Genomic DNA, 57,516 nt, shown 5'->3' with positions numbered 1-57,516 from the left:
ATACCACTGTGTCTCTCATTTATTTGTCTGACAAATAAATTATTATTTTAATTTCTCTATTGCTGTGTTGAATATTTCATTCCAGCTAAGCATTAACCACAAGCAGGGTGCTACATTTGAAGATAAAGAAGATTGGCAAAATAAACTGAACTACGCAGGACAAATCAGTTAGCTTGAAACCCTAGAAAGAAAAGAAGACTTTGAATTAAAAGTGGGGTGTGTGTCAAATGTTTAATGCATATTTTTTAAGCTTGGTGTATAGATTTTTGGAGGGACGCGGGTGGCGCTGTGGGTTAAACTATAGAGCCTAGGACCTGCTGATCAGAAGGTCAGCGGTTTGAATCCCTGCGACAGAGTGAGCTCCCATTGCTCGGTCCCTGCTCCTGCCAACCTAGCAGTTCGAAAGCATGTCAAAGTGCAAGTAGATAAATAGGTACCGCTCTGGCGGGAAGGTAAGCGGCATTTCCGTGCGCTGCTCTGGTTCGCCAAAAGCGGCTTAGTGATGCTGTACACCAGCTCCCTTGGTCAATAAAGCGAGATGAGTGCCGCAACCCCAGAGTCGGCCACGACTGGACCTAATGGTCAGGGGTCCCTTTACCTTTACCTATAGATTTTTATGTTAGCATAACTTCTAAAAGTTCTAAACTTCTAAAAGCCACTTGTAACAAGATGAAGAAGGTTTAAAATTGGATTATTAAGAATATAAGGTTTTTAAGGACATGCATGAATGAGTACTAAACAATGGAAGCGAGAGGGGGAGTAAAGGGAAGTCAGGCAAAATTATGGTTTAAAAATCTGTTTATTGTTATTTTTATTTGTGCTGTTATTTTTGGGAAATTAATAAAATGTTACCCCCACCAAAAAAACTTTCCTATACTGGGCTGCCTTCAGATGTCTTCTAAAGGTTGTCAGTTACAGTGGTACCTTGGTTTTTGAGTGTTTCGGAAGCAGAACGTTTCGGTTTTCGAACGCCGAAAACTCAGAAGTAAATGCTTCCGTTTTCGAACGCGCCTCGGAAATTAAACGGCTTCCATTGTGTTTTTTAAATTTTCTCCATTGACTTTGCAGACTGCAAAGTCTGCAACCTTTGCGCCTCAGTTGTCAAATGTTTCGGAAGTTGAACGGTTTTCAGAAATGGATTGCGTTCAACAACTGAACTACCACTGTACTTATCTCCTTGGCTCAAGGGTCGCATAACTCCATACCCTCCAACATTTCTCTGATGAAAATAGGGATGTCTTAAGGAAAAGCGGGACATTCGAAGATCAAATCAGATGGCTTCTGTAAATCTGGGACTGTGCCTGGAAAATATAGACTTGGCTGAGGGTCTGCATAATGCTGTATCCCAAAGCAATCATAATATGAAATATACATTCCAAACATGTTGTGCTTGAAAAGACCAGGATAGGTAACAGAACTGGAGGTGCCCATTACACAGCAGCAAAACAAATATGACGTTATCCAAGCAATGAAAATTTCCCATGAAAATCAAGGGGCTTTTCTGCCTGAAGCAAAGAGCAAGAAGATGCCATCTTCCACTTCATGTATAAAAGCTCAGCAAACCACTGAATCTGATTTACACATCCTCCATTGCACCTTGAGGTCAGTGGCCTAGTTTAGTGGGTGCAGGACAGGCTGCCCAGCGTAGAAACACAGAGAACTTTCTCCACTGACAGACCCTTCATATTTCCCGCCTGAGGCAGCTGCCTCACTTTTTCGTCATGGCAGGGCCGGCCTTGATTACTCTTGAGTCAGATGTGCAAAATACAACAAAGGGATAAATAAGCCCACCCATTTATTCCCTCCCCCCAGTAGATTTTATTAAAGCTTAAACGAACATATACAAATGTTAATATCAACTACAAAATCACTTTTTACAATGCAAAAAAGCATGAAAAACCCTAATCTAAACAAAAACAAAAATAAAGAAAGAAGAAAGAAAGAAAGAAAAAAGAGAGAGTGTGTGAAGGGGAGGGATTCTGATTCTTCATCTGTCAGGTATATATATATATATATATATATATATATATATATATATATATATATATGCAGGTTTTGGTATCTTCGGGTGTCTTCCCGTGTAAGAGTAGGGGTGTAGGGCCCAGACACCCCTACTCTTACACGGGAAGACACCCGAAGATACCAAAACCTGCATTCCTGTACCCGTGAAAATCTACGAAAGCATATATATATATATATATATATATATATATATATATGCAGGTTTTGGTGTCTTCGGGTGTCTTCCCGAAGACACCAAAACCTGCATTCCTGTACCCGTGAAAATCTACGAAAGCATATATATATTTTCATATATATTTTCGTAGATTTTCACGGGTACAGGAATGCAGGTTTTGGTGTCTTCGGGTGTCTTCCCGTGTAAGAGTCGGGGTGTCTGTGCGACGTTTCGACGAGGTCTCACTCGTCATCTTCAGGCTGGTGCTTTCGGCTTCTTGTTACTGGAACAGAGCAGAATCTGGTGTTTGAGTTCCTATAAATACTGTAGAGGGGTGTGGTGTATAGCCTCCAACGTTCTGGGCAGAGAGGAAGTTCCTAGATTAGTGTGCCTTTTCTTCTTTTGTTCCTTAATTACTTGAGGGATATCTTGAGTGATTTCATGAGTGATATTCTGAATACCACTGGGTGGGTCATTAATGTGTCAAATGTGTTAATCGCCAATGGATACCAGAAAAACAGGGTTACGAAGCTAATCCAAAAAGAAACACCCCCCAAAAACCAAGACACAGAAGAAAACAATGGCATGGCCCTCCTTCCTTATATCAAGGGCACTACAGACAAAATCAGCAAAATCCTCCATAAACACAATATCAAAACAGCCTTCTGCACCAACCAAAAAATAGCCAATATCCTCAGAAACCCAAAAGACAAAATCCAGCTGGAAAACCAAGGGGTCTATGAAATACCCTGCAAAGTCTGCCCAGCCACGTACATTGGACAAACAAACAGACGAATAAATGCACGTATCGCAGAACACAAGAATGCCGTCAAAAAAGAAGAAAAAACTTCCTCTCTTTTCCAACACATGAAAGAACCAGGACACGAAATTAATTTTGCAGATTCCAAATTGCTCTTTAACATGGAACATCACCACAAGAGAATAATCATGGAAGCCATCGAGATAGAGAAACACCCTCACAACATGAACAAGCGTGACGACACGTCCCGCCTGCCAGACATCTGGAAATTAGCCCTCCCCACAAAAACCGACACCAGAACCAGAGGCACACAGAACGCCGTCACCAATCAACCACACCAGACCCAAATCCAGACCCTCTCCTCAGACATATTACAGACTCCATCCAGTAGCCAAACTATAGTGGCACCTCCGGATGCTGCACCCCCCTGCAATCCCTACACAGATCTAGCTGGCACAAGGCACAAAACCACAGCTCGCCCCTATACACGAAGCCAAGCCAGAGCACAACTAAATGCAGCACAGCCATCTTCTCAGAAAAACTCTTCACAAGCTCAAGAGGTCAAGACACAAAAGCTTTAGCAACTAATCTACACTTAATGACCCACCCAGTGGTATTCAGAATATCACTCATGAAATCACTCAAGATATCCCTCAAGTAATTAAGGAACAAAAGAAGAAAAGGCACACTAATCTAGGAACTTCCTCTCTGCCCAGAACGTTGGAGGCTATACACCACACCCCTCTACAGTATTTATAGGAACTCAAACACCAGATTCTGCTCTGTTCCAGTAACAAGAAGCCGAAAGCACCAGCCTGAAGATGACGAGTGAGACCTCGTCGAAACGTCGCACAGACACCCCGACTCTTACACGGGAAGACACCCGAAGACACCAAAACCTGCATATATATATATATATATATATATATATATATATATATATATATATATATATAATATTCAAAACATGCGCTCCAAGGTAACCCCCAACTATTCCACTTATAAAACAATATTTTATTTCGTCCACAAACCCAGATATCACAAATTCAAGCCCACCAGCTTCCAGCTAGAATAATGTGGAACTTTACTTCATAAGCTATCCATTCTTAAGGAAATCAGCCCTGAGTGCTCACTGGAAGGACAGATCCTGAAGCTGAGGCTCCAATACTTTGGCCACCTCAGGGGAAGAGAAGACTCCCTGGAAAAGACCCTGATGTTGGGAAAGATGGAGGGCACAAAGAGAAGGGGACGACAGAGGACGAGATGGTTGGACAGTGTTCTCGAAGCTACCAGCATGAGTTTGACCAAACTGTGGGAGGCAGTGGAAGACAGGGGTGCCTGGCGTGCTCTGGCCCATGGGGTCACGAAGAGTCGGACACGACTAAACAACAAATTACTTCATAAGAAGTTTGTTGTGAACCAAATCCCTCCCCCCTCATTTAGGGCTTATTCTGGCTTGAAATGCATTGGGGCTCATCCATCACACACCCCAAGCCTATTCTGCATGCCTTTCTCAATTATTTTTTGAATCCGTACTTGTTTGCAAAACACTGCAGCATTCTTAGAGTCCTTTGGAGGGTATTCCTCTAAGTGCTCTGGCACTTCAGAGGTCACTTGGTAAAAATGGGTTGGATGAGGATTCAGCTGGAACCAATCCTACCTTGAAGCACACTAAAAATCAATTAACCACCACTTTCTGGAACAAAGAGCTGCCCAGCTTTTAAATATTGAGGATGAGAGTCTGTATCAAGTGGAGAAACTGGAGCATCACCTGAGTTTCTCAATCTCTCCAAGTAGCTCTATGTTCCAGGGACATCCCTGATTTAGAGAAGCCATACTGGTTTCTGATTTCATCCCAGAATGTCCTGCTTTTCCTTAGGATCTCCCTATTTTCATTGTAGAAATGTTGAAGGGGATGGAGTTATCTGACCACAGAGCCACCTGAAGGCATTTCTGTATAGGGAAGCTTTTTTGTGGGGTATGAATAGTAAAATAATCATTATGGAATGGGACATCCCTATTTTCATCAGAGAAATGTTGGAGGGTATGGTTTCTGCCAGTTTTCAACCTCTAGTCACCCCCACAAGTGTTAGGGTACACTTTCTCTGTGGCTTGGCTGAAAGAATAAAGAGACTAATGTGAGATGAAGTAAGATGTGATTCATTTAAACATATACCGTATTTTCCGCTCTATAAGACGCACCACACCACAAGACACACCTAGTTTTTGGAGGAGGAAAACAAGGAAAAAAATATTCCGAATCTCAGAAGCCAGAACAGCAAGAGGGATCGCTGCACAGTGAAAGCAGCAATCCCTCTTGCTGTTCTGGCTTCTGGGATAGCTGCGCAGCCTGCATTCACTCCATAAGACGCATACACATTTCCCCTTACTTTTTAGGAGGGGAAAAGTGAGTTTTATAGAGCAAAAAATACAGTAATTCTCCTGGACCTGAACACATTCGTTTACCAATGTGAGGTTTATTATGCAGACACCACATTCAAAGCAATAAAAATATAATAAAACAATTGTTGCTTCCTGTACTTGCCCTAATTGGCAGGCTATATTTGTCCACAGAATACCTTTAATGCAAAAGGAAGCAATTACAAGTCCTGCCTCATGATGGGGTGAGAGTTCCATAGTTTGAAGTGAAGAAGTACTTTCTTTTATCTGTCCTAAATCTTCCAACATTCAGCTTCACTGAACGTCCACAAGTTCAAGTGAGGGAGGGAGAGAGGAAGAAAAGGCTTTGTCAATCTGCTTTCTCTATGCTATGCATAATTTTTATAAACTGCTGGAAGGAGCAGGTCTACAGCTTGAGGGTTCTTCTGAATTGGACCCTGTCACTCAGGAGCAATTACAATTGGTAAAACTTGGAATAAAAAGGAAGAAACCTTGCAAGAATTGACATCTTCACTGTGGTGATGCATCCAAGGCATGAGAGATTTAGATTCCCCCTAGTTTAGTAGTGGACATGTGAAAAGATGAAAAAAAAATGGGATATGATTTATAACGAATTGAAAAAAATTATTTAAATATACCTTCCCCAAAAAACGAGAAGCTTTTCTGCTGGGGATGACAGGTGATGAATTAAGAAAGGCAGATCATAGACTACTTATGTACGCTACGACTGCTGCCAGAATCTTAGTAGCCCAAAAATGGAAATACCAACACTAATGGAGTGGCACACAAAAATGGTTGAATATGTAGAATTAGCAAAACTGACCCACAGGATCCGTAACCAGAGGAAACAAAGTTCAAAAAGGAATGGAGTAAATCTGTTGAATATATAGGTAATAACTGTAGAAGTTTAAAGACTGTAGCAGGATTAAAATAAGTCTTGTAGAATGTAATTAAAAATCTGTGAAAGAGAAAATTAAATACGAAAGCCGGATGAAGGGAGGGAGGGAAGTCCGCGTGGGATAGAGCGTGTAGTAAATAAGTAGAAATATGATTGTTTGAACTTTAGAGTATTTATTTTGTTTGTATATGTTATAGAAAATTCAATAAAAATGGGTTTTTTAAAAAAAACATTCCCCCTAGTTTTCATTTTCTGTTTGCTCTGCCAGAGCAAGAGAGCAAAATTTATTTCCTTTACAGATACATGATACTTCAGTTATCAAAGGGAAGCCAAAGTTGAAGCCAGCTAAGTTGCAAATCAGATTTTGCTTCATTAGTCTAATTCTCCCCAAACTTCAGGCATCATTTCCTCTGGGTTAGACAAGAAAAGCACAATTTCATGTGGGAACAAAGTGATTGTGTGGACTTTAACCTTGTATATCAACACTCCCAAACTTTATGTTGTGTTTTATTGATGCTGTTTAGGGTTCGATGGGAAGAGCAAATAATAGTGGATAAACAATAAAACAGTAGCCAGGCGATGTTCCTCCGGCCTCATGAAGGCAGCCTTGTTTAGGGAAGTTTTTCTTGCCTGTTGTTTTAATATATTTTTAACCTTCTGTTGGAAGCTGCTCAGAGTGACTTGGGCAACCCAGCCAGATGGGCGGGGTAGAAATAATAAATTATTATTATTATTATTATTATTATTATTATTATTATTATTATTATTAGCCTCTTCAATAGGGCTGGTGAGTGTGGGCCCTGCCCCAAGGCCAGGTGGAGAGGACCTTGCAGGGAGCGGCCTTCACACACACAGCCGGGCGATGTTCCTCTGGCCTCATGAGAAATAAATTATTATTATTATTATTATTATTATTATTATTATTATTATTAGCCTCTTCAATAGGGCTGGTGAGTTTGGGCCTCGCCCCCTAGGCCAAGTGGAAAGGGCCTTGCAGGGAGCGGCCTTCATGTCTCACAGCCAGGCGATAGTTAAACGTTCGGAAAAAGTCAGAAGCCCAAGACAGTATAAGTTTCTTAACAACGTTCATTCAACATGGTCAGTGACAATGGCTCACTCATAGGAAAACAAAACCCAAACGCACAGGACTACACAATAAAAGCCCCCACATGAACTGACCGTTGACAGTTGAAAGTGCATGCGCTTACTTGCCATTAGAACGTTCGTCGACCAACGCTTATACGATTGGTTAGAATGCGCCTTGTAACATCAAAAGTGTTAAACCCAATACATAACACTCCTCCCCCCCAACTTCCTAACAAAAGGAACAAAGATAGTCATCAAGGTGTGCCGGCCTTTTCCGCTCCCGCTGGGACCGTCGCGGTTCCTGTGCCTGAGTGGTGACCCGGGAGGTTCCTCCGGTACCCGTGGTCTGAGTGGGGCGGTCAGCTCCGAAGGGGTCACTGCCAATGGAAGGGGTCACTGCCAATGGAGCCACTGAGGATTCCGGCCAGAAGTCACCCTGCTGGGGTAACTCAGTCACCGGCAACCCATCTGGTTCCCACCCTGGCTTGGGCACAGAATCTCCTGAAGTACATATTTCTCTGATCTCTGGTTCTGCTTGAAGTTCCGTGTTCGGAGATGCCCTGGCTCTGATCTGGTCGAGGTGTCTCTTCCAAACCAGTCCCCCCTCCAAACCTACCTCGTAGAAAACCAGACCTGTACAGCGGGCAATGATACCTGGGACCCAACCCTGTCCGGGCCCATAGTTTCAGACGTAGTGTCCCTCAGGGAGAACCCTCTTGGAGCCCCCCACACCACAGTGGATGGCCGTTGCTCAAGAGCCCGGTCGAGGTGCATACGATCACATGGGGTAGTGAGCCTCCTCCCCATAAGTAACTCCGCCAGGCTCCCGCCGGTCACTGTGCTTGGGGTGATGTGTTGAGCCAATAAGAACTCTGCTAGCAGGAGAGTCCAATCTCCATGCACTATGCGCCTAAGCGCATCTTTGGTAGTACGGACCATGCGTTCAGCTTGGCCGTTAGTGGCCGGATGAAAAGGAGCGGAACGAATGTGGAGGATTCCATTCTTGGTTACAAATTCTTTGAATTCCACCGAAGTAAAAGCGGTCCCATTATCACTCACCAGTGTGTCTGGCAAGCCATGTGTCGCAAATAGCTTCCTGAGTGCGTTTATAGTCGCTCTAGTGGACACGGTTGAGGTCGGCACCACCTCGAGCCACTTGGACTGAGAGTCGACCACTATTAGGAAGTGTTGTCCCTGAAAAGGCCCTGCAAAATCCACGTGCACCTGGGACCATGGGGACTGTGTGGACTCCCAGGACTGTACTGGTGCCTTGGGTGAATCCAGCCAGGAGACCTGGCAGGGCTCACAATATTTCACCCAGCCCTCTATCTCTGCATCTATGCCCAGCCACCACACATAGCTAGGGGCCAATGCCTTCATCCGGATGATCTCCGGGTGAAACACGTGCAGCCCTTCTAAGACTTTTTTTCTTAATGGGGGGGGGACGACGACTATAACACAGCTACCCCATAACACACATCGTGGGTGAGTAGACAGCTCGTCCTTGCAGGCTGTGTAGCATGAAAATTCTGGACCCGGCTTCCTGGGCCACCCCCTCCCCACCCAGTCCGAGATGCAGGGCAACAGCCTATCCTTCACAGTTGCAGCAGCAATGTCCTTCACATGCAAGGGCTGGTCTGGTAAGTCTTTCATACACAGGATCTGGTGGGCAGGAGCAGGGTCAGGGCCGCTCTCCTACAGTGGCAAGCGGCTGAGTGCATCTGCGTGACCCATGGCTTTTCCGGGTCGGTACTGTAGTGAGTATTGGTAACCAGCCAGGAAAATGGACCAGCGCAATACTCGTGGTGAAAGCATCTGGGTGTCTGGCAGTCGGGCGCAAAGAGTCCCAGGAGTGGCTTGTGGTCGGTAACAATAGTGAAAGACCGACCATAAAGGAAGTCCTGAAACTTTTTGACTCCCTTAACTATTGCCAGACCCTCCTTGTCAATCTGGGAGTAGTTGTGCTCTGCTGACATGAGAGTTTGGGAGAAGTAAGCCACTGGAACTTCCCTCCTGTCCAGAAGCTGGTGGCCCAGTACTGCGTCCACTCCATAAAGGGAAGCGTCGTAAGCCAGCACCACCGGGAGCTTTTCATCAAAGTGTGCCAACACTGAGTTGGACACAAGCAAGTCTTTGACCCCTCGGAACGCCTTGGCCTGTCGAGGACCCCAGACCCACGGCGCTTTTTTGCCCAGGAGCCTGTGCAAAGGCTCAGCTATGGCTGCCTTGTGTGGCAGGAACATGTGGTAAAAATTAAGAAGTCCCAAGAAGGCTTGCAACCCTGCCTTGCTCTTTGGGTCTGGGACGTCGCAAATGGTGTGCACTTTGTCCTCTGCTGGATGGAGGCCATCCACGTCAACCCCAGGAAATCCACACTGCTCACTCCCAACAGGCACTTTTTCTGTTTTAACTTAAGTCCTGCTGCCTGGAAGCGTTGGAGTACTATCCTTAATCTGGCGGCAAAGTCCTCTCTCAACGATGTGGTGATCAGCACATCATTGAAAAACGGTGTGACTCCGGGGATGCCTTTAAGGAGACGGTCCATTAGACTCTGAAATAACCCTGGGGCCACACTAACTGTAGGTGTTTGACCCTGAAAGCACCCCTATGAGTCACGATTGTTTGGACATCTGCGGTGACCTCTTCAATGGTTAGCTGCTGATAAGCTTGCGCTAAATTCAGCTTCCTGAAGATCTTGGCTCCAGCCAGGGTTGCTAACACGTGGCTCACCACCGGAACTGGGTACACATGGTCCTGTAAGGCCCGGTTCAGGGTGCTTTTGTATTCGCCACAGATACAGACTGAGCCGTCCGGCTTAACCGGTGTGACAATTGGGGTTTCCCAGGTCCCCAAAACTACCGGCTCTAAGACTCCTTGGGAGACTAAGCGATCAAGCTCCTCATCAATCCTGGGTTTAAGCGCAAATGGGACTCTATGGGCTTTAACCCGAATGGGTTGCACTGTGGGTAAATCGGGGGTCCGTTGTACAGGCCCAGGGTTTCAATGAAGACTGATGGAAATTCCTGGCAGATCGATTCGAAATCTACCCCTGGGGAAATCTGATTAAGCCCTGAAACACCTAAGCCTAACAGCCTGAACCATGCTAGGCCTAGAAGGCTAGTGAATGGGCCTTCAGTTATGACGAGGTTCAAATTCTTGGTGTACTTCTTAAACTAGACCTTGAAGGTCCCCATCCCCTTTAGCTGGATTCTTTTTCTCTGGAAGTCCCGTAGCACTACGGGAGCCAGGCAGAGAGGAGGACCGCCGTTAGGGCAAAGCTCTTTCAGAATCTTAGCAGATATTATGGAGTAGGATGAGCCGGTATCCAACTCCATAGTGCACGACGTTCCCTTTATCTTGAGTTGTACCCTAAGTTATTGCACCCCGGAGACGGAAGTTGAAGTACCCTGGCTGGAGAGGTGGACTGTAACTCCTGCTCTATGTAGGCCTCGTGGACACGTTGCTGGGGTTCTGCTCCGGAGGTCTTGGAGCGGCAGACTCGACCAATGTGCCCAGTCTTCCCACAGCAGCGACATGTGGCGTCCCGAAACCTGCATGTCCGACGCTCATGGTTTTCTCTGCAGCTGGCACAGGTCCCTCAAGGTGCGTCAGATGGTCACTGGTTCGACGATGCGCTCGTAGCTTGGGAACGGTGGTGTCAGTCGGATCGGTCCAAAGCTCGGTGGACATCCTCATTGTGGGAATCTATGGAAGACGACCGGTCTCGCTGGGTGTGGTAAGTTCTCCTTTTGGTACGTGGGCTGTGGCCCACCTCATGAGCATTATCCTTCTCAAAGGCCGCGGCCATATTCATTGCTTCCATCATCGTGATGTCATTTTTTGCCTGCAGCTTGCGGCGGAGACGGCTGTCTCGCATGCCACTGATGAACCTTTCAAGAAGTCCTTCCTTGATGTCAGCGAATTGGCAATACATCGCAATCGCCCAGAGTGCTGTGATGTATTCACTCGCTGACTCTTGCACATGTTGTTCTCTGTGCAAAAGTCGTAGCAGTGGTGGTTCTTAGTTGGCTGAGGCATGAGGTGTCTTGTCATAGCCTGTGTCAGCTCATCAAAGGTGCATGCCTCTATGTCCCTGGGTGCCATCAGACCTTCTGGTAGAGTGAAAGCGGAACTTCCCAGCACTGTCAGTAGCACATCCACCTTGTCTGCCTCCCTAGTGAAGCCTTGTAGTCGGACGTAGCTCCTTATTCGTCGGAGCCACTGCGGCCATTCTGCAGGATGGCTCATATTGAAGTCTGGTGCTGGCCGAATATGTCTGATGGCCATCCTCGGACTTGGAGCAGTTGCTTGTGCGATTGTGGGTGGTTGCAAAGACGCGGCAGGAGCAGTCTCATTTCTGGGACTATTTGCTGAGTCCAGCGTGGCGGTGAGGTCACGCTTACTGCGAGGCGGCAGGGGGCGGTGCTGCAGTGCGGTCTTCGGCCTCTGGTAGCCGGTGGAAGCTCATGTATCCCACCTTCGTCACCAATGTTAAATGTTCGGAAAAAGTCAGAAGCCCAAGGCAGTATAAGTTCCTCAACTAAGTTTATTCAACATTGTCAGTGACAATGGCTGACTCATAGGAAAACAAAACCCAAACTCACAGGACTACACAATAAAAGCCCCAACATGAACTGACAATTGACAATTGAAAGTGCATGCGCTTACTTGCCATTAGAACGTTCGTTTACCAATGCTTATACGATTGGTTAGAATGCGCCTTGTAACATCAAAAGTGTTAAACCCAGTACATAACAGCAATGTTCCTCTGGCCCCATGAGGAGCCTCTTTTATAGGGCTGGGTGAGTTTGGGCCTCACCCCCTAGGCCAGGTGGAAAGGGCCTTGTGGGGAGCAGCCTTCATGCCTCACAGCCAGGCGATGTTCCTCTGGCCTCATGAGGAGCCTCTTCAGTAGAACAGAGCAAGAGCAACAGCAGCTCACCCCTTCATGTGCATTCAAACTGCCAACCTTCTGACTGGCAAGCCCAAGAGGCCCAGTGGTTTAGACCACAGCACAACGCACGTTCCTTTTCTAGACCTGATAGGAACCATCAGCCAGGCAAATGTCTTCACTTGTCTCTATCCCATAGAAGGTGCCTGCCTCAATTGTTCTTGCAACGTCCCAAAGATGGCTGTGGCATAGCTTCTCCTTGAAATAACCATGTGAACATCCATGAGCATATCTGTCACTGCACTTTTGTTTGAAGTGCTACAACTCAGCAGCCTAAACAGAGGAAGATGGAAACATTTTCTGGATTCCCTGTTTAGCATCATTATTTGCTGCTGAAGAATTTGCACAAAGCTTCTCGCACACCGTGACAGACTCGAAAGTTCCTTGAGGAAAAGAAACATTGGCAGTCATGGAAGAGAAGTAAACGTGCTCACACCTGTTTTTCTGCTCTTCCACCCTAGCCGTTACCACGACAGGCCACCCTATTCATGAATTTTGTTGATCCTAAGGAGAGGTTTCTCTGATCCAAGCCATTGCTTTAGATTTTGGGGAGGAGGTTACAGAGTCAAGAGTCACACATGCAATTATTCAACACCTGGAGGGCCACAGGTTCTCCACTGAAATTTTAGATTTTCTGTTCCACCTTTTTCTTTATAAACACGATGGAATACTGCTGTTGAGCTGTGTACAATGTATTTTTTAAAATCGAAATTATATTTACTATATTTTCGGCCATTGTGAAGGGAATACTGCCAAAAAACTGCTTTTTTTGGTTTGACTTTAACTAAACCCCTTAGGTTGCATTTGCACCAGCTCTAGTCAGCATTAAAAGGTAAAGGTGACACCTGACCATTAGGTCCAGTCGTGACCAACTCTGGGGTTGGGGTTGCGGCGCTCATCTCACTTTATTGGTCGAGGGAGCCGGCGTACAGCTTCTGGGTCATGTGGCCAGCATGACTAAGCTACTTCTGGCAAACCAGAGCAGTGCACGGAAATGCCATTTACCTTCCTGCCAGAGCGGTACCTATTTATCTACTTGCACTTTGACGTGCTTTCGAACTGTTAGGTTGGCAGGAGCAGGGACTGAGCAACGGGAGCTCACCCTGTTGCGGGGATTCGAACTGCCGACATTCTGATTGGCAAGTCCTAGGCTCTGTGGTTTAACCCACAGCGCCACTCAGGTCCCTCTAGTCAGCATTACCCCTTCCCTTTTTCCAGTAAAAGAAAAGGCAAAAGTGTCAAGGTACTCAAAATGCCTGATTTTGCCACTAGGTGTTGCTATGGCATCAGAAGCTGGACTGCTCTTCTTGTCTCTTTCCCCCTTAAGGAAAATGCCCTCCCTCAACTCACTTCAGTTTGTCTTGAATGCCTACATTATTTTCGGAAAGTGGTGGCAAATTGATTTTTAGTCTGCTTCAAGGTAGGATTGGTTCCAGCTGAATCCTCATCCAACCCATTTTTACCAAGTAACCTCTGAGGTGCCAGAGCACTTAGAGGAATACCCTCCAAAGGTCTCTAAGAATGCTGCAGTGTTTTGCAGACAAGTACGGATTCAAAAAATAATTGAGAAAGGTATGCAGAATAGGCCTGGGGTGTGTGATGGATGAGCCCCAATGGATTTCAAGCCAGAATAAGCCCTAAATGAGGGAGGAGGGATTTGGTTCACAACAAACTTCTTATGAAGTAATTCGTTGTTTAGTCGTGTCCGACTCTTCGTGACCCCCTGGACCAGAGCACGTCAGGCACTCCTGTCTTCCACTGCCTCCCACAGTTTGGTCAAACACATGCTGGTAGCTTCGAGAACACTGTCCAACCATCTTATCCTCTGTCGTCCCCTTCTCCTTGTGCCCTCCATCTTTCCCAACATCAGGGTCTTTTCCAGGGAGTCTTCTCTTCCCCTGAGGTGGCCAAAGTATTGGAGCCTCAGCTTCAGGATCTGTCCTTCCAGTGAGCACTCAGGGCTGATTTCCTTAAGAATGGATAGCTTATGAAGTAAAGTTCCCCATTATAAATAACTTATTCTAGCCGGAAGCTGGTGAGCTTGAATTTGTGATATCTGGGTTTGTGGACCGAATAAAATATTGTTTTATAAGTGGAATAGTTGGGGGTTACCTTGGAGCGCATGTTTTGAATATTTTTTTTATATAGCTGACAGACGAATAACAACAACAACAACAACAACAACAACAACAACAATTTATTATTTATACCCGCCCATCTGGCTGGGCTTCTCCAGCCACTCGGGACAGCTTCCAACAAAACACTAAAATACAATAACCTATTAAACATTAAAAGCTTCCCTAAACAGGGCTGCCTTCAGATGTCTTCTAAAAGTTTGGCAGTTATTTTTCTCTTTGACATCTGGTGGGAGGGCGTTCCATAGGGCGGGTGCCACTACCGAGAAGGCCCTCTGCCTGGTTCCCTGTAACTTGGCTTCTCGCAGCGAGGGAACCGCCAGTAGAATCAGAATCTCTCCCCTTCACTCTCTCTCTCTTTTTCTTTCTTCTTCCTTTGTTTTTTGTTTTAATTTAGATTAGAGTTTTCCATGCTTTTTTGCATTGTGGAAAGTTATTTTGTAGTTGATATTAACATTTGTACATGTTCTTTTAAGCTTTAATAAAATCTACTGGGGATGGGGAATAAATGGTGGGCTTATTTACCCCTTTGTCATATTTTGCACATCTAACTCAACCCTGCCATGAGGAAAGAGTGAGGATTTATTGTCTTTATTGGACAGTAAAGTTGACTCAGAGGAATCGGTTTCAAATTCTGAGAAGTGCTTACAGAGCAGGCGCTCTCTGATATACAGTTCTTAAGGCATGAATACGCATAAGCTTCTGTCCAATCCTAGAATTACACATTCTACTAATGAGATCCTTATATGGGCAACTCTAATTGTATATGCATTAGAGGCAGAACAAAGACTCTAAGTATCACCTTGCAGCACGTGAAGGAGAGTGGGCCTTATTATGCATACACTCTGGTTTGTGGTAAACAAGATAAGGAGTAAGGCCTTTCCTGGTACCTTAAGGACAGAATTTTTCCTGATACAATGAGGCAACTCTTTATTGCAAAGCAAATTAGCTAGAGGTCTTTGCTTCAATTGTAACTTTTATTTTGAGTCTATTCTGGGTCTAATTTAGTCCAATATTAGCAATGGCTAGTCCTCTTCTTTTAGTCTTGATTTTTAACCAGCTGGTGTCTTTCAATAAAGCAAGTACATAATTGTAATTCCATTAAGTTGAACGTCTTCAACAGTCAAATAAATTCTGAAACTCTTTCACAGAAGTGAGATAGTTTCCAGAGAGTCAGTCCAGTCTTTTTCCCCAGAAGGGAAAATTTAAAGTACTCTTGTAGCAAGGATTTATAAAGTACCTGTGACCCACTCAAATTGTGTCCGAGAATTGACAGACGCAGCAGTGGAGAAAAAGAAAGTGGTATTTTATTGCTGAGCAATAATGACCCAGTGGAATGGTTTCCAAAGGCGTCATAGCTCTAGCGCCCTGAGGCTTTATACCTGAGTACATACATCATAAAACATGACATAATCGTATACAATCGCATATGGCAGCAATAATAAAACCAATGAGCGGATGCATAAACCTTGCCGTTGACCATGTAAAGAATTCCTCCCAACTTCTGCTTTCCCCAGACGGTACATCAGCCTGACCTTTCCCCTGATTTATAGTAAGAAAGGAGAAAAGAAACTTATTTGCCCCTTACTGTGTTGATAACCTTCCTACACAACATCTGTTATAAACGGGGACATTGTGGTTAGCGGTTTCCTGTTTTTAGCTGCTGAGGAGCTTGCCTGGACGGAGGAAATGGCCAGCACATCAGATTTATTGCTTCCTACTATGTTTGGGTGCATTGGAAGAACAAGGGGAGAGAAATGGGGCAGAGGTCATTTTGGAGTTCTAAATTTTAAGCATTTCGCTCTTTACTCTGCAGAAGCCTTCATGATTCAAACACCCTTCGTATACATGAATATATAGAAATCATCAGAGGGCCGCTAGGGGCGCATTGGAAGATGGCCGACAATACCATCTCTCCCGCTCACACAAGGTAATTAAGTGGCTGATATGGGAGTATGCAGCCTCCCTTGTTACCCCAAGGGAATGGGGAACACTGCTTCGCCTGCGGTTGCCATAAATCACCCCCAAGTTCGAAAGAAGGCGGTGAGGGCACATGGCGCACAGCACCCGTGTGGGTCGGCTCTCCCGGACGCTGTTTCTGATCGCGCGGCCTGGTTGCAGCAGCTCAGAATAAACAATTAGAGAGAAGCAAATGCACATATTTCGAGTGAAGAACGGGAGTTAAGACTGCTAATTAAAGTGACCTCTGTGAAGTGGAGCAACGGGTTGGATTCAACAGGAATAAATCAAGAAGAAGACACATCAAAGGGTCGGTATGTCGGAACGGGACAGAATGGGGGGGCTTTTCTTTTTTTACCTTATGTGATTACTTAATAATCCCCCCCCCCCAGGAAGAATCGTTGCAATTACTGATTATAAGCGGGAGGATTAAGAACTGTGTGGAAATGAATTACTAATCAAAGACATGGCTTGTGAAATATTTGGAAAGGAATGAAAGGCCTTTGGAATGATGCAGTTATGAAAGGAGACTCGTTAGGAGGCAGGCCTGGTGGCAAGATTTACGATCGAGGGGGAGGAGACCATGGTTTTGTTATTATATCGGACTGTGAGTTTGACCTGGCAGAACCCCCTAAGAGAGGAGAGAGTGCAGGTCTGCGAGGATTAAAGGGCAGACTTTAACAATGTTTTGTACGGAAGTGCTGAAATGGTGTCTGTCTGTTTGAATATGGCTCTTGGAGGAACGGAAAATTCACACAGGATATAACAACATTTGTTTTCAACCCGCTTGGGAGACTATCAGAGGTCACAAAGAAAGGAATATATGATAACAACAAGAAGATGAGAAAAACAATAAAGAGAAGATTGGACAGAACTGTGAATACTATTTGGTTTTTTTAAAAATAAAGATATTTATTAAAGTTTCAACATATTACAAAAATAAGAAAAAAAGAGTAAAAAAAGAGAAAATGAAAATACAAAGTAAAAACAGTTAAAAACAAATCAGTCTTTCCATATCTTATCTTTCATTTGCTTGTTTCCCTGACCTCCTCACACCTCCCTTTTTTGTATTCCAGTTCAATTAGTTAATTCAGCAAATCCTTTCCCTCTTTTATTTTATCTTAATCTTTTATCTTAATATATTATAACTTTAGATTATCACCTGTTAACAATCCATTTTTACATATTCCTTTATAACATTGCTGCTAAAAACCACTTAACTTCAATCCAATATCATTCTAACATTCATTAATTTTGCAGTATTTCTGTAGATAGTTTTTAAATTTCTTCCAATCTTCTTCCACCGATTCTTCTCCCTGGTCTTGGATTCTGCCAGTCATTTCCGCCAGTTCCATATAGTCCATCACCTTCATCTGCCATTCTTCCAGAGTGGGTAAATCTTGTGTCTTCCAATACTTTGCAATAAGTATTCTTGCTGCTGTTGTAGCATACATAAAGAAAGTTCTATCCTTCTTTGGCACCAATTGGCCGACCATGCTCAGGAGAAAGGCCTCTGGTTTATTCAGAAAGGTATATTTAAATACCTTTTTCATTTCATTATAAATCATCTCCCAGAAAGCCTTAATCTTTGGGCACGTCCACCAAAGGTGAAAGAATGTACCTTCAGTTTCTTTACATTTCCAACATTTATTATCGGGCAAATGATAGATTTTTGCAAGCTTGACTGGTGTCATGTACCACCTGTAAATCATTTTCATAATATTCTCTCTTAAGGCATTACATGCCGTAAACTTCATACCTGTGGTCCATAACTGTTCCCAGTCAGCCATCATTATGTTATGTCCAACATCTTGTGCCCATTTAATCATAGCAGATTTCACCATTTCATCCTGAGTATTCCATTTCAACAGCAAGTTATACATCTTTGACAAAATTTTGGTTTTGGGGTCTACAGTTCTGTTTCCAACTTTGATTTTTCCACCTGGAAGCCAATTTTCTTGTCCAAATTATATGCCTCCATTATCTGATAATAATGAAGCCAATCTCGCACTTTATTTTTTAGTTTTTCAAAACTCTGCAGTTTCAATTTGTCTCCCTCTTGTTAGAACTGTGAATACTATTTGGACAGAACTGTGAATATTAAAGCAGCAGCAAGAGAGATGTTTGGATCCCGTTCTGGCGAACCAGAGCAGCGCATGGAAACGCTGTTTACCTTCCTGCCAGAGCAGTACCTATTTATCTACTTGCACTTTGACATGCTTTCGAACTGCTAGGTTGGCAGGAGCTGGGACCGAGCAATGGGAGCTCACCCCGTCGCAGGAATTCGAACTGCCGACCTTCTGATAGGCAAGTCCTAGGCTGTGTGGTTTAACCCACAGTGCCACCCACATCCCATTTAATGTTTAATGTTTATTATTATTGTTGTTGTTGTTGCTGCTGCTGCTATTGTTGTTGTTGTTGTTGTTATATGTTGGAAACCACCCAGAGCAGGGTATTATTATTATTATTATTACTATTATTGAGTGAATGAACAGGGCATCCCTATTTGGAGAAATGATGGAGGGTATGCATTATGATAACACCCATTGGCACGTGTATATAATTTATATAAAATAATCATTTATATAAAATACATTTATATAAAATAAATTTATCCCTTTGATCTTGTTCTTGTGTTTGGCTTTGGGTTCTGAGGGGCATGTTCTTCTTTTTTGGTGTGTGTGTGAGATTCAGCATGGGATTGGCATGCAGGTGGTGAGTCCCTTCCAGGTGCCTCAGTGGTCCTGGAAAAAAGACTCTCCTGGAAGCAGAGTCCCTGCTCCCTCCCCTCTGTGTTAGCTGGATGACGTAGGCGTTGCCCCTTCCTTTTGTGCCACACCCTCCCAGGGAAAGGTAAATTGCAGCTGACATGCAGCTGGAGTATTCTGTCAAAGGCAGCTGGTGACTTTGAGTGAACAGCACCTCAGGCAGGTAAGTGCTCACCTGAGAGAAGAGAATGGGAGAGGGGTAGAAAGGCCCTCAAGGAGGGAGAGAACAAATAGCTGGAGCACTGAATGAGATTTCCTTGAAATTGATGATGGCAAAGGTGTTTCATAGAGCAGGCATGTATTTATTTAACAATTTGCTTGGTCACCAAAGGTGACAAGGAGGTGTATGCAGGTGAGTGAGCTGGGGGCTGCTGGGGGCTGGGCACTCTTGTCTCTCATGTGGAAGCCCCTTGTGTTTTTATACTGTCTCTGGAGGAGACCTAGTCTAAGGTTGCCATATTTCAAACAGTGAAGATCAGGACACAAAAGTTGCTGAAGTGGCTTTGGGGGGCGGCAGTTGTTGAATTTTTGGGGGAGGGAAACGTTGTTGAGTTTTTATTGAGGGGAAGTTGTTTGTTGAGCTTTTTGGCAAAATTGCAAGAAAGAAAAAAGACGTGGAAAGACCCGAAACAAGCGCAGGTGTGTCTGGACCATTTCTCCATGTTCAGCAGGAAGCTGTTGCTTCTTCTGGTGGAGAAGCAGAACAGGCAAGTCAGCTCAATCGGTACTGGAGCCAAGACTGAAGTCTGGAGAAGGGCAATAATAATAATAATAATAATAATAATTTATACCCCGCCCGTCTGGCTGGGCTTCCCCAGCCACTCTGGGCGGCTTCCAAAAGAATATTAAAATACTATAATACAAGGCAAGGGCAGCAAAGGATCTCAGCAAAATGCTCGCAAGTAATTAAGACCTGTAAGTAGTTTATCAAAAACTATATTTAACAATAGGGTTAACAAGTTCTTGAAGCAAGAGGAGAGTCTCCAGTTTATTGAGCTGCAAATAAACCAACCTTTTAAACAAATAACATAAAGAACAGAACTAGAGAAGTGAACATATGAATCACTGTGAATCTGAAAGCAATACAGTGATACCTCAGGTTAAGTACATAAGACAACCATATGTCAGGAGTGCTCTGATGGTGTTTCCTGCTTGGCAGGGGGTTGGACTCGATGGCCCTTGTGGTCTCTACCAACTCTATGATTTTATGAAGTACTTAATTCGTTCCTAACCTGAAACTGATCTTAACCTGAAGCACCACTTTAGCTAATGTGGCCTCCTGCTGCCACTGCACCGCCACTGCACGATTTCTGTTCTTATCCTGAAGCAAAGTTTTTAACCCGAGGTACTATTTCTGGGTTAGCGGAGTCTGTCACCTGAAGCGTATGTAACGCGAGGTTACCAGAGAAGGGAACATATTAATCACTATGAATCTGAAAGCAATACAGGCACCCCTATTGGTCCATGGCGGCCCATGAGATAAAACCCAAAGAGCGACAGCAGCAAAGCTCCTTTATTAAGATGGATTGAAAGGAATGAGCAAGCTTCTAAGTTCATCAGAATTCTTCTCTTCAGGAGGGATATTAACCAAAAAGAAAAGGGAAAGGGGGGTGTTGATTGATCTATTACTATTTGGACTCCTATCCTGAGATGGAGAGGAGAGCAGGGCCCACATTCACCAGCCCTACTGAAAAGGCTGATGATAACAACAACAACAACAACAACAACAACAACAACAACAACAACAATTTATTTCTACCCCACCCATCTGGTGGGGTTTCCCCAGCCACTCTGAGCGGCTTCCAACAGAAGGTTAAAAATTTATTAAAATATCCATCATTAAAAACTTCCCTAAACAGGGCTGCCTTCATGAGGCCGGATAACATCGCTGTGAGGAGTGAAGGTGGCTCCCTGCAATTCCCTGTCCACCTGGCCTAGGGGGTGAGGCCCACACTCCCCCAGCCCCACTGAAGAGGATCCTCATGATGCTGGAGGAACATTGCCTGGTTGTGAGGCATGAGGGCCTCTCCCTGCAAGGCCCTCACTAGCCCTCCTGAAGAGGTGAATTATTATTATTATTATTATTATTTATATCTACGCTGCCCATCTGGTTGGGTTTCCCCAGCCACTCTGAGTGGCTTCCAACAAAGGGTTAAAAATACATTAAAACATCAGTCATAAAAAACTTTCCTAAACAGGGCTGCCTTCATAACGTCAGAGGAATATTGCCCGGCCGTAAGTATGAAGGCCACTCCCTGCAAGGCCCTGTCCATCTGGCCTAGGGGGTGAGGCCCACACTCACCAGCCCCACTGAAGAGGCTCCTCATGAGGCCGGAGGAACATCGCCCGGCTATTGTTTTATTGTTTGCTCTTTCCATCGAACCCTTAACAGCATCAATAAAACACAATGTAAAGTTTTGGAGTGTTGATATACAAGGTTAAAGTCCACACAATCACTTTCTTCCCACATGAAATTGTGCTTTTATTGTCTAACCCAGAGGAAATGATGCCTGAAGTTTGGGGAGAATTAGACTAATGAAGCAAAAACTGATTTGCAACTTAGCTAGCTTCAACGTTTCCCTTTGATAACTAAAGTATTTGGGAACATGTATCTATAAAGAAAATAAATTTTGTTCTCTTGCTCTGGCAGGGCAAACAGAAAATGAAAACTAGGGGGAATCTAAATCTCTCCTGCCTTGGGTGCATCACCACAGTGAGGATGTCAATTCTTGCAAGGTTTCTTCCTTTTTATTCCAGGTTTTACCAATTGTGATTGCTCCTGAGTGACAGGGTCCAATTCAGAAGAACCCTCAAGCTGTAGACCTGCTCCTTCCAGCAGTTTATAAAAATTATGCATGGCATAGAGAAAGCAGATTCAGAAAGCCTTTTCTCCCTCTAATAACTCTTGAACTTGTGGACATTCAATGAAGCTGAATGTTGGAAGATTTAGGACAGATGAAAGAAAGTACTTCTTCACTTCAAACTATGGAACTCTCACCCCATGATTAGGCAGGACTCGTAGTTGCTTCGTTTTTCATTAATGGTATTCTGAGGCCAAATATAGCCTACGTAGCCTGCCAATTAGGGCAAGTACAGGAGGTTGTTGACATTTCTTCAGCTATCTTAATTCCAGTTTGGGATTCATCCAGTCCAGCCTTTCACATGATGAAATCTGCATATAAATTAAATAAGCAGGGAGACAATATGCAGCCTTGTTGTACCCCTTTCCCAATTTTGAACCCATCAGTTGTTCCATATCCAGTTCTATCTGTAGCGTCTTGTCCCACATAGAGATTCCTCAGGATACAGATAATTTAGCAGTAATTTAATAATTCCACCCAATGTGTATAAAGTTTGCCATTTTAGCATCACATGTACAACGTGTAAGCTATTCCTGTTTCAGATGAATAACGTAGTGCTCTGAACATGTTGAGATTTAGACTACCTGTGTTGCTTAATTTGCCTCCTGCACCTGCTGAACTTTTGTTTATGCTGCTGCTCTTTCAGCGCATTCCAAATTTTATGGCCTAATTTGGAAATACAGGGAGGAATTCCATGTAGCACAATGGCAATTGTTCCACCGGAGCAAGCTTTTCAGCTTACCAGACACCCTGACACACACCCAGCTGGGCACTTTGCCCAGAGTTTGTGAAGACGGTGTGGTCTTTATATGGTTAATTGGCACATACATATATACAACCTGAGCCTATGATGGAGAGGGCCGGAGCATAATCACCTCAATAAGTTATTGTTTCTCCCGTAGCCACAGCTTGTGGATCCCAGCAGAAATCAAACATCATGCTCTGCCTCTGTGCCTTTCCAGCCTGCAGCTTTTCCTCTAGTTCACACCACAGTCCCCCAAACTTTGACTTTGTCTTTCTAGCTGGGGGAGGGGCCCCACCCATTTGCTGTCTCAGACAGAGCCCCTTCCCTTTCTTTTCCTTTAATGGCTCATCACCCAGGTGATTACCTCATCAGGAAGCTGGTCTGGCTTATATTTTAACACCTACTGGATCCAGGAGTTCAGGAGTCCGGGACCCACAAACTCATATAACACTTTATTCGGATTCCAATGGATCTGTAAATAGATGGGTTGAGTGAATAATGCCAATCCCCGAGAGTGCATGTTTTCCTTCCAGAAACAGATTGCAAGGGCAAGAAGGCAGGTGTTATGAGTAGGGTTTGAGTGTGTCGGCAGTTGGCAGACTGATTCTCCGTGCGCCCAGCCTGATCCCCAAAGCTCCCCTTGTGTCCGTGCGCACACACACACACACACAGAGAGAGAGAGAGAGAGAGAGAGAGAGAAAACAGAATTCACCTCCCTTTCACTGGGCTTCTCTTTTGCAGGTTGCTTTTGGGGAACAGGATAGGGGTGGCCAGGATCCCTCCCCCACCCATGTAGTCTGCAAGTGCCTTCCTCCTGCCCACCAAAAGTATGGAAGGTGCCAGGAAGATGCTCATGACCAAGCTGCAGCATTTGCCCACCATGGTCCTCTTCTGCTTTATTTTCCTTTTCCTACTTGTTGCGAAGAACAAATGGGAGTCTCTTGAGACGCTTTTCTCACCGCCCGACATCAAGCTCAAGGGCAGCCCAAATGCCGCAGGCGATCGTAAAAGTGCCACGGTATTTGAATGGGAATCTGCACTGGAGAGGACAAAGGAGACCAAGCCCTCTGGTCTGATTTCCCCACCACCACCAGTGGCCAAGCGGCATCCCTTGGAGGTTGTCTATTCCACTGATTATAAGTTCCTTCTCAACGAGCCAAAGAAATGCCTGGAGAGGAGCCCTTTCTTGATCCTGCTGGTGATAACTAAGCCCCAGGATTTTGCCACAAGGCAGGCCATCCGGCAGACATGGGGCAACGAGAGCTCAGTTCCTGGGGTTTCCATTCTTCGTCTCTTTCTGACGGGTGTCCACCCAAAATTTGGATATCCTCTCCAGGCCCTTTTGGAAGAGGAGAGTTCCATCCACAGAGACATTATTCAGCAGGACTTCCTGGATACCTACAACAACCTTACCCTGAAGACTCTGATGGGCATGGAGTGGATAAGCAAGTTCTGCCCCAATGCCACCTACGTGGTGAAGGCAGACAGTGACATCTTTCTCAATGTGAACTACATGGTGTCCCAGCTGCTGCAGCCTCACCTGCCACCCAAGAAGAACTACATGACAGGGTACATCTGTAGGAATTCAAAGCCAGTGCGTAACAAGGCCTACAAGTGGTATGTGCCACGGGAGGTGTACCCCAATGAGACCTATCCACCCTACTGCGCAGGCCCAGGGTATGTGTTCTCTGGGGATCTGGCCAAGAAGATCTACCAGGTAGCAAAGACCATCAGGGTCATTAACATGGAAGATGCCTTCATGGGAATCTGCCTGTATGAGCTGGGCATCAGTGTGACAAACAGCCCCGGGGGTCTCTTCAAGACATTCCATGCCAAGTATGAGAAGTGCAAGCTCTCCAAGGTGGTGGTGGTGCATCCTCTGGTGGTCCCAGAGGAGCTGCTGCAGATTTGGCCTGGCTTTCGGGACCAGAACCAGACTTGCAAGAGTTAAAATGGAGGGAGGTGAACAGACACACAGCCTCTTGTGGAGAAGTTGACATAGAGCAGTGTTTCCCAAACGTTTTTGGGCAACGGCACACCTGTTTACCCGAAAAAAATCTCGCGGCACACCACCATTAAAGCCCCGCCCCGTGACGTCAGCGCGCAGCGTCACGCCGGGAGGGATGCACAAAAGTGAACGTTTTTTCCCTTCCCCTTGCCGGGGTGGGAGGAGGCAGCAGAGCGAGGGACTGAGGGACGGCGGCAGCTGAGGCGGCGGCGGCTGTTGTGGTGGTGGCGGCGATAGCGGGCGGAGGAGGAGCCGTCGCCGGGAGTTGCTGCTGCTGCTGTTGCTGCTGCTGCCCGGACATGCCGGCCTCCTCCTCCTCCGCTGTCTCGCGCTCCTCCCTTTTGCGCGCGCTGCCCCGCCGCTCGGCACCACCACCGCGGAGCCGCCCCCGGCTCGACGCGGATCCTCGCCGCTGCCGCTTCTCGCCGCCCGACTCGCCCGCCTCCCTCCCACGGCACACCAGCCGGTGTCTCACGGCACACTAGTGTGCCGCGGAACACCGGTTGGGAAACACTGACATAGAGGACTGGCAACATGCGGGCATGTTCCTGTACAATGGACAAATCCATGCCAACAAATTGCAATGAGGAAAGGGAAGTATGGCTCAGAGAAGAAGGAAGATTCTGTGCTCTCCTCCCCATAGAATCTCTGCAGCTGCCCATAGCAACTTGTTTGGTCTGCTCTGAACTGACCATTGTGCTACTAATGTGCCAAAATGACAACCTCAGGGTTTTGAGATCATCACAGCCACCACCTCACCTACTGGAAGAGAGCAACCCTCAGGCCATGCTTAGGATTGGCACTACGTAGGATTGCCATACGTCCAGGAATTCCCGGAAATATCCTCTTTTGGCGGTCCTAAATGCCCATCCGGGGGAATTTTACATTTTAAAGCAATTGTTCGGGATTTTGGGTTCTTTAATATATATACATTTTTTGTGTGCAATAGCTGGGCGTTGTCCCTCCGGCTTCATGAGGAGCCTCTTCAGTAGGGCTGGTGAGTGTGCGCCTTGCTCCCTAGGTCAGGTGGACAGGGCCTTGCAGGGAGTGGCCTTCACACTCACAGTCGGGCAATGTATATTTATATATATGAAAAAGCAACAGAAGATGACAAATAAGTCTTTTGCACAACTGGCAACAACCCAAAGAGGCATGTGCTATGTGGAGTATGGCTTCCTACTGTGAAGGAAACTTCTACTGATCTGCTTTAAATTACTCCCCAAATCAGAATGTATAATCTGCTGCTGAAATGGAATACTGAGGAAGAAACGGTAAAATCTGCAATGATAAAATGGGCACAAGACATAGGTCATAATATTATGTTTGCTGACTGGGAGAAGTTGTGGACCACCGGGATTAAATTTACGGCATGTAATGCCCTAAGAGAGAATATTATGAAAATGATGTACAGGTGGTACATGACTTCAGTCAAGCTTGCAAAAATATATCACTTGCCTGATAACAAATGTTGGAAATGTAAAGAGATTGAAGGTACATTCTTTCACCTTTGGTGGACGTGCCCAAGGATCAAGGCCTTCTGGGAAATGATATATAACGAACTGAAAAAGATATTTAAATATACTTTCTTGAAGAAACCAGAGGCCTTCCTCCTGGGCATAGTGGACCAATCGGTGCAAAAGAAAGATAGAACCTTCTTTATGTATGCTACAGCAGCAGCAAGAATCCTCATTGCAAAGCATAGGAAGACGCAAGACCTACCCACCTTGGAAGACTGGCAGATGCAACTGATAGACTACATGGAGATGGCGGAAATGACTGGCAGAATCCGAGACCAGGGAGAAGAGTCAGTGGAAGAAGATTGGGGGAAATTTAAAACCTATCTACAGAAATATTGTAAAATTTTTGAATGTTGATGACATCTGAAATGAACTGCTGGGGCTCTAGCAACAAGGTAAAATGTAAGATTAGACCAACAACAGATAAACTAAGGGGATATGAATTTGCTGAATTAATTTTTAAAAGGGATACAAGAACGGGAGATGTGAGGAAGTCAAGAAAATATGTGATTTTAAGATATAAAACTAAGAAAGAGGGAATTTTTGTGTTTTTCCTATATGTGCTTTTTCTTTTTTACCTTTAACTTGTAAATGTATGTATTTTTGTATTCTGTGGGTTTAATGTTGGTATTTTTTGCATGTATTTCGGGACTTTGTATTTTATGTGTTTTTGATTTTGGATTTTTCTTTCCTATACCTTCTTATTGTTAAAATCTAATAAAAATTTTATTAAAAATAAATAAATAAATTACTCCCCAAATCAACAGACTGTGGAAACTTCACACTGTGCCTCCCCATTCTTCCTCCAGACTCTGGGTTTCCAAATGAGATGCAAAAGCTGCTCTCATCAGAAAAGAGATCTGGGGAGCCATGTCATCAGCTGGTGTTGGTCCACTGTGCTTCATTAAGTCCAGGGTCCACACAGCCGTCTACCAGGAGATTTTGGAGCACTTCATGCTTCATTCCGCAGATGAGCTTTATGGGGATGCAGACTTCATTTTCCAGCAGGACTTTGGCACCTGCCCACACTGCCAAAACTACCAAAACCTGGTTCAATGTCCATGGGATTACTGTGCTTGATGGGCCAGCAAACTTGCCTGACCTGAACCCCATAGAGAATCTATGGTGCATTGCCGAGAGACATGAGAATGAGCAATGCAGAAGAGCTGAAGGCTGCTATTGAAGCATCCTGGTCTTCCATAACACCTCAGCAGTGCCACAGGCTGATAACATCCATGCCACACAGCATTGAGGCAGTGATTGATGCAAAAGGGGCCCAAACCAAGCACTGAATACATATGCATGCTTCTACTTCTCAGAGGTCCAGCATTGGTCTATTTGCAATCCTTGTTTTGTTGATTTCATTTAATATTCTAATTTTCTGAGATTGTTAATTTGGGGTTTTCATCAGCTGTATGCCATGATCATCACAATTATAAAAAATAAAGGCTTGACATACCTCGCTTTGCATGTTATGAGTCTATCTCATATATTCATTTCACCTTTTAAGTTGTATTACTGAAATAAATGAACTTTTCCACGATATTCTAATTTTCCGAGTTTCACCTGCAGTATAGGGATGTTTTGGTTTTTTTTAAAGTAGTATTTATTAAAGTTTCATAAACAATCAAAAGCTTCAAAATTTAAACATAAAATACAAAAACCAAGAAAAACTGCAAAAATGAGAAAATACAAAACAAAACACATATATTGAAATATACAATAAAGAACAGTTAACAGAATAGAAAAAGAAGAAAAAACACCAAAAAACAAAACAGAAAAAAAGATTAGTATTTTCATATCTTATACATCATTCACTAGTTTCTTGACCTCCTCACACCTCCCTTTTTGTATTCCAGTTCAGATATTTAGTTCAGCAAATCCTTACCCTCTATCATTTATCCTTACTCAACATCTTAACCTATAGTAAATATATACTTTCCACCATTATCAATCCATATTCACATATTCTTGTTAATCTTTTAACCAACACCGCTTGTATTCAATCCAACATCCCTTTAACATTCACAGTATAGGGATGTTTTTAAATGTTTGTTTTATTATGTATGGAAGCTGCCCAGAGTGGCTGGGTCAACCCAGTCAGATGGGCAGGGTATAAATAATAAAATGATTATTATGGAATAGGACAGCACGTCTTTGTTTTCAATAGAGAAATGTTGGAGGGTGTGCTAGTGAGAAAGCAGATTTGATCCTGGAATTGTGTCTTGATGTGGCTGCAGAGATTGTTTCGGGACTGGGTTTAGAGCTTCTCACCCACAACCAGAGGGGAGGCCAAAGTAAAACAGATGAGGTCCAGGAAGATTAATTTACTTGGACCGAGAAATTTGTGATGATACCAAGACAAGGAACTCTGTGGAGGCCCCAAGACCATGCAAGCAGCTGCCCACTGGGGGAGCAGGGCAGAGGTTTGAGTCTGTTAATCGGAGACTCTTTACTTTTCCTGCTGGCCTTAGCACAGGATTTTGCATGTTTATGATTTTTTACTATTAAATGTGATTTTTTAAAAAAAGAATTGCTCTGGTAACTGTTGGTGTGTTTGAAAGCTACCTTTGAGATGTAGTTCTGGCTGAACTATGCACAAAGGAGGAGGGAGGAGGAAGCCTGAAGAATTCCTGAGGAACTGGAAATTGCTGGGTTGGTCTAAAAGTATTGCATTATCTGCTTTGATTTGTTCTAAATGCCTCTGCTTACATTTTCTGTTATTTCTTTTTACAGGAAAGTTGTGTACTTTTCCTTTCCGTCGGCACCTCTGGGTCAAATGTGTGCCTTGGGAAGAGGTTGATGTTATGGGGTTGCATACATATGGGGTCTACATTCCTGAGTGATGGGGTTTGATCAGTACTTTTGAGAATTAAGATGAGCTGACATTTGATTCAGCAGTTTAAAAATGTGGGCCAACCTGGTTTCCCTGGACCTGGGCATCCTGGGGAGATAAGCCCTTAAGCCCAGTTATCAACTCATGCATGCCAAAACAATTGCCACCATAGTGGCTTTTGGGCTCCACCTTCTGGCCAAAAGACTTGCTGCTCATATAAATCAATATGTAGCTATTCTTCCAACTGTTTAAGTTGCTGATTTGCAGCACTTGGAACTACTTTTCTCAGCTCTCTTCCTTCAAATCCCTGCTCAACATTATGATTTCTTTGTGGACTCTCTTAGTCCGAGAGGGAAAACATGTCCATGCCCTTCAATATGTTGCTGGGCTCAAGCTTCCATAATCTCCAGCCAGCATGGCCAATGGTCAGGGATGGTGGAACAGTCCAGCACATGTAGATCACAAGTTCCCCATCTGTGCTTTAAATACATGCAATGCAACCTCACCTTCCCACATTTTCTCTCTCGCAATAAAGGAATGTAGGACTTTGATTTTAGAACAGTGCCTTGTTTTATTTGGCCACACTTGGCCACGTTCGTGGGTGCAGAGGGGGCAAAGGCTAAAAAATGTAGGCACCCAAGGGGGAAAGAGGCGAGAAGAACTGTCCAGCTTCTAATGCCATAGCAACACCTAGTGGCAAAATCAGGCATTTTGAGTACCTTGACACTTTTGCCTTTTCTTTTACTGGAAAAAGGGAAGGGGGTAGTGCTGGCTAGAGCTGGTGAAAATGTTTCCATCTTCCTCTGTTTAAGTTGCTGATTTGCAGCACTTCAAACAAGTGCAGTTCCAGATATAGTGATACCTTGGTTCTCAAACTTAAATCAGTTCCAGATGTCTTCCAAAACCATAGCAGCTTTCCCATTGAAAGTAATGCAAAATGGATTAATCTGTCCCAGACAAAATAAAACAACCCCTAAAACAGCAATTTAACATGAATTTTAGTATCTAACGAGACCATGGATCCACAGAATGAAAGCAATAGACCAGGCTGCAATCTACCACCCAGTTTAAAAAACTGGAGTTATATACCCATTACCATTGGAGGGATGAGTGTGCGGGGTGCATGAAGGGGGAGGAAAGGGAGGCAAAAGTTCTCCAAGGAGCCAGTTGGCTTCTCTCCATCCGCCCCAGGCCAGCTTTTCTGGATCCCCCCCCAACCCCCATTCCTCACCTTCTTCAGGGCTAGCAGAAGCAGAAGCAGCCCCTGCCACTTGGATGAGTTCTCCTCACTGAATAATTTACTGCAGTGGCAGTGACAGCATCCTGCCCACGCAGCGGCAGTCACTTCTGGGACAGCAGAGGGACCGAGCGGTGCAGGGCAGCAGCAAAATCCAGAAGCCGAGAAGGGGGTCTTTGATGCTCAGCATGCCCTTCCCCAACTCTTTGCCGGCCGTGGGAACAAAATCCAGAAGTAGAGACGGGGATCTTTGATACGGAGGTGTGCAACTCCCCCCCATGCAGCTGTGAGAGGTGTACACTCTAGGGAGTGTTTCCCGCAGCGGCCGGCGCTGAGTTAGGGAAGGTTGTGCTGAGCAGGCAAACAATGTCGCTGCCGCCCGTGCCGCCAGGTCCCTCTGCTGCCGCCGTTGCTACAGCATCAATGACCCTCTTCTTGGCTTCCGGATTTTGCTGCCGCGGCCGGTGCTAAGTGAGGGGAGTGAGGGGAGGCCATGTTGAGCAGGCAAGTGACGTCGCTGCCGCTCTGAGCCGCTTGTTCCCTCTGCCACCGCCGTTGCTGCATCGTCAGCCACCCCCTCCTCCAGTACTGGGTGTCGCCAGTGGCTGGCGCTGAGTAAGGGGAGCCCAGGTCTGGAGGCGAGTGTGGCACTCAAAACGGAAGTATGTTTGGGTTCCAGAAAAAGTTCAAAAACCGGAACACTCCTTTCCAGTTTTGAAGTGTTCAGATTCCAAATAGTTTGTGAGCTAAGCTGTTCGAAAACCAAAGTACCACTGTAGTGTTGAAATTACCCAGCTTCCAACTGGGATTTAACCTTGAAGGAAATGTAAATGAAATCCAGTAACTGCACAGGTTCCGTTTCCAATGACATTTCTATTCTTCTATGAATCTGTACCTCAGTATCATCGTAAGAACTCTGATAGGGAGGGTGTGTGTTAGGAAATGGTACAAACACTATTTTTGGCTTGTATTTACAGCTATTTGTTAGTAAACTTATTTCCAATTTACCAGAATAGCTAGAGTACGCTTCATCAGTATCACATGCAAATTGCATCTTGTTGCTTCAGCCTTGATGTGCCTTTTATTTTTAGTCTTGCTACTAGGCAGTTTTTAACATATTTCAACTTGGCTTTGAGGCCTGCTTCTCAGTATCAACATACACAAGTTTTTCTGTGACCCTTAACTTTGATTCATTAGTTTGTCCCAGCAGTTAGTTGTGATTTTAAAACAGCCATATATGCCGCACAAGGTGGAATCTGGTTACTATAGCTTTTAGGGGCGGACAAAACAGATATGAAATAAACAATTAATGACTGAAGACTCAAAATAAGAGTTGGACAAAATCACCAGTGTTTCTTGTTCCTTACCCCATTACTGTTTCATTGTTACCAGAGCTGCCTCTCATTCTTCCACCATCACTTCATCAGAATTTGTAATTCACATACCGTATTTTTCTCTCTATAACACGCAGGTTTTTTCTCCTAAAAAGGAAGGGGAAATGTCTGTGCGTGTTATTGAGCGAATGTGTGGTCCCTGGAGCCGAAAAATCAGGCAAAAATCAAATCGCACTTCACGGAGAAGGGAAACCTGAAAAGAGGAAGTTGCTGCTTTCCTGCATTCTGCCTCAGGGTCTTACTGCCCACCCGCTCTGTTTCGTTGCTGTGTTTGCTGAAACGGAACAAAGAGCAGGGAAAGCCCCTCACCTCCAGGCAAGCAGAGGGGAAAGCAGAGTGTCGTTCCTTCCTCTCTGTGCTCCGGTGCTGCTGAAAACATGCAGGTAGGGGAGAGAGAGAGAGAGAGCTGGCTGGCTTGGGTGGGTGCGTGGGGGAAAATTTGGCCTTCCTTTCCTCCCTCCTGTTATACCCCACTCCTGCATTCTAAGCCCTTCTGTGTTTTTCCTTCCCTCCCCACTTAAAATGTGGTTAAAAAGCATGGATCCACATGGATCCTCAGGATTTTTGCACTGGGTCACCCCCAAATTCACCACCAGAGAACATAGCATGTCCATGGCTACAGCCTGCCCCCCCCAATCACGCACCCACTGTTGTCTGGGGCTGCAATGGTAAAACGTGGTTACAAAGCATGAATCCACATGGATCCTCAGGATCTTTGCATTGGGTCAGCCCAAATTCAGCATCAGATCACATGTCTGTGGCCACAGCATGAAGCACAAAAATGATACATCCACTGTTTCATTCAGAATGTTTTTTCCCTTGTTTTCCTCCTCTAAAAACGATGTGCGTGTTATGGTCAGGTGCGTGTTATAGAGCGAAAAATACGGTAACTGTTTTCTTGTGAAAGAATAAAAAAAGGTCGTTAGAGAAGTTAATACAACTTGAGTGTTACTGGCCATGCAAAGTTTGGGCCTTTATAAGGGATTTTTTGAAAGTTACCATAAATTATTAGGATACAACAACCTAACGCCTTGCTTTGAAAGTTGAGAGGCAGTTGGTAGCAATCAGGTTATGGGATTTAGGCAGAATAAGAATCTAGACAGACACATGAAGAGTTTGTGTTTATTTGTCTACATTCAGCATAATCCAGATGTGCTGTCTGAATGACCCAGACATACAAAACCCACTCTTTCCCACAAGTTTTAAAATAAAATCCTCACTTATAAAACTGAAAAACACTAAAGCATTAAAATACAGAAAGCTTGTTTAAACTCACTTCACAAAAGCATTAGCAGAAGATATCCCTTATCTATTTAAAGCCATCCTGTGTTAACACATGAATGTCATTTAAACAGAAAAAGGATACTGAACTCAAATTCTATTTAGACAGAAAATTGAAATGGCAAACAAACCATTAAATACACCATTAAATGTCCAAAATACAGCTAAGTATGGAATTACAAAGTACTCAACCATTAGTGACTGATATCACAAAGAGCACTGCAACATGGAAACAGGGTTTACATGTTTACTGTGATGCAATAAAACTCAATATTCAAAGGGTATGCAAGTTTAGAAGGTAACAAAGCTTCACACCCGAGAACAGACTGGTTTATCTATACTGATAGTTCATGCTGTGGTCATTTCTGCCATAACCAGCTTGGGAGACTTGGTAGGAATTGGGAGGTCCACTGTAATTCTGATTTGAACCTGGGGAGTTGTAGTTTGGCTGAGAATATCCTCCTAGGGTGAAAAGGGAGAGGGGTCACTTTAATGTATTATAGATCTCTACTTTGCTTATATAGTCTAAACTATCACATACACAAATAGCAGGCAACACACCACGACAGAATGAACATCACCTCCCCAAAGTTTGGTAACTGAAGAGCACTTGGGGTACAATAATCTTTCCCTGCTGCACTTCTGTCTGCTCTGGTCTATCACCGCCTCCCTTTTTAATGTGATCTAAAATTATGCTTTAGTAACAAAGGCTTTTGGAAAAGAAAAGCAGCAACAGGAGTCCCCTCCCTGCACTGCTAATCTTTCTCGAAACTAAAACCTAGTCAAGTGAGAGTGACACTCTTCCACCTTTGTTCATTGCATGTTCCGGAGGACTGACTGAAGGAAGGAAGGAAGGAAGGGAGCAATAGCAGTGACCACATATACAGTGGTGCCCTGCAAGACGAATGCCTCGCAAGACGGAAAACCCGCTAGGTGAAAGGGTTTTCCGTTTTTGAGCTGCTTCGCAAGACAATTTCCCCTATGGGCTTGCTTTGCAAGACGAAAACGTCTTGCGAGTGTTCCGATTTTTTTCCGCTCCCCCCCTTTTTCTAAGCCGCTAAGCCGCTAATAGCCCTTTAGCCGCTAATCCGCTAAGCCTTTAATAGTCGCTAAACGGGTTGCTTCGCAAGACAAAAAAACCGCTAGACGAAGAGACTCGCGGAACGGATTAATTTCATCTTGCAAGGCACCACTGTAATGGATGGCTGATTAGCAAAGTCAAGATTTGTGGACTACCAAACAAAAGAACTTTTTTTTTCACTCAACATGCAAACACTTCAGGGTTGCTGTTATTCTATACGGACATTGCTTACCTTGGTAAGATGACCCTCCTCCAGCTCCGCCCCCATAGCCACCATGGGAACCAGCATTGTAGGCGGCTCCTGAGCCATAACTGTTCGCGCCACTACCGCCACGTCCACCACCACCACCTCCACCGTAACCTGGAATTAAGAATGTATACTGAGGAAAGTCTTACATCAGGCTACTTTGGAAACATTCAAAATCAGATGTAAATATATGAAAGCTGACTTCATATAATACCACCTAATACACAGGGAGATTATCAGCTCTTATCATAGATGTCTCCCCTAGTTTCTTGCAACACAGCAGCAGTGGAGAGGCTATACCGAAACTAGCTGCATGATGAACGTTTCCCAACACACCTGCTCAAAATTATTAGATGTCCTCATTTATCTCTGCAGCTCAACTCCACTGCCTTTTAAAAGATTCTCCTCTGATCTGCATCTCAACCCAGTTACTGGAATATCTGCTGTCCACAAGGGTGTTTAAAATACATCTACTTTACTTAAGCATACAAAGTAACACAGAATCACATCAGTTCTTAAACTATCATGTTTCCTTTACAATTCCAATCTCTGTCCTTGCACTCTGTGACTTAAGGTAAAGGTAAAGGTACCCCTGCCTGTACGGGCCAGTCATGACCGACTCTGGGGTTGCGTGCTCATCTCGCTTAAGAGGCCGGGAGCCAGCGCTGTCCGGAGACACTTCCGGGTCACGTGGCCAGCGTGACGAAGCTGCTCTGGCAAGCCAGCACCAGCGCAGCGCACGGAAATGCCGTTACCTTCCTGCTATAAAGCGGTCCCTATTTATCTACTTGCACTCAAGGGTGCTTTCGAACTGCTAGGTGGGCAGGAGATGTGACCGCAGACGGGAGCTCACCCCGCCGCGGGGATTCGAACCGCCGACCATATGATCGGCAAGCCCTAGGCGCTGAGGTTTTACCCACAGTGCCACCCGCGTCCCACTCTGGGACTTACATAATGATAATAGCCCTGATGTGCAGTGTACGAGACAAATGCTTATGCTAAAAGTGTATTAAGGGCTTTCACAACTCCCACCCCCCACGAGGAACACACTGAATTTACTTTCGTAATTGTAGTCTGATCCTCCTCCACCGCCGCCAGGAGAGTTGTAGGAATTCGAGTAGGAAGCGTAGTTGCCTTGGTTATATCCCTTCTGCTTGCCTTGCGGTGGCCCATAGTTGCTATACTGGTTCTGGTTATACGACTGCTGTTGTTGGCCTTGATGGGCTTGATACCCTGAACCATAGGCGGGCTTTTGCTGTCCTCCGTGCTGCGGCTTCTTCCCAGCGTGTTTAGGAGGGGCAGGAGAGCTGTAGTCGCCACCTTGGTAGTAGGAACCATACCCTGCGGATCCACCACCGCCTCCTGCATTGCCGGAATGGCCACCATTGCTGTAGAACTGACCTAAGGACAGGACAGAAAGCAGTCACTGCACTTGTTCAAGTTATTTGAAACTGCTACATGCTCAGGAAGAAATGGGCCTAAAATGTGACTGTGTCGCATGACTCGTGTCGAGCTTCCCCCGCATCCTAGTAGAAATCTGGAGCAAACTGACACATTACCCCAGATGTCCTCCCTTCCCTAAAGGGATACTTAGGTTTGACTGGAGCCTTATACCTCTCTCTGGAAGGGCTATGCACTCTCCCACAATATTTGAGATGAGAGTAACCCATTTTCTGTAGCAGTGACAATTCAAAATTTGGAATTCTATAGACTTGATGTCAGACTTATTACATCAGCCATCTCAGGCAGATGCTTTTAGCTGGGAGTGAACATCCAACAAAGCAGTCTGGTATGATTTCAGTTCCCATGTACCAGACTGCAAAATATCCCCTTGTGTGTAAAAGGAAGTGACGATCACAGCTGGAAACAATAGCAGAAGACACAGAGTTACTTGGGTAAATCTAAAGTCTGTAAAGATCCTGTTTTGAAATACAATTTGAGCACATAAGATTTGAATCCCCTTTTTAACATGATCTAAAGTTATGCTTTAGTAACGAAGGCACCAGCTTTCAGACCCACAACAGGTGTTATAAGCCTATGGTTAAAACCGCACAAGAATGGCTATTGTCTAGTAAGGTGACACATGCAGCCAATCTGCACAGCATGGTATACTGGAAGGAACACCACTAGTTTTAAATAAAAATTTAGATAATGATTTCTGGAAATATGTCTTGGCTCCCCAAACCATCTTCACACTAACACCCACAGAACACCCACAACACAGTGGGTGTTAAAGTGAGTTTTCACTCAGTTCAGAACTATAACAAACACAGCTTCTCTTTAAAAAAGGACATCTAACAACAAAATTCATTGGGGAAAACAATTCCCTCACCACAACCACTTGTAGTTACCATGTTAACTATTTTGTAAACTGCTTATTTAGCAATGATTTCATTTAGAATTCATTAACAAATAAATAACAATGTGTGTGTGCATGGGGGTACTGCTTTTGTTTGTTACTATGTTATGCAATTGTGTTTTTATATTGTAAACCACCCCTGTGATCCTTGGATAAAAGGTGGTATAATTTTAATCCCTAGACAGGGATCAAGATACACACATTTAAATCAACTACTGAAGCAAAGAAGACCAAACAGTATGTTTATTAAAAACCTCAACAACTAGTTTATTCCCTGTGCCTTTTCAGTGTTTAGTAGCTTTCATTTCCTGGACATTACATACACCTGCTTTTGGGGACATGCACTGCAAAAAAGATAAGTAGCCATACCCTACAAGAATTTGAACCAACTTGCAAAGTGCTTTAGGCCTTTTATCTTTAGTTGCAAAAAATGCCCACTGCAACTAATGAAACCATTCAATTTTAGAGGAATCGCAACCCAACCATTGTAGCTGAGGCTGTAGGTCCTGGATGTTATACCAATACAAGAAGCACAAAGGATGCAGATATTAAAATTAGCACATACTATTTCACATACAAGTCAATATCATGCATGCTTAAAACACTAAGTTGTCATAGATTCTGAATTGTTCAAATGTCTTTCCCTTATTATTAGAGGCATCTATCCACTTCAGGGAACCAAAAAGGGTTAAGTTTTGTACAAAATCTGTTGTAAATTAAATCAAGTAGTTCACACATTATCATGTTCCTTAAAAATAAAGCGATGCTTTCCATAAAAAGCAAACAGGGGCCTTTTGCTTGTAAGCAGAACAGAGTTGGCTCTTTTTGTGCACAACGCACAAACACATTCCTTGAAATTTAGCTCCCCCATAGTGTACATCAATATGACCAAAGGCAAGTCACAATAAAAACTGCCACTGTTTGTAGGCTAACAGTTTCAGACAAGCTGCGGTGAAAAGCCACTGTTGAGAAACCCAGTGAAGCACAGGGACACAGCACGAACACTTTGGGTTTTGGAGTTCGAGAAAATTGGAGTAAAAAGCTGTTTTATGTGCAATACTTTTAGATGATCTAGGAAGACCCAAAATCATGATAGCCGTAGCAGTCTGTGAAAAAGTCACCTACAAAAGGGGGAGACAGAGCAGAGGAAAAAAAATTAGAATTTTTGGAAGATGGCAAAATGTGCCACATTTTTAAAATTTATTTTTATTTCTCTGCTCCCGTCTTCCCCCCCTCCCGAAACAAACCAAGCTGTGTATTTTAAAATTGTATTTGTATTTTTTTAGGGAAAATGCTTTTCAGAATGGTGATTTGCTTCACTGGCATAAAGCAGAGAAATGTTTAGTTCATTTTAAAAGCAAGTGAGATTTGCTTTCAACATCAGATTTTCCTCATTTCACTATGTAAAATAGAACTGAGCTTCACTACCCCCAGGGTGTTGTGTTTATTTTTTCCATGAACACTTACTATAGCCTGCTGTTGCAGAATTGCCACCGTAGCCATAGCTTCCATATCCAGCTCCTGGAACAAAATGAAGTATTTATTAGTCACCTGACAATATTGCAAAAAAGGAGCGAATTAGGTAGACCATTTGGTAGGTTTACACCATGGATTTACACTGATGCTCAGATTCAGGCACATATATAAAAAGTGGACTCCACAGAACCACTGAGTTCAGCAACCATTAAGGCGTTCACCTGTATTTATCTTCCAGCTCCTCCTTAATCTCAAATTTGCAAATCCTGCGCTCGCTCTCTCACACACCCACACACTATATGCAATGTTATGATGCCGAGGTGGTGAGCAAGTGCCCCTCTAGATGTTGTTGATCTCTCAATGGGCATCAGCTCCAGCCAACATGACCAATGATGGGAACCAGAATTTAACCAAACCTGTTGGGGTACAGACCTCCCACCCTTGCTATGAAGCAGAAAAAAGAAGCATGTGCAGGATGATTAATGCTAGCTTTCACACTTTAAAGTATGGAACAGAAAGGAAGTAACTCACCAGCATTCATATATCCTCCATGATTAGCACCACCAAATCCACCTCTTCCTCGACCGCGGCCTCGGATATTTCCTCCTCTACCACGACCCCGCATGTTTGGAGGGGGTGGCACTTCAGTATGCATAGGGCCTCCCATACCATAGCCTGGATTATGCTGTTGAAATTAGTAAAAATCCAATCAACAGAAAGTCAACTAACTTATTTTTGATTCTTGCTATGTTAAGTATTTTGTATAATTCATTGCTAAGCAGCTCCTAGAACTGTAGCTATGCTTTTCAAATCAACCGCCAAATAGTCTGTTAAGAGTACAGTCTCTCTAGGGGATTGAGTAAGTATTATTAATCTACCTGAAAGCACAAGTTATAGGGTTAAAATTTACCTTTACGGGAAATTTGGGTCCACCTCGCGCTGGCATAGGGGCCCTTTTCTTCTTTTGCTCCATTGGAAGGGGGGCATCTGGGAAAAGCTTTTCTAACGCAGCCAGTGCAGCATAAGCTTTTGCCACTTTTTTGTTTGAACCAGCTCCTTGGAATTTCTGACCATCAACCTCAACCTTTGAAGTAAAGAAAAGTGTCAGGGAGAGAACTGCACATTCCCATGTTGTAACAGCATTAACTAATAGTAATTCTGAATGCAGCTTTGTATACCAGATCATCTCACCTCCATCACAAACCGCTTATCATGACTGCCGCCAGTTTCTGAGATCAGCTCATATTTTAAGCCACGTCGTTTCTCATTTAGCTCCATAACTGGGTTTTTCCCATGCTTTGTCAGTATTGGTCCCTGCTGCTTCACATTCTATGAAATTAAAATACCACTGCATTGGTGCCATTTCCACTTTTTAAAAATGTAGATCAATAAATGGAGGGATGGGTGTGTGTGCTAAACCACTACAGAAAAGCCGAAAGCCAAAAAATTATCTAGGTTAGCACCCCACCTTCCTAGTTAGCACAGTAGGGCAAGCAAGATGATGAGCACAGAGAAGCAAACCATGTGGTATTTGCCCACTAGAACAAGGAACTGGCTTTGTGAATGTGTAGTAGTAGAGGAAAAAGTAGGCTTTCAAAAGAGACACCTGAGTGCTGGTGAGAAGTGTACCAGAAACTATAATGTACTGACTTTGTCTTCATTGACTACGTACAATTGATTAGTAGAGTACACTTAGAACTATAATGTCAGATTTAGTTAAGCTATATATATGAGAGATAACTGTATCATTTGAATCACCTCCATAATCATTTGGTGCTTATTGATTGTACAAGAGTTTCTAAAACGAAGTAGGAAATTGGCATTGATCTGGAGTGACAGGGATTCTAGCCTGAAGAGCAATGACCAGAGCCTAAAAGAGGCACAAGAAATGTACACCTACCTCGGTTTGCTCTGAAGGAGAAGCAGCACTGGGTGTACAAATAGTCTCCACTACAGGCGGAGCAGTAATAGCTACTGGTTTCTGATCCGTTTCCTCGGCTGATTCATCACCCCTCTCTCTTCCTTCTACACCCGTAGGCAATCCCATATCTTGTAACACCTAAGGGAAAAAATTTATCCTGATCAATTTAGAAGCTTCTGTACAACTTCAGACTACTGTTATACACTCAGTAACATCCATTAAGCCATTCAGCAACCACACCTAACTAGAGTTTCACAAACTACAGCTTGAGCTTCCAAACACAGGTCGTAACATGATTTAGAGCTTGCTTATCCAGGCCTGTGAAGAGCTTGTCTGATGCCCGGGTTGGAAGCTGTGTTAAAATAAAGCTATAAATTAAAAAAAGAGAAAAGAGAAAGGAGCTGGTTTCTAGAGGCCCCCCAGACAGCTTAGCCCTCCAAGGCATAGGGCAAGTATACCTGGCTGCCGGCTCTCTTTGCATGGGCCTGTGCTCCCAGCTTCTAGGTAAAGCACCCTCATAGTCAACTGATACTATGGCAAATCATAAAGCACAAACTACATCAATTACATGTCTGTGTCAAATCATGGTTCTGCAATTTTGTCTTGGTCAATTGCAAACTATGTGTATATCAATACAAACACAAGACTAAATCATAGTTTAAGCTTCCTTAACCATGGTTTGTAATGAATGACACTGATGTATTCTGGGAAAGGCACAAGATCTCCTTCCAGACGAAAGGAATTCAAGTTACGTTCAAAGCGAAACTGTATGTACTGACTTACAAATAATAGTTATGCACATATTCATAACCACTTCCTACCTTTACAGCTACATGCAGCTTGGCTGTTTTTTTGGAAGGTCCTGAAGCTTCATATGTGATGCCATCTACTTCCACAGACATGGTAAATATAGGAGCATGAACTGGACCTGTCTGAGACACTAGTTTATACTGAAGTCCTGGTTTCAGTTGGTTCAGTTTCATCAGTGCATTCATAGCTTGCGGCGGTTCCGATTTCTCCTCTGAACAAAAGAAGATATTAACATATTGACTGAAGACCCCACATTAACGTCTTTTGTGCTCTACGAAGTGCACAGTGTTACGTTTATAGCTATCAAGCAAATCAGCCAAAGCAGAAGAACAACTCGACATTTTTTCTACTTCCTACCATTCACTGACATTTACACATCAACATGAATCCGAAACATCTGGATTAGCAAGCACTTGGAAAACTATGTATACCTACCTCTTGCCAACTCAATACCTTTTTTCTGAATCTTCTTTTTCTTTTTGCTTGGAGACTTCTCCTCTCCGTCTTCTTCCATAGGACGTTTCAACGGAGCAATGGCATATGTGGTGCTAGGGGGAATCTGGACTGTAGACAGATTTTAGATTGTCAATAAAAACACCAACATATTTTCTGTCAGAAATAAAATTCCAGACTACTGAAACCTACCAGTGTAATCAACTGGGTTTTCATTTTTTGGTTTCTTGGGCATCTTTGATGGCAATGGATCCATCCCCAAAACTTTATGAAGTTGGCCAAAAGCAGCAAGCCTTAACGCATGCTAGAGAGATAGAATGTGTATTACTGAGGTGTCCAAACTGCTCCTAGCTTTTCCCACATTCATAACAAAACCCATTCCCAGTATTTCAAGCCAGAAATTTCTGAAGACCAAAGTCAGCAAGCACTCTGGAACTTACTGTTAAGTTTTAAAAACCTGACATCTTATTTTTGGCAAATCAGCAAAAACCTCCTGCATTACTTAATGGGACCCTTTTTCTGTTTCCGATTAAAGCCAGCCTCATTGGGAAAACTAGCTATCATTAAGAACTCGTTGCGGTTTTGTAACATCTGTAATCAAAACTATACCTGAGCACTCTGTGTGATATCTTCCCTTTGTTGTCTGTCTAGATGCCCAATAGCATCAGTGGCTTCTTTTTCACAAGGATCATAAATACCAGAACCATCTGAAGGCAGGAAACAAGGAAGATATGCAGAGAATTATCCTAGGGTCTCTACGTAGACTCAAATATTCCCTCAGCATCACCTAAGACTCAGAAATGTAAGTAGCTCAATTGAAGTTCTTGATCCAATGGGCAATAATTTGATCTAGTCTGCAATACAGATCATTAAGCCCAACACTGAGTGGCAAGATTGCCAAAGTCTTCAAGCACTCCAAAAGCAACCTGCACATTCTGTCACATCCCCATTAAGGGAGTTGGAATACTGGGTCCATAATTTTAAGAGCATTTGTTCGAGGTAATGTCATGCCCTATACATCAAGCCTTAAGTAAAAGAAACAGATAAAATATGGTCATGCCTAACATGGTGGAAACACAAAACCTTGACTAAAGCCAATTTCAGTCACTTCTATTGAAATTTCTCAAGAGTCGAGAACTATCTAACCTGGCATGACTATTCCTGATGCAAGGCATTCAAGAACTCTTCTCAGGGCCTCACCGGCTCCCATTGGTCGATTGGCTGTTCCAATTGATTTCTCACACAGCAGTTCTAGAGGCTGAAAAGACATTTCAGAAATTTGTAAGGAAAATAGTAAACAGTTATCAGTGCCCATAGTACAGATCTGGCCTACCTAAACCACTAATCTATTAAATAACTCAGTTAACGAGACACATGTATAACTAGAAAATTGGGTGTTGGATCTAGGAGACCTTGGTACAAGCTTGCCTATCACTGACTCAATGGGAAAGTTAACATGCGGATGTTAGTGCCCTTTCTGTAAAATGGGAATCAGTGAATGAATAAAGTTTTTAAACTTAATAAGTGCAACATAAATAGTAGAAATAACAAGCTCTCTATAGCTTTAACATATAGAATGCTCATAGCTCACATATTAATTGCTTCTGCTTCAAAGTGGCTTCTCTGTTGCAGCTTCCGGGGGGGGGGGGGCAGGGAGAGAGAGACTGTAGTTTCCTAACCTCACCAGCAACTTGAATTGAAGCATGCACCTCATAATATTTTAACTGTTTGAAGTCAATGGTAATTGTTAAAAAAGGGGGTTTGCACTGTTCATCTTGGTGAAAGCAAGAATGATCTGCACGTTAAATGATACAGACACTTGCAATTTACTCGCCCTGCATTTATATTCCGCTCAAGCGGAATCCAATGAAGCCTAGCCAAGTTTGGTTGTAGGGGGTTGCTGTAAGGCACGCACAGGCAAACACCGGTCCTCCAGATGTTTGGGACTACAATTCCCATCATCCCTAGCTAACAGGACCAGTGGTCAGGGATGGTGGGAACTGTAGTCCCAAACATCTGGAGGGCCAGAGTTTGCCTATGCCTGCTGTAAGGTGTGTGGTCGTCTAACCTGGACTAGAGTCACTTTTAGCTGTTGCCTGGGCATAAGCTTAACTGAAGGTCTGAAATGTGTGTGAGGGGCTGTCTAATAATGCCCGTGAAGTATTAGAATGGTAATCTGCACTGAAGACTGAATAACCTCACCACATTCTCAAATATTCACTGGCTGCATAGACACATAAGCCAGACTTTCTGTGTGCTGGTACATGTGGTCTGATCACTCCTCCTCTGATACAAGTGGGATAAACACCCCCAGGAGGCCCTTGGCTTCCTTTTGCATTCTAACAAGCCACAATATGCAAGCCAACAAAGCATGGTTTAAGATGGGCAGAGGGTTGAAGTGGAAGTAAGCAGGCAGCATGCACTAGCTCACTGCTTGTTTACAGCTTACCATAATAAACCAGAAACTGGCTTATGACAATGTTTGTGCAAACACAACCATTATAGCTATGAAAACAATGGAAACTTCCTACAATGGCATATATTCATTGCACATTCAAATTATTTATATGCCACTAAATGGGTATTATTTCCAAGCAGTGATTTCAAAACTATTCCCTCCTCCAGGCCAACTGAAATTTGCTAAGACTCTTGGTGGACTACTTAATGATTTTTCTGCCTCTTGCAGCAGCTGTGTTAAATACTGTAAGATTTCTAATTGTATTTTCATTATTTAATTCCTTAAATATTTTATTGTATTATAATTTGAATTCCATAGAACTCAATTGCATTACAAAATACAACATAATAAGTAATAAAATACAAACACAATTGAAATCAATATAACTGCTTAATAGGATGGATATGCTGGCTCTTGTTTTCAACCACAATCCAGAGATCTGCCCTGAACCATCCAAATGTAGCTTGCAGACCACTCCTGTTCTAAAAGCACAGAACAAGTCAATTTTGAGCCTCAGCAACCTGATGAACCTATGCCATGAGGATACTCTAGCTATAAACCAAAGCAGACTTTTGGCAAGCATTTTCGAACTGTCAGGCTTCCACAATCCCTAAAAGCCCACCTTACACTAGAACCTTTGGTCACATACAATCAGTCTTATTTAACAACCTAGGCAGTCTAACAAAGATTACGCTTTTCTTAAATATCCAAATTATTCACATTTTCATAGTAAAATGAGAAATGCCTTCCTCTCCATAGGATATAAAAAGCACCTGCTTTTTCTCACACACATTTGCATATTAAAAAAGAAATAACTTGAAAGATTACCCATCCTCTAAGTGGAGCCCAAGTAGGCACACGGGTACACAGATCTCTCAGCACTCTGATGACTATGACACATGATTTCAAGCCATTTGCCCTGGCCTAGAATAAAGTAATAAGCAACACAGGTTCAGTAATATACTGCATACCAGGACCAAATTGAGACAAAATATAAATTTCTTGTAGTGCTACTTTGTCAAGGGTAAACTATGTATACATCTCCATAGCTTTATTTCTTTAGTTTAATTACTGTGTATGAAAACTTACTCTTAACACAAAGCAGCAGCAATGAAATCTACTCCATTCCTTCTCTGAAAAACTAAATTCATTCAAGTGCTTCTTTAGCAACTGTGCATTTAACAGATGCTAAGTTCTGCACATCTACAGCCCAGATTTAAAACATTTTAATGAAGTTAGACAATTACAACTTACAAGTTTTTCTACTTAAAGACAAATATAAGAACAAAATGCAAACCTGGAACCACTTGGCGTGTCGGAGTGACGCCAAGGCAGCAAGGCATTTCTGCCTGTCCAGAACGTCCGGTGAGTCGTTGACTGATAGCGTTTCTATTCGTGGGTGGAATAAGAAGACAAGGTACAGTTTGACCAAGGGGGTTCTGTCGGGTGGAGAGGGGATGAGGCAGTTTCCTAAAGGGCAGCTGAGGCTCCCAGAACTCTGATCTACAGCCCTGTACCTGAAAGTATAGCCTCAATACACTTTACTTTGTCACCCTTATGAACTAACAACTACATAAGGAGAACAATGTGAGGCACTAACTCACTCTTACAAAAGGAAAGGAAACCCTACAGGGAAGGACAGAAATCCTAAACTATTTTAACCAGGTTACAAAAAGGTATAGGACTATGCTAACCAACAGAATGGAAGGTTAAAATTATATCCCCACTCTATATCCGTAGAGGTACATAACTAAATGCTTTTCTAGATGGGAACCCCCTCCGCCCACAAGGCTCGACTGCCCTGGCCCCAGCCCATGACAGAGTGCGTCCTGTTGGTCAAAGGTCCAGCGTCCCTAAAATCGACAAACTAGAAGGCTTGGTAGATGTGGTCAGATATCAGAACCATAAAACAATCAGTAGCGAACAAAATTATTATCCAGTCTGTGCTGCAGCAAAACTGAAGATAGGAAGAAGCCAGGGTTTTAGATAAGGCTAGTTCAGTCATTTGAAATGTGAGACCCTTTAAGCATTGTGTTCACCTGGCTACTGAAAAAACCATTCTAGATTTATTCAAATGTGAAGATTGCTTTTAATATTAAGGGTGAATTCACACATCCAAGCTCATCTCTGTACGATCAAGTGATGTGCATGTATGAAGACAGCTATCACACAAACACTGGATAGGTATTTTGTAGTATTTGATATCACCTCAAATACTTTGTGTGGACTGCCTCCTTTAAACTCAGCCGCAAATAATCAGGCTGAGTTATTATATACATGCTTGTCACTCAGACCCATAGATGTATAAGTAAGATGAAGGATGGAGTAACTTTATCCAAAACTCTGCATTACATTCTTGAATTCAGCTGAACAGGCTGAAACCCCAAAATGATCAAAAATACAAAAAGCAACTATCATTTTTGCTGCAACACAAACTGCTTTTATGTAACATATCCAATTTCATGAACATGCAGAAGTCATTTAAACTAAGACTTCATCTTAAGAGGTTTTAGTTTACATTTATAACGTCTGTATCCATCATTAAGGTCTGATGAAAAAAGTTATACCAGTGAGTTAATGTACTTGTACAAGGCCATGCAAAAAGGCCCAAACATTTAAAAAAGTGATTTAATTTGGAAGGTGGTACTCAAGATTCTAGAAGCCTATAATCCAGTTGTTCATAACCATGACACTGTGTAGCATTGTGACACAAAGTTGATTTGCATGAAATTGCTCTGCCTAATCAAAAACAGAACACCACAGCGAACAATGAAGTCAGTCTGGAAACTTATTCTGCGGCTGCTAGCAGTTTTCAGTCCTCCATACCTCCAGCTAACATTTTTTCCATTTCTTCTCTGACAACAGGGGATGTCAAGTGGATGGTAAGTGTCAGTGGAGGCTCTTTTGTATTCTTAATGATAATTGCAGCATCACTGATAGATTGGATAATTTCATATTTATCTTCAGTAATAGCCTGAAACACAAAGAAATGCCTTAGAGTTTTATCAGAGTCTCTCCCTTTCTGCAGTGCCAACATCCAAGTTAGAGCTTTGGGGCAACTATGTTTGATTTTGGCGTAGTTGGTATAGCCAAGAGGAACATAAGGAAATTCACTTCATACTATGGTATCTAACTAGTTTCTCAAATAAGCCAGTGGTAGCAAATGAAGATGAGCTACCAAGTGCTGAGAAATGTTCACCAGCTTAATTTGTAAAGTTCTGAAGGGACAGACCCACAGGGCTAGTTACAAGAAGAGGTGCCAGCAACTGGATACAGAAAAGTGGCAAGTGGTAGGCAAAGTACTTGGTAGATCTAATTACAGTGGGCCCACCACTTATGTGAAGGTTCAGTTCCGGAGCACCGTGCACAAAATGCAAAGTATGGAACACCTGGAACAGCTACCTGCAAGGTGGATGGCTGCTTACTTACTGGACTCTGGGAAGGCCACAGGACCACTTGGGAGCATCCCAGCCCCCTCCTGCAACCTTCCAGAGTCCAGTAAGCATGGCACTGGGCTTTGGGAAGGAGGCACAAGGGAGAGCCATGGCAGCTCCTTGCCAAACCTTGCTCAACTTTGGGAAGGAGAAGCATGGGCTCGGGCAGCTCCTTCCCAAAGCAGAGTTACAAGAGAAACCCACTAGGTGCATGGGTTGGGCAGAAATAAATGTATAAAAGGAGAGTTGGGAACGGTGGGTTTTCCCTGCTCTCCATTTATTTATTTATTCTCCCCACCCCGCATAAGTTGGTGTTTGCAAGTGAATGCAGGCTCAATGTGCTACATAAAATGTTCGCTCCGGAATTATCCCACTTCAGCAATGCTTTGATTACAAGGGAACTTAAACTGCTACAGTATATGATAGCAAAATGCATGATTTTAGATGTTATATTTATTTATTAAATTTCTATACTGCCCTTCGTGAAAGGAGCACAGGGCAGTTTACAATATAAAACCACAAAAATACATTACATAGTAACAAACAAAAACTATAACATCCCTCCAACAGTTTTAAAAGCCACACATTGTTGAATTAGCCAAAGGCCTTGGAGAAAAGGAATGTTTTTGCCTGGCGCCTAAAAATATGTAAGTAGGTGCTTTTTACTCAGATTGAGTAACTTTATCCAAAACTGCATTACATTAGAGTACCCAAGTTGGCAGAACAGCAAAAATTCTGTGCACTCTTTGGCATGAAACCCCTATCCCAATAAAGTAGGATAACATTGTATTTGTTCCACGAACAAGTAAAAAATAAAAAAGATAAGCGGTGGCAATTATAAACTTTTAAAAATTGCATATTTTTCATACTCACAGCAAGTTGGGTTCCAAGATTATCTGCCACTTTTTCCAAAAGACCAATAGTAGGCTTCTCCTTGCACAACAGAACCAACTCAAGATCCAAGTCTCCCTTAAGCAAGAGCCCCTTCGCTACAAGACCAACACGCATCACTCCACGAAGTGTCCGAGTTAAGTGCTCTGTGGTCTTCGGCTCACTAAGAAACGATGAAAAGAAGCTTTACAGAAAATGATGAAATGACAAACTGCTCTTTTATTGTGCTAAGTATTTGTTCAAATCAAACTTTCAGCACACAATGGAAACACTGGGCTGTTTCAAAATAGCCACCAAACTGTTTTGCACTACATGGAGGGACCCAAATATCTTTAAATGTTGGTTCAAGTAGAACAAACACCATGACTTGGTATTACGTCTCTACCAGCTCATTATTTCTAACAGTTTATCATCATGTAAAGGTCTTTTAATCCCCAAAGTATTCAATCTACCTGCCAGGGGTAAAATACAGTATTAGTAAAATTTTAATTTCAAGGAAAAAATACAAATAGAATATGGCCTCTTCTTCAGCAAAATATTGGAAAGGGTACTTCCTTGCCATGGAATACGGAGTCTTAGAAAAGTCAGGGAGCAGTGAGGCATAACAGCCAGTGTGGTGTTGAAGTAAGTGTCAGACTAGGGTCTGGGAGACCAGAGTTCAAATCTCCACTCAGCCATAAAGCTACTGGGTGACCTTGGGCCAGTCACTGCCTTTCAGCCTAACCTACCTTGAAGTGTTGCTATGGAGATTAAATGAGCTCCTTGGGGGGAAAGGGTGGGATGTAAATGCAATAAATAACCGCTTCCAAAGCCTCTGAGGCTCAGCATGAAGCCTAGGAGATTCCCCACCATCCCAAACAGGGCAGAGGTGTGGGCGGAGAAGAGAGGTGCATTGCTGCTGTCTGAGCCTTTTAAAAATTCCTCAGAGTGAAGCATCCTACACCCTCCAGCTTGGTGTGTGGGCAAGTGAAAAGTTGCACTGGGCTCTAGAAACACTCCTAAGTGTTTCTGAAGTTCAGCAAGATGCCATTCCTTTCCTCTCAGGGTTGCAACAGGGCTGGTAGCAATCATAAATTTTAGGTGACTATGAAGGCTTCATGTGCTTATGGGCCCCTGAAAATGGATGATCTGGACTACAGGTAACAGAAGATGATGTGAACTCAAGTATAGCTAGTGGCAGAAAGCCTGGTCAAGAAAGGCATTGGGAGATACCTCCTAATCCAGCCCTAAGCAAAGACCTTCTTCTAAAGTGTTTCCCTCCTAGACGATAGCATGGAGAGCGCACCAGTGTCCTGGAGTCTAGACCACTGGGTACCAATGAACTGTGTATTCTTAGTTTAGTGAACAGACAGAAGTGCAGCCTGTGTAACGGTTATAGTGCAGAACTATTAAACAGAGAACATTTAACTGAATATTTTAGTTTGCAGTTAATCTAATCCTGTGATGTGTTCCTCAAATGTTTCTTCCACCTTTGCATTAAAATGCAGAGGTCTACATACTGTTACCAAGCAACAATGATAATCTTCCTTCTATTTTCTTCAATGCTCTTAAGTTGAAACTTTTTTCCCCAACTGGAAAAAACAACAATTAGACACCTTTGGATGCTGTTGCATTCCAGATACATGGAATATCTGTTAAGCACTGTTTGGCTAAAGAGTATTTGAAGAGGCTGAGAGAGAATGACTTCCCAAAGCTACTTAGTGAGTTCATGGCAAAGGCAAGATTTGACCCAGCAATGTCCTGATCTGTAATTCAGTCTCTTATCCACTATGGTGCAGCAACTTCAAGAATGCCTTCTCCCAGCCCTACTCATTACCCACCAAGAAATCAGCCCTGAGGTTGTGGTGTAGGGAGGAAAATTCTATAAACATTCTACAGCTTTGTTTTTTCATGGTATTTTCAGTTTAAAAATATAATGCCATTTTAAACTAAACTACTCTGCACATGGAATGACTTCTGTGAGCACAATGGAAATTGTACTCCTCCTTCTCTTCCCCAGAGAAACCCCCACATCAAGGCGGAGGTAGGTGGCTGCACAGCACGAGAAGCTCCATTGTGTCTGCATAAGTCATCCCACACACAATGATTTAGTTGGATGCAACACATTGTTTCAATAGGTTGCCTCTAAATAAATACACTAAATATTTAAATTACTAAATACACTAAATAGATATTATTATTATTCTGCTTGATTCAACTAGTATATATTATCCATTTAGTACTTTACTAATTGAAGCAACTAAAACACTGCACATGCGGAATAATGTTTTCTGGGGAAACTTACCTGAACCTTTTTTTGGGGTGACTAACTCTAGTATGTCTGTGTGCATATATTATATAAGTACATAGCTCTTTAGTGTGCAAAAATTAGCATATGAAGTTTTCAGCACCTTTATTACCTTTTAGAATTTAAACACTATAAGGAGGCATATGTGGTTGTGTTGCCACACCCCTAAATATATTTACAACGTGTTAAGCATGATTTTTTTTTCAATTTCCTTTCCTTGTCAAACTATTTAATTTCAAATATTTTTGGCTATTTGAAAATTCTTTGATAGTTATGCAACAGATGAAATTAGCATAGCAGATTTCTAGATTTGCTTACTAAAAATAAAAGTCAAAGATGCAAAATCATATCCAGACCATGTTTTCTCCTTGACAACACATACCCAACCTATACTGTATTTATAGGGAAATCTAGTGAAAAAAGTGACACTTTCTAGTTCCAGGAAGACTTCAACACAATTACCCAAGATTCAAGAAAACACTACTCACACATATGTATGTGGTAATGTAGTTGGGCTGCAATCTTATACTCTTAGCTGAGAATAAGCCCAACTGACCTAAATGACACATTTCTGAGTAGATGTGTATAGCACTGCACAGTAAGAGATTCTGTGGTAGTGGCAAATCCTCCAGCAGCAATTACGGTAACTGAGTTGATGAAATGTTCTAAAATGTTTGTGACTGTTCTATCAGCTTGATCAGGGATGGAGAACCTGCAGTCCTCCAGATGGTGTTGGACCTGAATTTGCAACAGTCTCAAGAAGCATGGCCAGTAGTTAGGAGTGATAGGAGCTGGAATCCAACAACATATGGATGACCACAAGTTCTCCTCTCTCTGTGGTAAATGAAACAACCAAAACTATGGACAACAGGAACAAAATCATGCTTACTGTTTCACCTACTGTGGCAATTGGAGATTTGCCTTTAGACGTAGAGATGGCTGCTTGCAATTGTGCCCCCTGATTTCTACTTAAGTATTTAGCAGCTGACTGATGAGCAGAAATGTTACTTACCTTCCTTCTTTGTTCTCTTCTTCAGCTACAGTCTCCATGGTCTCAGGTTCTGGCTGATCTCCGCTACCTTTCTCTTGTTCATTAATCCAGTCAGATACAGCCTTGAGAGCACGTTCAGTGTGAGAGACCATGTTCTGTACTGCTGTCAGCTCCTCTTGCGTTGGATAAACTGCAGAGTGTTTTGCCATAACATGGCGGTCGTCATTCACAAAAATACGCATTGGCCGCTGAAAATAAAAACACAAATAGTAAACCACCAGTGTATGCTATTGGCTTTCACCTCTGAATGGCAGTCTCTTACCATTTTTGCTTTTGAACTTTGGCTGAATTTTTCAAGAAATATTTGCTTCTTCCAATTTGTACTCGCTCAGCGTATTCAGTACTCTGGGAAAATGAAAAGGATAAACAATATCAGAAATCAATCAATCAATCTTTATTGCTGTCATAGACCAGACAGAAAATTTAACAACAAAACACACACTTCATCTTCATCCAATAATATCAGGAAAAAAAATGGTGGACTTGTCACAACATGGTACAATTATGAATTTATATTATAACAGAATATACCCTGCTACATTTTATGTTAATCAATGATTTATCATGTTTACAGAGGTCTCACTCTGATCTCCCCATCAACAAACCATGTTGCAAACCATGTGAGCAACAAGCTTATGCCCCCTGGTTTGGCATTATGTCTGAGCTAGTGATCACCCTTTGTTTCATTCCAATCAAACCACAATGCAAAACCAAGATTTACTCTTGGCTTTCTGATCACAATTTGAGTGAAAGGCTAAGCCAGAAATTGTGGTTTGTTGTTCTTTATAGGGGAGGGGCAAAGCCAGAGCCATCTCTGCATTCATGATAAACCAGCGACTATGGTGTACAGTGGTACCTCGAGTTACAAACACCTCAGGTTACAAACACTTTGGGTTACAGACTCCGCTAACCCGGAAGTTGTACCTCGGGTTAAGAACTTTACCTCAGGATGAGAACAGAAATCATGTGCCAACAGCGCGGGAGGACCCATTAGCTAAAGTGGTACCTCAGGTTAAGAACGGTTTCAGGTTAAGAACGGACCCCCGGAACGAATTAAGTTCGTAACCAGAGGTACCACTGTACTACAGGGACAGGAAACCTGTGGTCCTCCAGAGCCTGGACTCCAAGCTCCCTTAGAAAGCATGGCCAATGGTTGAAGAGAAGAACTGTGATCCAGTAGGATCTGGAGTGTCACCCATGGCTTGTTGTGTTGTGAGAATAGGGCAATGTGTTATGTGTTGCCATGAGAACAAATTGCTTTATTGTAGCAAGAACTTTGAGAAGTGCAGGACAGACACATTTTGAAATGCATAAAAAGAACTAAAAATAGAGCTTGCTGGTCACAGGAAAGATTTAAGTTCGTAATTTGTGGAGTTAAGCATACTGGGACCTGGCAGAAAACATTCACCTTATGCTATGCGGTCCTTTGAGCACAGCAGGATAAATATCTTTGGGAACAAAGATAAAAATTTCTTTCAGTTTTTAACAGTAACAAACCATTTAGCACAACCTCCAGACTGTTCTGTTAAAAAATGTTAAACCAAAGTGACCCTACCTGCTAGAGATGGGGGGAAGGCAATAACAACACATTACACTGCCGCATGAAGTTGATGAGGCAAGACTAATATTAGCACAACTTTTCATACAGTAAGAATATAATTGTTGTTGTAAACATTAAATAAAAACTAGTCTCAGTCTAACTTAGCTTTTAAACCACAAATTAAGCACCTGTTTTAGCTAAGCTTGTGAAGCTGTACAGATTCAGTTGTATTCATAAATCTCAAATGCTCCGTAAAACTATTTCAGAGCTGGTTTCTTGTGGAAAATGAGCTGCAAAGTTCAGGGAAGAACATTTGGTTTTCATTGTTGTTGGGGGAAGAGGAAGAAAGCACAGAGACACTGGAAACCGCCTAGTCTGTACAACACTATTCAGTTCATCCTATTGCCTTTAAGCCTTCCCCCAATATGTGAACTACAGCATCTAATCCTGGATTCAGCTTGCATTAAATTATTTCAAATTACGGTTTAGTGGGACTATGGTTTCTTGACGCAACAATCCTGAGTAGCTGGTACACCCACCCCTATTTCTCTTTCCATGGGCTCAGGTGTTAACCCACTACTTTGAAATCGTAATTCCTAGCCAAACTTAATAGTAGCGCTACTTTTGTAAACGGAAAGCCAAGGCTCCTAAACTTGGGAAACGCCATCACCTCTTTTGCTAGTTAACGGACAAAACAAAAGGCTGATAGTTGCCTAGAAGTCGCAGACTCTGAAAAGAGCTGCTTATCACAAACTTAAGCTTTACCGTCATTAGATTCCCCACTCGATCAAAACGTGGCTCTCCCCCCCCCCCAAAAAAAAAAATCCACGCAGGGGCCCGGCCATTTAAACCTCACATCTGCCAGGAGATTAAAAACCAGCTTCACACCTGCGGCCGTCCAGACACACGCGCGAGAAACCCGAAGAAGGGGACCCCTTTTTACCGTAACCCAAAGAAGGGGACCCGGCCCTTGCCGCATTTTTAACCACGTGGAGGGAGCGCGTGCCGATCTGGGCAAGGTTAGCCAGCAGGCGAAAGCCATTACGGTATGTACCGGGGGTCGGGGAGAAAATAGGGCGGCGCTTCATTTGGGGAAGGGGGCCGGCACAAAAAGCGAGTCCGGTGGAGGAGGCGGCAAAGGGCGCCAAGCGAAGGGGGCCGGCGGGGGCCGCCGCGAAGGTGCCACCCAGGGCTGAGTCGAAGGTCCCCTTCCCCTCTGCCTTCAAGGGGAACTCGAGGGCGGGATCGGCACTTATAGGAGGGAGGCGGCGGCGGCGGCGGCGGCAGCAGCACACGTGAGAGGAGGCACCGGGGAAGAGATGGATGCCGAGGACCGGGGAAAAGCGCACCCACGTCCCCGGGGCTTCTGGCTCCCCTTCCGTCGAGCCGCCCCGCGCGCCATGGCGCTTCTCTCCCTCCGATTCCCCCTCCCTCCCGGCCCAGACAACGCTGCTGCCGCCGCCGCCGCCATTTTGTTCGCTCGACACAATGGAGCGCGCGCGCGCGCAAAGACACAAGCGGGAGAGAGGATCCTCTTCGGAACACAGGGAAACGTTATTTCTCCCCCCCTACCCCCCGGCCGCACGTTCCCTCAGAAACGAGCCAAGCTCCCGCTGCCGCTTCGGGAGAACCCCGTGTTGTGGGAGGCGGGCCTGAGGCTTCTCCCTCCTTCCCCCCCCCCCTCGAAGCCCCTTCACTCACCGAGCGGGCTGGGCCCGTCGACAGCGGCGGCCTCTACCAACGGCCGCCCCGCTCCCCTCTCCGCCACAGAAAGCGGGCGGTTGCCGGTATCGGGCTCGCGGCTTTCCCGCGCAGAAGGCGGCGGTGGCGGCGGCTACGGCGGCGACGTTGACGGCGGCTTCTCCTCCTCCTCCTCCTCCTCCGTCAGCCTCTAACTGCAGCGCGGTGGCGGCGGCGGCGCGCGGGAGGGGGGAGGGGAGGGGCGGGGCTGCGCGGAGGAGAAAGGCAGGTCGCCGGACCACGTGGTTCGCGCCCCTCTCCTCCAATGGCGGCCGGGCGAGGAGGCGCGCGCCTTGCCTGCGGGGTGGAGGAGCGCGGCGTTCTAGCCCTTCCGCCCCGCCTCCTTCCTCGCCGCCATCTTGTCTCCTCACACGCGAGCCGTGCGTAGCCGGCCTGAGATGAGCGGGGCGCTCGACCTCGCGCGTCCCCACACGCGAAACAGGACGGTTGCTTCCAAGTATTCGAGGAAAAGGGAGCTGTGGAGGCGGATGGAGGGCTCAACTACCTTTAGATATACAGTATATCTTTTTTATTTATTGAACTGGTCGGTCTCTTTATCTTGCACAGGCAGGGCGACCCGAAGCGTCGTAACAGTCACCGGCCTGCGCACCTTCCGCGGAGCGAAGTGTGCGCAGTAAAGCTGCGATCCTAAACACCCATCGCTTCGGCGTCAGGAAGCTGCTCATCATACCATTAAAGGGGGTCCATCTGCCTCAGTATTGTCTGCACTGAGTGGCAGCAGCTTCCCAGGATTTCTGGCAAGAGCCTCTCCCAACTCTGATCTGGGGGTGTCGGGGATCGAACCCGGGACCTCCCGCTTGCAAGGCGGACGCTTTGCCACTGAGCTATGGTTGCTCGGAGTTTTTCAGTTCCTACGGTGCCCATCAAATAAGAGTAAAATACTCACGTTTAGGCACGCCCTTAATCCTTTTGTAGTCTGACGGCTCGTTAATAATCCGCCTGTAGCATTTATAAATTGCACCCGTTAGACGAAGCAGCCGAGCCGATAGCAAACTTCCGCTCAAGCAGTCCTTCCTGCTTTACTTGGAAGCAAGTCCTATTGAGATTAGTGGGATTTGCAGTGCGATTCTAGCCATATCTACACCCAAGCAAGTCATGTTGAATTTAGTGGCATTTGCTACCAGGTAAATGGGGATGGGATTGATGCCTTTGTCTTGTTATGTCTTGTTTAGCCGCTGGTGGCTCTCTCAGGTGTGAGACAACAAGGGAAACACTTAAGGTGGTCGCCACATGGCTGCAGCCACATTGCAATTTAAAAGGGATCTAGGGGAATGTCCAGACCGAACCTGTGATACTAGGTATTGTTTTACTGCTTGTATTTTCACATAAAATACTGATTTTTAGCGGGATGTAAATTGAAAACTGAAGTAAGCATGGAAAGGATAGCATAAAACAAGCTGCACGCTACAGATCTTATAAAATCCAGTAAAAATCTAGGAAACAAGCCCCACTGAACTCAGTAAGACTTATTTCTGTGTAAATAAATATGCTTAAGATTGGGCTGAAGAATGAAATATTAGAATAAGAATTGTGGGGTTGGAAGGGACCTCTAGGGTCATCTAATCCAACCCCCTGCAGTGCAGAAATCACAGCTAATGCATGACATGACCAACCTCTCCTTCAAAACCTCCAAGAAAGGACAATCCACAACCTCCCAAGGGAGTCCATTCAATTGTCGAACAGCTCTCACTGTCAGAAAGTACTTCCTTGTCATAATCTCTTTCATTGTAAATTGAATCCATTGGATTGAGTCCTACCCTCCGGAGGAGAAAACAAGTCTACTCCATCTTCCATGTGACAGTCCTTTCAATATTTGAATATGACCATCATATATTCTCTCTCTTTTCCAGGCTAAAAATAACCACTCCCTCAATCATTCCTCATAAGTCTTGATTTCCATTCCCTTGATCATCTTGTTTGCCCTACTTGGCACATGTTCCAGCTTGGCACTATCCTCCTTAAATTGTGGCACCCAGAACAACATTATTCCAGGTGGGGTTTGACCAAGGCAGCATAAAATGGTACTATTGCATCCCTTGATCTGGATACTATACTGGTTGATAGCATTACCTTTTTTTACTGCTGCATCCCACTGTTGACTCGTTAGCTACCCCTCTCCCCAAGTTTGGTGTCATCTGCAAATTTGGTGAGCATCCCTTCAATTCCTTCATTCAAGTCGTTTATAAAGACATTGGACAACAATGGGGCCAAGACAGAACCCTGAGGCACCCCCTTGCTACTCTCTTCCAGGATGATAAGGAACCATTAATGAGCATTCTTTGGGTTTGGTCAGTCAACCAGCTGCAAATCCACCCAACAGTTACCTAATCCATCCCATGTGTTACTAGTTGCTATGCAAAAATATCATGTGGAACTTTGCCAGAAGCCTTACTGAAATCAAGATACACTATGTCCACAGCATTCCCCTGATCCACCAAGCTTGTTACTTTATATACAGTATATATAAAAAAGGAATGAGATTCATCTGGCATGACTTGTTTTTTTAGAAATCCATGCTGGGTCTTAGTAATCACATCATCCTTTTTCTAACTGCTCACAGACTGACTGTTTAATTAGTTAATAGGAACTCCCATAGAACTCAGTCTGCCTTACCCTTTGAGTCGTTCAGCCTTTGAGCATTATGTTCCAAGCAATGTTATAAAGTTGTTCAAGTTTCTGCACATCCTGGCTTTGCAGAATGACTGCTCTGAAAATTGGATTTAAGGAGCCAGTCC

General features: G+C 43.9%; 1 protein-coding gene and 1 pseudogene across 10 annotated transcripts; one reads left to right on the top strand and one right to left on the bottom strand.

Annotated features, from left to right (window-relative positions):
• Positions 1-23,500: 23,500 nt before the first annotated feature.
• On the top strand, positions 23,501-24,742 carry LOC309521934 (beta-1,3-galactosyltransferase 1 pseudogene; annotated as a pseudogene). The gene has a single exon. The product of its transcript is annotated as a beta-1,3-galactosyltransferase 1 pseudogene (transcript).
• An 8,095-nt stretch (positions 24,743-32,837) lies between these two features.
• On the bottom strand, positions 32,838-54,883 carry ILF3 (interleukin enhancer binding factor 3). Of its 9 annotated transcripts, none has more exons than XM_082204708.1 (20): positions 54,722-54,881; positions 51,743-51,825; positions 51,442-51,668; positions 48,125-48,326; positions 46,644-46,791; positions 45,115-45,206; positions 44,646-44,741; positions 42,506-42,617; positions 41,969-42,066; positions 41,552-41,663; positions 41,342-41,470; positions 40,918-41,117; positions 40,076-40,234; positions 39,367-39,504; positions 39,086-39,259; positions 38,707-38,860; positions 38,167-38,220; positions 35,391-35,741; positions 34,326-34,442; positions 32,838-33,474 (listed from the first exon to the last, which is right to left on the bottom strand). In XM_082204708.1, the coding sequence occupies exons 2-20, from the start codon at positions 51,743-51,745 to the stop codon at positions 33,344-33,346; spliced, it is 2,697 nt and encodes an 898-aa protein (XP_082060834.1). In that variant the 5' UTR covers positions 51,746-51,825; positions 54,722-54,881; the 3' UTR covers positions 32,838-33,343. The 9 variants fall into 9 exon arrangements, with proteins under 9 accessions (XP_082060834.1, XP_082060832.1, XP_082060835.1 ...); XM_082204706.1 differs by having other exon boundaries at positions 34,326-34,454; positions 35,400-35,741; XM_082204709.1 differs by having other exon boundaries at positions 34,326-34,454; positions 35,400-35,741; positions 41,360-41,470.
• Between the last annotated feature and the right edge of the window lie 2,633 nt (positions 54,884-57,516).

The sequence above is a fragment of the Podarcis vaucheri genome (genome assembly GCF_965113315.1).
Source record: "Podarcis vaucheri genome assembly, chromosome: 17".
In the NCBI taxonomy this organism is placed as follows: domain Eukaryota; kingdom Metazoa; phylum Chordata; class Lepidosauria; order Squamata; family Lacertidae; genus Podarcis; species Podarcis vaucheri.
The sequence above is the reverse complement of the archived record's forward strand: the minus strand, read 5'-3'. Positions and strand labels throughout refer to the sequence as shown.

Excerpts from the sequence above, each read along its gene's own strand:
- ILF3 (XM_082204706.1), bottom strand. Across the intron at positions 42,067-42,505 it reads ATCAGGAATAGTCATGCCAG|ATGGTTCTGGTATTTATGAT; the intron begins GTTAGATAGTTC and ends TCCTGCCTTCAG. Across the intron at positions 41,664-41,968 it reads ATATCACACAGAGTGCTCAG|CATGCGTTAAGGCTTGCTGC; the intron begins GTATAGTTTTGA and ends CTATCTCTCTAG.